This window comes from Acomys russatus, chromosome 25 (assembly GCF_903995435.1).
Source record: "Acomys russatus chromosome 25, mAcoRus1.1, whole genome shotgun sequence".
In the NCBI taxonomy this organism is placed as follows: Eukaryota; Metazoa; Chordata; class Mammalia; order Rodentia; family Muridae; genus Acomys; species Acomys russatus.
Genome location: NC_067161.1, coordinates 42031582 through 42102763, shown reverse-complemented (window position 1 = coordinate 42102763; position 71182 = coordinate 42031582). Strand labels below are relative to the sequence as shown.

General features: G+C 46.6%; 2 protein-coding genes across 2 annotated transcripts in view; one reads left to right on the top strand and one right to left on the bottom strand.

Annotated features, from left to right (window-relative positions):
• LOC127207938 (multidrug and toxin extrusion protein 2) overlaps positions 1 to 5547 on the bottom strand; it is an 18995-nt gene extending 13448 nt beyond the window's left edge. Inside the window, exon 1 of the mRNA XM_051167286.1 lies at positions 5535 to 5547. Within this exon, the coding sequence (XP_051023243.1) occupies positions 5535 to 5547 (13 nt within the window). The remainder of the gene's footprint in view (positions 1 to 5534) is intronic.
• Positions 5548 to 31118: 25571 nt separating this feature from the next.
• Aldh3a2 (aldehyde dehydrogenase 3 family member A2) lies at positions 31119 to 49004 on the top strand. The gene is made up of 10 exons (XM_051167557.1): positions 31119 to 31447; positions 32994 to 33225; positions 33983 to 34068; positions 36160 to 36368; positions 36894 to 37011; positions 39513 to 39654; positions 43171 to 43337; positions 45723 to 45822; positions 47524 to 47759; positions 48572 to 49004. The coding sequence occupies exons 1-10, from the start codon at positions 31295 to 31297 to the stop codon at positions 48650 to 48652; spliced, it is 1524 nt and encodes a 507-aa protein (XP_051023514.1). The 5' UTR covers positions 31119 to 31294; the 3' UTR covers positions 48653 to 49004.
• Positions 49005 to 71182: the final 22178 nt, after the last annotated feature.

Sequence of the window (71182 nt, the reverse complement as noted above, 5' to 3'; positions counted from 1 at the left end):
AAAATATTATAACCACGTTACAGCACAGGACGCTATATGGATAAAATATTTTGAGGTAAATTTAGAGCACATTTATAAGTGTGGGCCTTAGTCACATTCCATACAGGTGTGCAGTCACACTCTTGCCGAGTTGCAAGGTGTTTTATCATCCCACAAAGACACCCCCAGGTTATCAAGATGGCAGACAAGCCTTTTTCCCCAACACCCACCCCCACCCCCCAAAACTAACCTGTTTTCTGTGTCTGTGGATTTACCTCTGTGGTATTTCACATTGAAGGAGCCACGTCTGTGTAGGAACCAGGCCCGACTGGGCTGCCTGCCTGTCTTGCTGTTTCATGGCCTGTTTCTAGCAGCTTCCATGTCTGTGTTTATCTTGGTTAGCTAGTCATGTTTACTACTCTGAGAACGCACCCCTACCTTGAGACTTTTCCTCCTGTGTGCAATCACCTCTTGAGGGATTTCACCTGGAAGGAGGATTCCTGTTTTGCTGCCTATAAGAAGGCTCTTTGGAACTCTGAAGGGAACGAGAATAATAAACCTGCGGCTGCTGCTCTCTTAGCACGAAGGACCCGCTGTGTTAGTGTGTGTGTGTGTGTGTGTGTGTGTGTGTGTGTGTGTATGAGTTAAACCTCAGGAAGGTAGGAAACGGGCGTGTTGGAAATGGGTGACGCAGGTTCGTCCATGGTTCTGGTGGATCAAGTAGTGAGACTGTTAGAGGATCAAGGCACCGGGATTAAGCAGGAGAGTGTTAAAGATTTTATAAAAACAATAGAATTGAATAGTCCTTGGTTTATGGTATCGGGAGAGCTAAATATCTAAGATTGGGATCAGGTGAAGTCTGGTCTCCAGAGGACTTTACGAAATGAAGGGTCCAACAGTGTTCCTATCGCTACCTTTTCGTTATGGCGTCTTGTTAGAGATGCGCTTAGGAGCGAGGACGAGAAAATAAGAGCAACTAGGAAGTTTGGAACTTGCCTTAAATGAAGTGCAGGAGGAGCATTCTGTAAAATCTTTGGCCCCGTCTGAGATTGCCTCTGATATATCTTCTTCTAATTCTGAGGAGGAAGAGGCAACTTTAACCTCTGAGATACGGGCCCTAAAGAAGTTGTTGAGGGAGTGTAAGATTGAAGGAAAGAAACTAGAGGAGAGCGGCCCCCGGCGTATAACCCAGATTACCAAAGTCAATTATCTTTGGCAAAGCCTTCTGCTCCCCCTCAGGGAGTAGTCTTTCCAGTAGTCGAAGTGCCTCACCCAACTAACCCAGGGCAAATGCAGAGACAGCATGAAGCCCTCCAGTTTAAAGACATAAAACAGCTTAAGGATGCAGTTATGGCCTATGGTCCTCATGCCCCTTTTACGATTGCCATTTTTGAATCCTTCATAGGACAATTCTTAACACCTAGTGATTGGCAACAAATGTGTAGAGCAGTCCTCAGTGGGGGTGATTATTTGCTTTGGCGCAGTGATTGTCAGGAACAGTGTATTCAGACCGCCGCAGGTAATGCAGCAGCTGGGGTTCCACAGAGAAACGTGGATATGCTAGCAGGCATGGGTTTGTATACTGAACTTAGTGCCCAGATACAATATGACCCAGCTGTGTATGCGCGGATTACAACTTGTGCCACGGGGGCTTGGAAGTCCTTGCCTAATAAGGGGGCAGGAGAACAGCTGTCTAAAGTGGTCCAGGGACCCTCAGAGCCCTTCCAGGAATTTGTTGATCGCCTTATGCAATTGGCAGGAAGGATTTTTGGAGATGTGGAAGGAGCCATGCCTATTATTAAACAATTGGCCTTTGAAAATGCTAATAAGTATTGTCAGGAAGCCCTTCGGCCTTATAACTATAAAAGTGTGAATGACTATCTGAAAATTTGCCGAAGTATAGATACTACTCACATAATGGGGAAAGTAATAGCTTCTGCTGCTCAAGGACAGTCACCTTCTGTTTCAGATGTGGCCAGATAGGACACCTTAAGAGAGAATGTACTCAAAGGGAGACTGAACAAGCTCGAGATAGAGTTGATCATACTAAGCCAGGTTTGTGTCCTTGTTCCCAACAAGGTTATCGTTGGGAGAATGAGTGCCGCTCTAAGACAAATAGGCAAGGGAGGCCAATGCAGGGAAACGGGTCCCGGGGTCAGCTCCAGACCCTGTCAAGACACGTGTGCGGAGCATTGCAGACACCTGCCTTTCAAATGATTCAACCTGTGCATTCTATCCCCCAAAGAAACCCATTTTTATCCGAGATCTCACCCGGGGACAGCAGGCAGTGCAGGATTGGACCTCTGTACCTCCACCAGAGTCATATTAACAACTCAGATGGGCCCCCAGGCCATTGGGACAGGAATTTTTGGTCCGTTACCTGATGGCTCATTGGGACTGTTGCTGAGTTGAAGTAGTGCCCTTATGAGAGGTCTTAAAGTTATTCCTGGAGTCATTGAGAGATGGAGAGAAATAAAAATTATGGTGGAAACTACTAAGGGTATTCTGGTGATTCCCCAAGGAGCCCGTATAGTGCAAATAATCCTAGTACCTCAATTCTGAATAACCAACCCATTTTTAAAGGAAAAGAGAGATGAGGGAGGGTTCAGCTCTACTGAGCCAGTGGCTTATTGGAGTGCAACCCTTAATGACCGCCCTATGCTTGCACTGAAAATTGATAGCAGAGACTTTAAAGGCCTACTGGACATAGGAGCGGACACCTCTGTCCTTTCTCTCTCCTATTGGCCTATGGCCTGGCCACTGCAACAAACAAATATCCAATTGCAAGAAGTGGGAACAGCCAACACTCCTTTTCGCAGTACTAAGATGTTGACTTGGAAGGATGAGGAGAGACATCAGGGAATATTTCAGCCATATGTCCTCCCTCATATTCCTATTAATTTATGGGGAAGGGATATACTGGAAGGAATGGGGGTTGTATTGACCACACAGCCAGTACAAAGAATGTTAAATCAACAAGGATTTTGCCCAGGAGAAGGTTTAGGCAAAAACCTACAGGGCAATAACTGTCCTGTTTCAGACCAAGAGATAACTCTTTGCCATCCTTCTGATAAACAGGGGCTAGGGTATTTTCCATAGGAGCCATTGTTGAATGGCCTCCAATTCCCACTATTCCTATTAACTGGAAAAATGATACCCCAATTTGTGTTGAACAATGGCTCCTGTCTAAGGAGAAGTTGGAAGCTGCTAGAAACAGGACATGAAACAGCAAGACAGGCAGGCAGCCCAGTCAGGCCTGGTTCCTACATGCCTGTCCTTTGAATCTGGCTCCTTCAGCTTGATATTTCTGATGACCCTCCACAGAGCCACACCCATCTGGACCCTTCCTCCCTTTCCTGGCTGAGTGATACATGTAGGTTGCTTCCCTCTCAGCTGCTGTGATCATTCATGAGTAGGGTCTTTGCATACACAACCATCCTTTTCTTTTTTAATACGTACCCATGAGTGGAATTGCTAAGTTATACTGTAGCTCTGTAAATTTTAGGACAACTGCAGCAGATTAGACAGGGAAACTGTGAGGACATGGGAAAGAAAAGGAGCCACACCCCAGAGCTTGCCAGTTGAGGAGCAAGTACCCCAATTATCATTGACTGTGAATATCCTTCCAAAATAGATATAATATTGCTTTTACATTTAGGTATTAAGACAGCAATGAACCAGGCTTAAAGCCAGAATGTACATGGCCTGAGTAGGGCCTCATTCTTCTCCTGGACTCATGCTTCTAACCTGCGGGTTATCTGAGGTATACACATTCCAGGACATCCACTGACAGCCATGCTTGTCACTCCACTTTCCCTCAAATGTCCCACTATCCTTTTAAGGCTGAGTGTGGAAACACAGCCTCTTGATAAACTCCTGGTCACTGAGCTATTAGAACTGTTCCTTGTGACACTTCAAGTAAAGTCCGCATCTGGGCAATAAAGAAGTCACAAGGATCCTATGGAATGTTCTAGAACCTGAAGACCTTAAAAGAGGTGTCCCAGTCCCAAACACCTCCTGCTTCACAATGTTAGATTAAGGTGTGTCTGTCTGTCTGTCTGTCTGTCTGTCTGTCTCTGTCTGTCTGTCTGTCTGTGTGTGTGTGTCTGTGTGTCTGTGTATGCCCACCCACCCAGACTCAGTTCCCATTTGCTGTAGAACACCGAACCCCAACACCCAGGTTACTCAGCAGCTTTTCTGAACCATCTTGCCTCAGAGCTTTTGAAATAGTCCCCAGGTCTTATGACAGGCAGCAGTCAAAGACCTGTCCCCTCTTAAGCCACCACCTGAGAATAGCCTCCTTCAGTATGTAACTGACTTCGTAATATAGGACCAATGGGGGGAAAACTCACTTCAGATCAAGTAACTTCTAAAGCTTGCCTCCTGTGGTTAGGGTTTTCCTTCAAGGGCTCAAATCTCTTGAGAAAAGGTCCAGTCCCTGGGACGTCTGTTACTCCAAGGCAAAAGGAGCCTTTTCCATCATAGTAAAGTCAAAACTATAGAAATCCGACTTATAAAACTACTAAGGACCCCTTGGACGTGACAGAGTTTTGCAGAATTGAGGTTCCCATGACAGCTGTCAATGTGGCCCAATTCATCCCACAGCAGCCATCAACATGGTCCAACAAGACTTACTTAAAATGTCATGAGATTTTTTTTTTCCTTTTTTTTTTTTTTCCCCAACATGAGGGCATGATCCTCAAGGGTGAACTCTGTAGATGGTTGTGTCAATGCCAAAAGGTTGGGCACACCTCTGAGGGGCCGAGGAATATCGATTAGATGGAATCTCTGGGAATGACACAGGCCTTGGCCTTCTAAAACAGGCACTTACCTTGGTCCCATTGTTAGTCCTTCCTAATCGTGCAGATTTTCTCTGCATCTGCATAATCAAAAGGGGCAACTTCACCCAAACTTGGAGCCCTCCCATCACCCAGTAGTGTCTCTCTCCAAGTCATTAGACTTGATGGCGCTGAGCTGGAGACTGCCAGCTGTCGTTCTCTTGGTTGAAGAAGCATCTAAATTAACCTTAGGTTAAAGTAACCCAATGGTTTACTTCCCTCACTAGGTCCTTAGAGCTTAATTCAAGGGCCTCCCACTAGACTGCAGATGATAAAGTCAATAAATAGTAGACTTAGGCTGAGGCTGTAGCTCAGGGTGTTGGCTTAGAATGCATAAAGTCCTGGGTTCAATCCCCAGCACTGCGTCAATGGGGCATAGAGTGGCATGTACCTGGAATCCCTGCACTCAGGAGTTGCAGGCAAGAGGACCAGAAGTCCAAACTCATCCCTGGATTCATAATGAGCTCAGTGTAGGGTCTGGGACTCATGAGACTCACAACAGGAAAAAAACCATACTAGACAGTTCTCTATTTAAAAAGAATTAGTGAGTGTGTATGTGCACATGTATGCCACAGTGTGTGTGTGTGTGTGTGTGTGTGTGTGTGTGTGTGTGTAGGTCAAAGGACAACATATAGGAGTCAGTTATCCGCCCCCACCACAGGTGTTCCAGGAATAGAAGTCAGACGCTAAGCCTTGGCAGTAGGTGCCTTTACTCACCAGCTTGTGCCATCACCCTAGACTCTGCTCTTACAAATGCCAGAGATTATCAGAGAACCCTGACGGGTGATTCTCCTGTGAGGTCCTACCCCTGAGGCGACTGTCCAGCATTCCTGTGTAGAAACAATTGGCCTTACCTGCAGAGGTAGAGGCACAGGGCTCCCTGCGTTCCCAACCCGAAGCTTGTGTTCGTAGACAGAAGCAGTTTTATGTGGTGGGACACAGGCTTTCAGGGCGTTTCACAGGAAGCCTTAGGGAGTCTTAGACTCCAAGGACCCATGTGGGTAATTTCATATTAGCCTGGAAAGCAGAACTAATGCCCTCACTAGGGCTTTCCAACTGATCTGGAAACGACACAACATTTATACAGATCCTGTCCATCTACCCACATGACCCTCACCCATTGAAACCATCCGGGAGGAAGGGGCCACCTCACTGTTCATAACACCCATATTAAACATGCCCCTGATTTTGGCTCTGACATCTCTCTGGGTGGCCACCAAGCCCATCATCTGCACAAATGGCAGCCATCTTGGCTTCTACTCAAGACTGCCTCGCTTCCCAAGGCCACTCTCCCTCATCTTGAGTCTACCCCTCAGGAAACCGGCAGGTTCTGAAAGGGTTTCACAGCCCCCAGAAGGATGATGGTTGCAGACCCTGGAAAAGAAGACGTTGTGTCCCTCAGCCTCCCAGTGGAAGCTCTTTTTAACAGTTTCCACCAGGCGTGTCTCAGGAAGCCACGCCCACCATACTCTGAGCCTCTTCTGAGTCACTTCCAAAGCCGATCCTGAAGGCATCCTCAGAAACCTCCTCTTTAGAGCCTATCCAGCGGTGGACAACTATGCTGGGGGAAGATTGGCAAATGAATTTCACTCACTTTCCTGTAGGCTTTGATCTTTTAAAAACTTATCTTATTTGGGGTTCTCCAATGCCTTCCAACCCACCTACCCTAGATAAGGGAGAAAAGAGGCTAACGGGAACAGGAGAAGTTGACCTTCTTAGACTCAGTTCCTTGGGCTGATTTCAGTCTTCATCGTCATCAGGATTCCAGCAGACCCATTAAACAGCAAACCAGAAATTCAGCAAAAGTGACTGCAATCGCAGCAGCTGGAACCCGGAGCAGCAGCGGGAACTCAGAACCTCAAAGCATTTTCTGGAACATTTCTCTCTAGGAGCGTCTCGAAGTGGTCACAGTAATGTGAAGTAACGCAAAAGGCAAAAGCAAAGCCTCTGGTTTGAGGCTCAGATACAGACATATATCTCCTCTCAGAGTCCATACCAGGATGCTTATCAGTTGACAAAAAACATGCCCCAACATGAGATAGTTCCCCTACCAGTGAAAGAACATCATGTGCCCTCTCACAAGTCTGTTTCCAGCAAACACTGTACACCCTCACCCAAGGATGTTTCACATCCTACATGTACAGATGGTTGTGAGCCACCATGTGGCTGCTGGGAACTGAACCTGGGTCCCCTAGAAAGAGCAGCCAGAGCTCGCTCTTAACTACTGAGCTATCTGTCCAGCCCCTAGCTGCTGTCCTCTTGAAAGAAGGTTAGTCATGGAACTCGGGCTGATTGGGCAAAACCTACACTGGCCCCTTTAAGAAGGCTGCACCTGTGGAGAAAGGGCTATCCCTCCATTGCAACTGCTACGAAAATGCCTGGCAGGGGAATCTATGCGAGGAGGGCTACCCGGGCAAGACCAAACAGGGAGGAGAAAGGTGGAGAACAGAGAACACGCGCTACCCATGACTAGCGTATAAGAATCTGACCCGAATCCCATGGAAACACTCACACTTCCGGGGTCCTTCTCATCCCCCAGAACAGCTATTCTAATACAGTTTGTCAGTCTTCTCTCTGTAGGTGTTATGGCTCTGCTGGGATAGGTAATCTGGCAGTTGGGAGCTAAGGAGTCACACTGCACAACAAACCTCACACAGGAGATTTATTGGGAGGGGGAAGCCTCAGGAGAGTGGCTGCCTCTGCTGAGGAGAAACAGCAGAGAACTGAGCAGAGCATGGTCGGGGAGGGGTGTTGTAGGGTTTCTTGGGAGGTGGGGGGGCAGAGCTTTCCAGGGTGGCCTGATCTTGGGGCAAACTCAGGAAATGGTGGCATTTTTTTCTGAAGGGTGGGGCCTGGCCACTTTCCTGCCTGCGGGGGGGGGGGGGGCATTAGGGAATGGCTGTTATGATCCTGAGAAAAGTCTGGGGGTGGAGCCTGGCAGCCAGAGGTCTCCAGGGGCAGAGTCTACAAGGGGAAAGCTGCCCCTGCTGCCCTCAGCAAGGGACAGAGATTACTAATTATAGTCCTAAGTGTAGCAGCTCTAAAGGGAAAGGCTTCCTCCAGAAGTGATACAGATCAGCTGAGGGGTTGGGGGGGGGTAAGGTTTCCCCTGAACCTAATAAATCTCTTGTGTGAGGTTTATTGTACCATGTGACTTTGTGGTATTCTTTGGCTCCTGATGGCCAGGATACCTTTCCCAGCATAGCTGTAATGCTTTTATTGAAGACTCACACACACACAACACAACACACACACGCACGCACACACACACACATCACTACCACTACCACCACCACCAGTTCCAGAACAGAGCTGTAGCACTTCCTTTAGGGAATCCTTTTTCCGTCCAGAGCTGTAACACTTATAGGAAGTATGCAATTGTATGTTGAAAGTATGTGATTTTCTTTTTTTATTTTAGTGGAGGTTGATCTATGCAAGGCATACAGTAAAGAAACTACCAAAATGGCCACTCCATGATTGGGGGGGAAGGTTTTTATTGTGGATAAGAGAGGACAGTCAGAGACATCTGGAAGAGGAGAGAGAGAGAGAGAGAGAGAGAGAGAGAGAGAGAGAGAGAGAGAAGATAGCCAGGGCGAGTGAAGTGAGGGGTGGGGTGGAAAATCATGTGGCTGAGGGGGAGAGCTGGTGAGAAGGAGTTAGTCTAGGAGTTTCGGGTAGAAGAGGAGGGGAGAGGAGCCAGAATGTCAGTGTGGGGCTTTGAAATGTATAATGGGTACTTGTGAATAGCACCCATAAAGACTGAGGGCGCCTAGGGGCCAGCACAGCCTTTGAAATGCAACCACGGGCACATGTTAATGGAGAACCAATGTCCCTTCTGCCAGAGGCAAGGGACCTGATTCCTTTTGACACAGAAACCCATGTCACAAGTTTCTGAGGAATGCTGGCTTTATCTCATCCCCAGAAATCCTTCTGTGGTCCAACTTGAGCTCAATTCTAGACATATGCACTTCCTGAAACCTAACAGTTACAATTAAGAGGCTTTGGACTTTTCGTTTTGTTTTGTTTTGTTTTGTTTTGTTTTGTTTTGTTTTGTTTTGAGACAGAGTCTCTCTGTGTTAGCCTTGGCTGTCCTAGACTCACTTTGTAGACCAGGCTGGCCTCGAACTCATAGCGATCCACCTGCCTCTGGCTCCCCAGTGCAGGGATTAAAGGCATATGCCACCACTGCCCAGCAAGGGTTTGGATTTTAAAACGGTGTTGAAACCATAAAAGACGATGGGAAAATGTGGTGTCGTACGCAATGCATTTTGCGTTATGATATATATGGCCATGAACCTGTGAGACTCATGCTACTCCCAATGCTCTGTCTCCTGCTTGAAGATCACGATGTGAGCGCTTGGTTGTTCCTGGCACCATGCCAGCTCTCCACTGACGTGGACTTTAACCCTCAGAGACCATAAGCCCGAGTAAACACTTCCTTTGATAAGTTGAGTGAGTGTCTTAGTGACACGACGGCCATAGCGACTCTTATAAAGGAAAACAGTTAACTGGGGCTGCCTTACAGTTTCAGAGGTTTAGTCCATTATCATCATGGCAGGAAGCATGGCAGCATGCAGGCAGGTGCTGGAGAAGGAGCTCGGAGTTCTACATCTTGACCCACAGGCAGCAGAAGGAGACTGGGTACCACACTGGGTAATGGAAGTTTTGGCTATGTTATGTAAATATGGTTTTGTTTTGATCCCAAGTGTGGGATGTGAAACTGCCTTTAGTTTATCCACAGCTGATAACAGCCTTGTGAGAGGGCGTGTGGTCTTTGTCAGCTGGGAACTGGTTGGCGTGACTAATCTGTCACTGGTTATAGGACCGTGGCTTAGTTTCAGGAAAAGATACCTCTGTCCTTTGTCAGTGATTTGAGCTCACTGATTTTCTTGGGGGAAAGATAGAGACAAAAACACCAAAAATAAAAGCCAAAGCCCCAACCTCTAACAGTTAAACTCTCTCCACTGGCCTATGGTGCTTTATATAAATAATTACAGCCTAACACCTAATGACAAGTGACATCTCACCCCAAATGGTGTCACAAAATTTTTTAATCTGTTAGAAATAAAATCTGCTGGCTCCTTTTCAAAGTTGCCTCCAGCCAGCGTAGATCCAGATACAAATGAAAAAAAAAAAAAAACAAAAAAACAAAAAATAAAAACCCACTAGACCCCTGCTAATGATGTCTGCTAGGCTAGCTCTAGACCCCTGTTCATGACGCCTGCTAGGCTAGCTCTCCCAGCCCCAGCTCTGATCAGCTACTCCCCCAATACCCACACTAGACTTTAAAGTAGAAATTACTCAGCCAAACTTTAAGTTTTAAAATAAACAAGATGTAAAAGATAGAGACGAACCCACACACTGTTTTTATTGAGAAAAAGACAAACGCAAGCCACTGAAGGAAAGCTAAGCCCTGGATGACCCATAAAGATTGTGCCTTCCTGATTGCACAGTAGAGAGCAAAGGAGGAAGGATTTGCACGGCTTTCTACACTCTTCAGTGCACCCACCATTCTGGGCCAACACCGGACTTTGCAAGGGCATGAAATTAAACTACCCTATTTGGCTGCTCTGAGTATTGGTGTTCCTATTATGAATTGAGGGTGCTCCTATTATGAAGTGGGGACCATTGTTTCTCACACTACTGAGCAAGCCAGTCAGCAGCCCACTTCTCATCTGCTCACAAGCCCATTCAAATAGACCACAAGGTAAGACTAGCTGGACCTGGACACAGACTAAACTAGAGTTTGCTGCTTCAATGCTGGAAAGAATTTTAGAACTAGTCAATTAAGAAGCATGGTTTTTTTTTTTATTACTGACATTTTCTTAATATAGGCTTATATATAATATAACAATATTTTATTATTATATACTTATGTGCAGGCATTAAGAGAAAAGAGGGGTTCAGAAGAGAGACATATCCCTGTGGGGGGTGTGTGTGTGTGTGTGTGTGTGTGTGTGTGTGTGTGTGTGTGTGTATGTGTGAGAAATCCCAAGGGAGAGTTGGGGTGGGGTGGGAATAAGGTATTCAGGCTTCACTAAAGGGGTAGACAATTAATTGTTTTAGCATTAGCCTCACAGTGTGTGTGTGTGTGTGTGTGTGTGTGTGAGAGAGAGAGAGAGAGAGAGAGAGAGAGATTTCTGTCTCTGTTTACGTGTGGGCTTTTTCCTCCCTCTCTTAGTTACTAAACAAAGTGCCTTAGACAGAAATATAATCTATAATTTGATAATGTAAAACCAGGAGCCACTAGGGTTGCACAACGCATTATCCTTTGGCTGTAAAAGTGGTTTCTGGTGAGATTCTTAGGAAGTCGCAGCTTTAGGGCTGGGAAGGGAGAAAGATCTAGAATAATCATTAACTGTGCTGAATTTTTGATTTGCTGCTGGTAAGAGGATTCAACCGGATGCCTGGGCAGAGGGCTTTCTCTTCCTTTTGTGAGCGAAAACTCTTTTTTTTTTTTTTTTTTTTTTTAATTCACTTTACATCCTGATTGTAGCCCCATCCCTCCTCACCTCCCAGTCTCACCCTCCCTCCCTCCCTCCCTCTCTCCCTCCCTCCTTTCTTCCCTATTCCTCAGAAAAGGGGAGTCCCCCTTCCCAGCTCATCAAGTCTATCACCGACTGAGGTGTCTTCTCCTCCTGTGGCCTGACAAGCTAGTCCCACTAGGGGGCAATAATTGAAAAACTGGCAAGAGAGTTCATGTCAAAGAGCCCCACTCTCCTTACTAGGGGACCCATATGAAGCCTGAACCGCCCATCAGCTACACCTTTGTAGGGAGCCTAGGTCCAGTCCCTGCATGGTACTTAGTTGGAGCTTCAGACTCCACAGGTTCCTCTAGGCCACAGTTAGTTGGCTCTTTTGGTCTTCTTGGGAAGCTCCAGTCCCCTCCAGGTCCTTTTCCCCTCACCACTCCCGCCCACTTTTCCACAAGGCTCCCTACGCGTTGCTCAATGTTTGGCTGTGAGTCTCAGTATCTGTTTCAAGGCGCTGCTGGGTGGAGCCTCTCAGAGGACAATTCTGCTTGACTCCTGTCTGCAAGCATAGCAGAGTACCATTAATAGTGTTAGGGTTGGTTCTCTTCCATGGGGTGGGTCTGGGACTGGGCCAGACATTGGTTGGACATTCCCTCAATCTTTGCTCTATCTTTAGCTCTGCACATCTTGTAGGTGAATTTTGAATCAAAGTATTTGTGGGTGGGTTGGTGTTCCCCTCCCTCAACTAGGAGTCTTGTCTAGTTAGAGGGTGTCCTCTTCAGTCTTTATGGCCCCTGCTACTAGAAGTCTCTGCCTGAGTCCCTGTCATACCCACCCTGGGAGCCTACCTGACTTAGGTCTCCAGCTTGTCACAGAGATGCCCCCGCCCACAGTTTCTCTTTTGTCCTCCTGCCCTTGTTCTCCAGGTCTGATCTCCACCCTCATATCTCTCTGTGTTTCCTCTTCCACTTTGTTCCCTCTCTTCAGCCACTGCCTCTGACATTTCTATTTCTCCTTCTGAGTGAGTCTTGAGCAACCCCCCTTGGATCCTTCTTGCTGCTTATCTTCTTTGGGTCTGTGCATGACAGTGTTTATCCTGCACCACACAGGCTAAAATCTACTTAGAAGTGAGTAAAGGATCCATGCTTGCATAGACTGGCTGATTACAAGTTCAGTATCAGTGTCAGTGGAAAGGTTGGAATCTTGTAAATCTGGATGATAATTACCTTACCCTGGCCTAGCTTTAGCCCCACCCCTCCAGGAGCCATTCCTTGCCTACCTCTGTGTCAGAGCTAACACCCTGTGGCAAATGTATAAAAACCTCTGCTGTCTGCTAACTTAACAGGCAACTAACTTCTACCACGCCAAAGCTAAGGACATTCTGAGAACATCTGAGGCCTGGGGACACAAAGCTTCCCCATTGTCCTGTAGCTGGCCCTCTGGGGTACCCACAGATGTTTTTAAATCTGCCTTGACTTACGAATGCTTTTGTTCTGTAGAACTATAACACTTCATGAAACTGCTTCCACACTGGAACATGGAATTTGGGGTAACCCAAGACTGTGTTCCTGGGCTCTGCTAACTCAAAATGGCTCAAGGATAAACTATCTCTTATTTCTTTTAAGGTTTTTGTGTCCCCAATTTTTCCTTCTATCTTACCTTATTCTAATTTTAATTTCAAATAGTTTAATGTTGATATATATAATTAGTGGCTTTTCTATATTAAGCTTGTACCCTACAAATTTGTGTAATTGCTTATTAATGTCAGGAAGGTTTTCTGTCTTTTAGGTTTTATCTTTTTTTCTCTTTTTCTTTTTGGAGACAAAGGATCTCACCAAGTTGGCCAGGCTTGAACTCATCGTGTTTCTGTAAGGTTTGGGAGAGGGGCTCCTGCTTGTCTGCAGTGGCCTCTTTCTCTGTCCTCATAAATGCTGCGTAAGAAATGGAAAGAAGCTAGGCAGTGGTGACACACACTTTAATCCCAGCACTGGGAGGCAGAGGCAGGTGGCGCTCTGAGTTTGAGGCCAGCCTGATCTACAGAGTGAGTCCCAGGGCAGTCAGGGCTACACAAAGAAACACAAACAACAACAACAACAAACACAAAAAATAGCCTCCTGCTTTGGCTGTCAGTGACTCTGTAATACTTGCTTTCCCAAAGGAAGTTTCCCATGTACTTTAGACTAAGGTGATACATTCCATATGATGGACACACACACACACACTCACACTCACACACACACTCACTCACACTCACACGAAAGCACCAACGCTTCCCATTTCTCCTGCCACCTGGGAATCAGAGAGCCTAACTGCCATCTCTGTCTTGTAAGAGGGGACCCCAGCTCAGACCCCATGGCTCGGAACGCTCCCTAGAATCCCTGCCGTGTCATCTTTCTACGGTGTTGATCACTCACTCACGCCATGGACAGTCCACCTCAGTGTCTCTCTGGAACGCTGAAGCTTGAGACTTTTCACCTTTATCTTCAGCCTCCTAGCTAGTTGGGACAACAGGCTTTCTGATTTCTACACAGCCTGTTATGTGATCCGTGAACAAAGACAGCTTTATTTCATCCTTTACCGTTTGGGGTAAAAATTACTCCAGCCATGCCAGTAACAACAAATCTCTCCTATTACTCAACACTTAACTCATTAGTGTCTTGATTTTGTAGTCTGCAAGCATTTGCACCCTCATTTAAATCATCACTACGTTTGCACTTTTTGATGTTACTGATAGAATTGTGTGCGTGCCCACCCACGTGGGTGCATGTGTTCATGTGCTTGTGGGAACTGCAGGCTGAAATATCAAGAGTAACAGATGAAAGCCAGTCAGCAGAGGAAGGCTGGGAACCCTTGACGAGAGCATCTTTTTTTTTTTTTTTCATTAAAACTTTTTTTATTTAATTAATTTATTCAGATTACCTCTCAATTGTTGTCCCCTCATTTGTATCTTCCCGTTTCTCCCTCCCTCCCTCTTTCACCCTATTCCTATTGACTTAAGGGTGCAGCCCCTCACAGTAGGGAGGCAGTAGAGGTGGTAAATCGTCTTCTCACACTAATAATAACACAGGAAGCAGAGAATGACGAATGCCTGGGGTCCCACCAGGCTTTCTTTCCCTGTTTTCCTTTTACATGAAGCCCAGAACCCCAGTCCTTGGAACATTGCCACCTGCATTCAGGATGTGTCTTCTTGCCACAGTTGACTCCCTAGGAGTGCCCTCAAACACAGGCCCAGAGTTAGGACCCCTAGGGATTCCAAATTTAGTCAACAATAAAGGTTGGCATCATAATGGCCATCATAGAGCTCTGTTTAATGAATACTTTTCAGTTCAATGTTAGTGTTTTTAGCAGCCTGAGATTTGCATATACGACTATTCCACTTCCAAGCGTCTTCTTGCTGCTTCAGAGGCACTGTCCCGGAGAGACTGTTCCTTGCCCTCCTCCTCTTTCTCTCGTTATGTGCTGTCATCTAGTCTAGACACACACAAGCTTTCCTAGTCAAACACTGTGGTTATTTATTAAACAAGTACTTTTAGACTGGTGAAGGATAATAAAAGCAGTAATTCTGTCTCACTTTCATGTATTCAGCTAATGCTTTCATTGGCCAAGGTGAAGACATAGCCCACACAGCTCATAGCCTGAGAGGATCTTTCAGTCCCTTAATCCTTAGACTTCTGACTCTGGGAAAGCCAGTATCTTTACTTCCTCAGGTTGGGAATGAGCAAAAGAAACTAATTCTAAGTCGTGCCACTTCATTTTCAGACTTCATTTAATCACAGGGAGAAACTAAGTTTACGGTCCCAAGCCCGAGGGGAGCTGGGGACTTTCCAATAGCTCAACAGCCTCTGTTGTAAGGAAACAGTTGTCTGAGTCCAGACATTTGAGGGACAACTTGTAAGGAGACAGCTGTCTGAGTCCCAGACATCGCAAGGAGACAACGTCTCCATCTTGCTGGAGGCCCAGTGACCTCCTTCTATCCTGATTGATGGAAACTCCCTTGCTCAACCCCTTATGTCAAAATCTGATTAGACACTGCTACAGCCCACCCTGTTGCCCCTTGCTCTATGGTTGTCACCCTTTAAATATGCAATACAGCTTCCCTGTGGGGACATGGTTCAGATCCCAAACTGGCCTCCTCCCTGAGCTCAGAAAAAAAAGATTCATTTTAAGCTTCCATATCTGAAGTGATTTTTTTTTTTTTCGGCTTCCTTCTCGATCTCAACACCCATTGAAGAGAATTTCAGGACTAGCCAATGTGGAGCAGAGTGGGATTGTTAACATGGATTTTAAATATGAGGTGCTTGGTAATAAAACAAGACACACATGAAAGTATGGACGTGGGCTAATTTAAAGAGTTGCAATCACCTTAGTTTTTAAATATTCATCCAGTGTGTGTGTGTGTGTGTGTGTGTGTGTGTGTGTGTGTGTGTGTGCATGTGCATCTTGTGGGGAGCTCAGAAGACAGTTTTGTTTTATTTTTTAACTGTAAACAATGTATTGTCTCATCTGTGAGATTCACAGATATATCTGAGCAAGGAACAAAGCCATACTGAAATGCCACACAGATTTAGGCCTCAGTGGATGCCTTGCTATGTTGGCCTTCTTCCTTCTATACAATGAATACCATCTCTCTGCTCGGCAGCCATCGCAGCAAATGTAAACAGTGTTGACATTCTTGCCTCTCAGGTGGAGGGAGGCTAACACCCAGATGCCACCCTCTTCCCCACATGAAGCGAACAGGAGTCCATATGGACCAGCTTACATTTCGACGTCATGGTAACTGACATCAATATCTCGTATGAGTCAGCTATACATGGCTGACATCAGATGTCCAGAGAATTCCAAAGTAAGCAATGACGTCATCTGTTATATAGCCATTTCTGGCAGAATGCTACTGTTGTGTGATTTTCGTGTACATGTGACTTCACGGTGAAGGCCTTTTGCTTTTTCCGTTGCCAGTCAGCCTGGAAAGGCCTGTAAGTGCCTAACTTCTGTGAGTGTGGGTCTGCATGTGCGCCCGTGCTTGCCGGGGCGCCTCTGGTTCCTTGTACTCCCTTCAGCCACCCAGCCTATTGTGACCTTCCTCTGTTCTTGGCACTGAAGCTAGGACCTCACACCAGGCTTTTCTTCCTTGTCTTCCTCTCACGTTCCACTTTCTGAATGTACATCTCCAGGGTACACCATCTTCTTCCCGGTAAGCTTCTGACAGGTATAGAATCTTTCTCCTCTGCTCTCTCCGAATGAGAATTCAGGAAAGAAGCTGTGGCTACAAAGGTTGGTTGACTGACTAGAACTTCAGTGATGTGTGAAAAGGTTGCCTTGTTGTACAACCATCGCCAAATTATCTTGGACCATCTTTAGGCTCCTTAATAGGCATTTGTGGCCTACCTCTGCGCATCACCTAACATTTTTGTGACCTTTAGGTAAATTTTTTTTGGAATGAAGAACCCAACCTTTAGTTCCCACCAACCAAAAGGCTAAAAAAATCCCATCAAATAGCACCTGAGGCCTACAGCACGGTTTCCCCCCACTTTACCCACCTACCTGAAGAACATACCAAAATATTTGTAAAGTGTGTTGATTCATGATCTTATTTGTTCTGTTACTTTACAACTTTTATGAACCTGCTCCATCACTGGGACCTGGCATTTGAGAGATCTGAATCTGTGTCCCAGGCCATAGCCACTCACATTCGTGCCCTGAGTGAACCATCTCTTTTGTTTCTTTGAAGCGTATCTTCCTTTGGGCTTCTACTGCTTCACGGAAACACCAGGACCAAAAAGCAAGTTGGGTTCATCATCTTAGATTTCCACATCACAGTTCATCTCATCACAGAAAGTCAGAGCAGAAACTCAAGCAGGGCAGGTACCTAAAGGCAGGAGTGCGTAGAGGCCAGGGAGGAGTGCTGCTTCCTAACTTGCTCAACATGGCTTGCTCAGCTTGCTTTCTTATAGAATGCAGGATCACCAGGTGAGAGTCGGGCACCACCACAATCACTAATTAAGAAAATGCCCTCCTCTTAGATGACTTTAGCTTGTGTCTAGTTGACATAAAACTAGCCAGGACAGAGTGAGGGCTGTTTCCTTTTTTTTTTTTTTTTTTTTTTCCCTCATCATTTCAAAGGATATTTTTGTCTTCTTTTTTTTTCTTTCAATAATTTAAATGTTTTGCTCCACCCGTGCTCTTGTGCTTTCTGAGCAGTCTGATGCAATTGTTCTCAGGGCGCTTCCATAGCAGAATTTGCTTTTTCTCTGATTTCCATATTTTCTTCGTGTCTTCGGTCTTCTGCAGTCTGAATACGTGCTTGATTCTGAGTTTCCTCAATCTGCTGCTGGTAGTTCCTGTTTGAAAACTCTCACTGGTCTTTCCGATTCTTTCCTGTTCCCTTCTTTTCTTCTTCAGGTGCCGTGAGTGTCTCACAGCTTTAGTAGCCGTCCCTTAGGTCTTGGGTATTGTCCTTTTTTGTTGGTGGTTGTTTGCCAGTGTCTCATGACGCGTGTATGTGCTACAGGTATGCGGCACCCCTTTTAAATCTATTTCATTATATCGGGGTTCTTATATCCCTTTCTCCCTTTTCCCCAATTCCATATACCCCAACACCAAGTGGGAAAGAAAGAAGGTTACTGAGGCACAGTTCTCTGTGACTACTTCCTGCTGGTTAGGATCTTCTGGTTCCTTGGGCAAGTCCAGTCTTTGTTTCAGGACAGCTCCAACTTTTTCTTGTCAAATTGTATCAACAGCCAGGAGCCTCCCCTCCCCTGCCCCCGTCTCTCTCTCTCTCTCTCTCTCTCTCTCTGGGCTCTGGGATTTATTCCCTCCCCAGAGTCCTCCTCTCAGAATCCATACAAGGCAAGTAGTTTGCTGCTGTGGACAGTCTGAATCAGTCCCATATCCCACACCTGGGATTAAAACAAAAACATGTTTACAAAACATAATTGAGTTTTTAAAGACACCAAAATTCCAAATACGTTCTCCCCTTTTAGTCTAAAAAAAAATAGCTTTTTTCTTTAATATAAATGAGATTTATTGTTTTCTTAAAAAGAGATGATCAAGGAACCAAATGCTTTTGTTGGACCAACAGTTTCCTCTATAACCTGGTAACTCTCGGCTGCTCTTGTCTCTATTGCCTCATACTTTCTGCTGCTGAGCCTCGAGCTAGGACACGAAAGCTGCTTCCTAAGGGCAAGATGTCCCGATTGGACCTGCATTCACTAACCGAATGACCTCTTTTACCTCAGCGTTCACAACCCTAAGAAGCTTAGGCATCCTTGCCTAGAACTCAGTACTCTCAGAAAGGGCTCACTGTGTCTCCGGTGGGAAGTACCGTATTTCTCAGAGTTAATGCACTGGTTATTTTGAACTCTGAGGCTTTTAGCGACTTGGTCACAACTTCTTTTCAAATGATCAAATTTACCGCATTTGAAGCACCATGCGTTTTGATATCTAGCTATCGGGAAAGCTAAGGGTGGTGATCTCGTAACCCAAGGCTGCTCCGCCTAAGGCCTTCTCCTCCTTCCAGTTCCGTGGGGCTGTGGGAACTTGAAACTAAGAGTGTGTGGAGCGAGAAAGGGCAGCAATTTTGGGAAACTCCAGCTCTCGGTTACCAGGTTTAAGCCCTCTGGCTCTCCCTTTTCCAGTCATTTCACAAGTACTTCCATCTCTACCTGCAAACTCTGTAGTTGCATAGCCAACTCTGCAATCCTTTCAAAAACCGAGAGATTTGAGTGACACTTCTGATCTTCCTGTTTCATCCATATTTTGTTTCTCAGATCCCTCCATGTCCACTCACAACTTTTACAATTGTTCAACCACTTTCCCAAACTTTTTTGAACTGAAATACAGGAATAAGACTAAACAAAACCAGAAAATTCCCTCTGAGAGCAAAGTGGAGAGAACCCAGCGGCGGTGGTGGCCTCAGTGAACCTTTTCTCCCATCCTGAAACAGTACATTCATTCTTTTTTTTTTTTAAAGATTTATTTCTTTATTATTATTACATATACAAGTGCTCTGCCTGCATGTACACCTTCACACCAGAGGAGGGCCATCAGATCACATTATAGGTGGTTGTGAGCTACCATGTGGTTGCTGGGAATTGAACTCATGACCCTTGGAGGAGCAATCAGTGTTCTTACACTTTGAGCCATCTCTCCAGCCCAGCACATTCATTCTTTCATACCCTGCTGTCTCCTCTATGGCATTAGAGACCAGATTTTCCATTATTCCAAGCCCTAAGTCTGGATGCCATTTGTAGGCACCTCTAAAAAACTGTTTTAATTTATTGCAGTTTTTTTATATCTCCACCTCAACTCCTTCTTAATACCTTCCAACGCCCCAACACCAGGTATGAGAGAAAGAATAGGGATGCTGGGTCCCTTGTGTAGGTCCAATCTTCATTTCAGCATAGTTCCGACTTCTCATCAAACTGCATCAACAGCAACCAGGAGCAGCAGGGGTGGGGGTAGGGAGGAGCAGCAGGGGTGGGGGTAGGGAGGGAGCAGCAGGGGTGGGGGTTGGGAGGAGCATCAGGGTTGGAGGTAGGGAGGAGCAGCAGTGGTGGGGGTTGGGAGGAGCATCAGGGGTGGGGGTAGGGAGGAGCATCAGGGGTGGGGGTAGGGAGGAGCATCAGGGGTGGGGGGTAGGGAGGAGCATCAGGGGTGGGGGTAGGGAGGAGCATCAGGGGTGGGGGTAGGGAGGAGCAGCAGGGGTGGGGGGTAGGGAGGAGCAGCAGGGGTTGGGGTAGGGAGGAGCAGCAGGGGTGGGGGGTAAGGAGGAGCAGCAGGGGTAGGGGTAGAGAGGAGCAGCAGGGGTGGGGGGTAAGGAGGAGCAGCAGGGGTGGGGGGTAAGTAGGAGCATCAGGGGTGGGGGTAGGGAGGAGCAGCATTCTTCTTTCTGGGATCTCCTACCCCCACCCCATCTCTCTTCTGGCTCTGGCATTTATTCCCTCTCCATAGTCCTCAGAATTAAACTATCTGCAGCTCGCAAAAGCTCCTCTCAGAGCCCACACGAAGCAAATAGTTTGTTGCTGTGGACAATCTGAATCAGCTCCATATCCTACACCTGGGATTAAGACAAAATCATGTCTGAGCTTTTTGTTGTTGTTACTTTTTTATATATTTTATTAATTTGTTCATATTACATCTCAATTGTTATCCCATCCCTTGTATCCTCCCATTCCTCCCTCCCTCCCATTTTCCCCTTACTCCCCTCCCCTATGACTGTGACTGAGGGGGACCTCCTCCCCCTGTATATGCTCATAGGGTATCAAGTCTCTTCTTGGTAGCCTGCTACCCTTCCTCTGAGTGACACCAGGTCTCCCCATCCAGGGGACGTGGTCAAATATGAGGCACCAGAGTTCGTGTGAAAGTCAGACCCCACTCTCCACTCAACTGTGGAGAATGTCCTGTCCACTGGGTAGATCTGGGTAGGGGTTCGAAGTTTACTGCATGTATTGTCCTTGGCTGGTGCCATAGTTTGAGCAGGACCCCTGGGCCCAGATTCACCCATGTCTGAGCTTTTAAAGACACCAAAACTTCCACTACATGGGTATATGCCACTGCACCCAGCTCTGCCGTGTCCTTCTTATTCTTTGTTCTTCCACTCTTTACTGGGGAATGTGTTAACGATGGTTTCTTAACATCTTCTTTTTTCAGCTGTGTCCAACCTATTAAATCATCATCACCATCATCATCATCATCACCATCACCATCATCATCATCTTCTCTTTTGAGACAGGGTTTCACTGTGTATCCTAGGTTGCCCTCAGACTTACAGTCTTTCTACTTTAGCCTTCCTGGTATCACCGTATCTGGCTCTTCAGTGTTTTCTTCTGGGGTTTGGAGAGATGGTTAGGCAGGTAAGAGTGCACACTGCTCTAGCAAGGGGCCTAAGTGTCGTTCCTAGAACCTATGCCCGGTAGCTCACAATCTCCTGTAACTCTATGCCTAATGGGCCTGACGTCCTCTTCTGAGCTTTGCAGGCAGAGTACATTTACACATGCACAAACCTACGTGCAGAAACACACATATACAAATAATTAAAGATAAAAACAATCCTGGTGTGGTGGCACCCGTCTTTAATCCCAACACTCGGGAGACAGAAGCAGGTGGATTCTTGAGTTCCAACCTTGTTTACAGAGTGAGTTCTAGGACAGCCAGGGCTACCCTGTCTTGAAAAACTAATAGATAGATAGATAGACAGATAGATGGATGGATAAGAGAGACTCTTTAAAATGTTTTCATCTATATGTCTATGTTACTCACAAGCAATGTTTTAATGCTAGCCCCTTAGCATATTAGTCAGCTATTCTAAGTGTACAGCCTGTTAGTTCCACAGTCTCGGCTGTATTTGAATCTGTTTCTGATGTTCACTCTATCTTCAAACTGTGCCTTAAATTTTGTTTTGCAGAAAGCCATACACACACACACACACACACACACACACACACACACACACACACGACTTGGAAGACGAGGTGTAAGGAGCTGAGTAAACCGCCTTCCATGGGATCTTCCTCTTTCTTAATCTGCTTGAGACAGACTGTTCAAAGGAAAGGATTCAAAGGTTAATAGTACCATCATAAAGGGAGTAGTCCACAGTCAACGTCGTCTCCTACATGATTTGGTCTCTGAACAAATCAAATGAAAAAATAATAATCTATTTTGATTAGGCAAGCTCACAGGGTTATGAAACAGAAAAAGTGATCAAAGGTTAGCAGGTAAGAGTTTATATGCACAATCTTAATTTTATGTCTTTTTATCAAGATCCCTGTCCTAAATTGAGTGTGGTGGCACACACCTGTAGTCCCAGCACTTAGAGGCAGAGGCAGTGGATCTCTGTGAGTTTCAGGCCAGCCTGGTCTACAGAGTGAGTTCCAGGACAGCCAGAGCTTCATAGTGAGCTTTTTAAAAAAATAATTAAAGACAAATAAAAGACCCCTCTCCTGGAACCCACCCATCCATTTCAGGTCTAGCTTGACACATGAGAGAGTTCACAACTCAATACACAGAGGCTCGTACAGGCCAGAGTCTAGATGCTCTGTTTGTGGTGATTCTGCCTCCACTGTGCAGAGCAGACACAAAGCACTACTTTTTAGAGATTCCATGGCAAACTGAGGTAGAAAGAGCAGCTAATGGGTCCATAAATAGTAAACAAATGGGGCCTTTAGACCAACACAGGAGAAGTATTTTTAATGTTAGACTGAGGTCTTCACATTCACTCCTGCAAAGTAAACAAAATTGGAACAATCTCTTCAGTAGAGAGTCACAGTTTATACACTATGATTGACCCTAAGGAATGGCTCAGAAATGGTACTCGCTCATAAATACTGGGTGCTCATTTCATTAATTTTTCAAAAAAGAAGCCCTTACAAAAAATAAAATAGAAGCAATTCAAGGTCCCCTCATTGGGAAGCCGTAAACAGGTGGCACAAGGAACCATTAGGTGTAATTATTGAAAATTCACGTCTTTAATAAACACATGGGAAAATTATTTTTAAAAAAGCCCATTGTGTATAACCTTTCATTTGTGAATAACAGGAGATACGCTAGAATAAAAATATACTAAAATGTCTCAATTTTACAAGTGAAAGGAGAAATTTTAATTTTTGTATTTTATGTATTTTCTCCAGATTTCTATGTTCACATAGGATTTTTAGCAATTAAAATGTTACCAATGAGCAATTACTATATGTAATGGCATGAAACTCATTAGTGGACAGAGAGGGAGCCTTAGCATGATGCTTATTTTAGAGGCACTTAGAGTCTAAGCTTAGGGGGTTGCTTTTTATGGTTGTCAACGTAAAGACAAAACAAAGCCCCCCGCAGCTAACCCCCAGCACAGTGTTTGCTGGAGAAGAGCCAGTGCGAACAGGTGATAGTCGGCAGCTCCATTCCTAAGCAGAGGAAGCCGCAATTCCAGCTTGACATGAGGCAAACGCCAAGGGACATCTCCTGTGCCCATCACTAAAGAGAGGGACGAAGCATGTCACGTGCCTGTCCTCACAGCCATTCAGGAGGATCACATGAGCCAGGATGTCAAGGCAGGAGGGAGGAGAAAAGGGAGACAGGACAGAGAGAAAGGGAGAAGGCGAGAGAACATTCTTTCTTATGCTGCCAAGTGACATTTCCAAGGACAAGATAAGAAACTGCACCCTGGTGCTCCCATATCTGGGTGGACACAAGAAAACTCTTTCAGCAGCTGCAAGATTAAAATAACCTCCCAGAAAAATGGACAAAAAAAAAAATTACAATTTAAATTTTTATCATGTTTAAATACTTCACAAAAGGAATTCTTTGAATATGTGGTTCAGCATACATTTAGTTACTTAATTGGACTTTTTTGTTATCATCTAGAAATCTGTAGGAGCAACTGAGCATATATATGAGATATATCATAGATATGTTAATGCCATAAAAATTGTATATATTTAATAAAATGCTATCTTTGGCTGGGTGATAGTGGCGCACACCTTTAATCCCAGCACTGAGGAGGCAGAGGCAGGTGGATCCCTGTGAGTTTGAGGCCAGCCTGGTCTACAATGTGAGCTCAGGACAGCCAAGGCTACACAGAGAAACACTGTCTCAAAAAACCAAAAAAAAAAAAAAAAAAAAACAATCATTGTTACAAAAAATAATATACTCCCATCTCCTTAGTTGCTGGCAGAAAAAAAAAAATGGTTTCTTTAAAAACACAGCATATAGCCAGGAGTGTTGGCACACACCTTTGATCCCAGCACTCAAAGAGGCAGAACTCAGAAGGCAGAAGCAGGCAGATCACTGTGAGTTCAAGGCCAGCTTGGTTTACAAAACAAGTTCAGGGCAACCAAGGCTACATAGAGAAACCCTGTCTCAAAAAGCAAACAAACAAAAGTTAAAAAAAAAAAAAAAAAAAAAAAAAAAAACCCACAGCATACATTTAATTATTGGACTTTTTATGAAGCAAAAAAAAAAAAAAAAAAAAAAAAGTATTGTTACCAAAGTCAACAGAAAGTACAGCTGTGGATATAAGTATGAATGTCAAAGGCTTTTGGAACCTTGTACTAGGCCATACCTCTTAATCCTTCCCAAACAGTTTCACCGACTGAGGACCAAGCATTCAAATATATGGGCTTCTGGAGGCTGTTCTCACTTTAACCATCACATGCGTAATGTGAAATAGGACTCTAGGGGTTCAGGGTAGAGGTCATTGGTAGAGCACTTGCCCAACATGAGCGCTCCTCTGGCTTCTAAACCCAAGTGCAAAGCACAGTCAAGAAGTCATTGATTGGCCTCGGACAGGTTTATCTTTTATGAGCGTGATGCCACACAAGTGTTTATTGGTAGAAGGTCTGACCGGGAGCCTGTGATTGAAGCTTAGCTGTTAGTGATTGTTCAAGATTTGGCTCATTGTCACAAAAATGCACATTGCTCTTTCAGTATTTTAGGTGTATTTGTGAAGCTAACACTGCAGTTAATGAAGAACTCAAAGCACGAAGGGCCTTGGAGTAAACTGTCTCTTGATGGTCTGGGAACAGATTACAAATGGAAGGGAGGGCACTATCTACACACAGGCACTTTATAAAGACAATGATAAAAAAATATGCCTGTCCCAAAGTTGGCATTTTATCAGCTATGAGAAAAGCACTGAGAAGCACTCGTTTCTTAAGAAGCTGGCCTGCTGGGATTGGCCAAGATATTAATAAAGAAGTTTACCTATTTCTATTTAATTTTGATGATTTTAATTTTTCTGCCTAATTTCTCTTTGAACTTCTAACACTATACTGAATCCAAACTTATCTTGATCTTGACTTTAAGAAAAATCTTTCCATCTTTCACCATTTTTGTGATTTTTTTTCTTGAACTTAAAAAACTAGACTTATTTATTTTTTATGTGTGCAAGTATTTTGTTTGAACCCAGGTCCTCTGGAACCACTGAGCCATCTTTCTAGCACCAATTTTGCATAAATGGCCCTCTACCGTTTTGAAGATTTGTCTTCTTTTGTGTTTTTCTTTTCTTTTTTGTTTTCTGTTTTTGTTTGTTTGTTTTTCGAGATAGAATCTCTCTGTGTAGCCTTGACTGTCCTGGACTCGCTTTGTAGACCAGGCTGGTCTTGAACTCACAGCAATCCGCATGCCTCTGCCTCCCAAGTGCTGGGATTAAAGGCGTGCGCCATCACTGCCCGGGCTCTTTTATGTTTTTCTTTACCATTTCATTTTTTATTGATAAAGTTCCTGGCTTTGTGTGGTAGCTCAGGCTTATAATGTGCAACAATCAGAGGTAGGAGAGTTTGAGAACTCAAGGCCAGCCTGAGTTGCAGGGTATTTGATTACATTGTGAACCCTGAGCTTGTAAACTGGAAAAACTGTTTCCTGTTGTGGTGTGGTTCAGCCCTAGCACTCACCTTTAACCCAAAAGCTTTCTGTACACAAGAGCTAAATAAAAGCAACCATAGGTCAAGAGGCTGAGCAAGCAGCCAGTTGACAGGGAGTGAACATAAGAAAACACAGGAAGGAGGGATGGAGTTGAGGGGTGTTTAAGAGAGCTTAGAGGAGAAGAAAGTTTTTCCTTCTGGGACACTGGCTGAGGAGGAAGGTCAGCTGAGCGCTTTGTCTGCCTCTGTGAGCTAGTAGGCTTTCACCCCAGCATCTGGCTCCTGGGTTGGATGTCCCCTTTTGTCCCTCTTGTTTACTTTATCTCTTCTTGTTTCTCCTCTGACTTTCACTTCTCTTTGGGTTTTTGTTTGTTTGTTTGCTTTTTTGTTTTGTTTTGCAGTTTGTTTTTGTTCTTTGTTTGTGTTCAAGACAGGGTTTCTCCGCGTAGCCTTGGTTGGTCTGGACTCTCTTTGTAGACCAGGCTGGCCTCGAACCCACAGAGTTCCGCTTGCCTCTGCCTCCTTAAGCAGCTTCTCCACATCTTTCCTGGTGGCTAAGCCTCCGCCCTTTCCTTGTTGTCTTTTCTACTCCTTAGTCGTATCATCCTCCATTGGGGTCTCCTTACTCTTCTCAAAGAGTATGCTTCTCTCTCTAAAGACTGTGAAAATTGCGCATTTGAATTTTTTTTTTTTAAAGGAGGCTTCTATCTATTCTTTCTTTGGTGACCCAAGTGTGTTCTTTTCTACTGTTGGTATGTGGGCACCAACCGCTATGTCAAAGCTAGTACTTGCAAAAGTATATGATGAGTGCTAGGAGGGGCATCTAAGGTGTCTAAGGTTCTAATCCCAACCTGACATCTTCAACACCAGTCATAAAAATCTGTTCTTAGAGATACATGCACCAACTAGGATGATAATTGTTTTTGTGTTTGGTTCTGTGGCTGAGTTTCTCTTTGTAGGCCTCTCTGGCTATCCTGGAACTCGTTCTGTAGACCAGGCTGGCCTTGTAGCAGGGATCCACCTGCCTCTGCTTCACGAGTGTGGGACTAAAGGTGTGCACCACCACCACCAGCTAGGATGGTAGTTTTAAGAAACTGCCATGACCAAATGCTGGAGAGGCTGTTGTAAGTCACTGGTGGGGACTACAAATGGGCATAAACAAAGGTTGTTGTTGTTATCACCCAGAAATTTTGTAGGTGCAACTGAGTAGAAGAATAAAGAGAGATATATACATAGGTTAACTTTGGAAAAACCTGTATATTTTTAATAACTAATAAAATGCAATTTTTGTTACAAAAATAATATACTTCTATCTCCACAGTTGCCAGCAGAAAAAAAATTCAAGGGCAAGGGAAGTAGAGCTTAATTGTCTTAATCTTTTAGGGTTGAGTATGTGCCTGTGTGCCGTGTATGCCTGTACACCAGTGTGTATCTGTGTGCCTGTGTGCCAGTGTATGTCTGTGTGCCAGTGTGTGCCTGTTTGCTAGTGTGTGCCTGTGTGCACCAGTGTGTCAGTGTGTGCTTGTGTGTCCAGAGCTGTTTTCCTTCTTTCTGGCTCTGCTTCCATGTTCTAGGAAGTTGGGTGTGATTTGCTCAGGGTCCATCTCTCTGTAGAAATATATTTGCTGCTTAGAAATTGATAACAAAGTTCAATTGTTAAATCATCTAATTTCATATCAACTTTTAAGATGTTTGAATTTGTCTCATCCTATACTGGTGTGTAGTGAGAGTTTTGGTTTCTTTAAAAACAGAAATGTTATGGAATATGTTTTTGTTTTAGTCACAGGCGTGGGATAAGGGGCTGCTTCAGACCGTCCACAGCAGCTGACTATGATTTGCCTCTTGCTCTGGCAGGGGACTCTTAGAAGTTACAAACATGTGAGAGACCTGAGAGGGGCTGCTGCTGCACTTCTGCTGCCTGAACACCTCCTGACAGTGAAGAGCAGACTTGCCCCAAGGACCTTGATGTCCCTATCAGCAGGAAGTCATCTAATAATAGCAATGCCCCCTTTTCCTTCTAACCTGTTTTGTCTACCTAGTGTTGGGGCGCTGGAAGGGATAAGGGTGGAGTAGGCTGGTAGAAAAATGGAGCCGATAAAGTAACCAAAAGTCCATCTGTGCTGTTGTGAATCTGAGGACCTAAATTTTTGAGATTCTCTCTATAACATTTGTTTATTTATTTATTTTTATTTTTTGGTTTTTCAAGACAGGGTTTCTCTGTGTAGCCTTGGCTGTCCTGGACTCACTTTGTAGACCAGGCTGGCCTTGAACTCACAGTGATCCGCCTGCCTCTGCCTCCTGAGTGCTGGGATTAAAGGCGTGGGCCACCACATCTGGCTTTAACATTTATTTTTATAATAACTGACAATTCAAACTTTGGGTCCCTATGATTTGTAAATTTATTGGCTGATGAAGCTATGTTTGCAGAAAATGTACTTAACCCTTCAAATTAGTTTATTCAGTATAATCTTAAGACATGGCCTCTACTTTCTTTGGTATCAACTTTAACTGGGGGACTCGCTTTCCTTTGGTTGTCAAAAAATTAGCTACGACAGTCCACAAGAACATTATGCCAACAGTTTGTTCTAGGGTTAAATAATCTGCACTTTGTGCCTCTTTCATGAAGATCCTAACAAAAGCTCCGGGGAGAGCTTCCAGGTCAGGTTTCGGTTACCTACACCAGCTGTGGTAATCATGGTTCTGTCCTGAAGAGGCTCTGAGGTTGTGGTGGGGAGGGTAAAGGGGTGGGTCACCCTCCATAAAGAAAGTATTTTTTAACTGAAAAGAGAGGGCCTTCTCAAATGACCAGTTTGCTGTCTTTCCTGGAAAGTAGTTTGTGGAGAGCTATTCTAATCTTGAAGTGGTGATTTTACTGGTCCTCAGCTGGTTAAATCAATGAATATTCAATATTCAAAAGCTAGAAGGAAGAATGTTTTTCTTGGGAGTATAAATAATTCTAGTCCTTTATTTGGTTCCATAACGAGATCATTTTGTTGGAGCATTTGGTTGTGCTTTTTGTACTCAACAAAATGCTCTCAATTGCTATGCTGTGCTGTGCTGGCAACTTGTCACCAATCCAAGTCATTTGGGAAGAATGAACTTCAATTGTCAAAATGTCCCCACCAGGTTAGCCTGTGGGCAAGCATATGGTTCATTTTCTTGCCTGATGACTGCTGTAGGGGGACCCAGCTCACTCTGGGCGGTGTCACCCCCTCCTGGGTGCTATAAAAAGGCAGGCTGAGCGAGCCAGGAGGAGCAAGCCAGAAAGCAGCACCCCTCCATGGCCTCTGCATCAGTTTCTGCCTCCAGGCTCCTGCCCTGTTTGAGTTCCTGCCTTGACTCCCCTCACTGACGGACTGCGATGTGGAACCGTAAGATGAAATAAACCCTTTGCTCCCAAGCTCCTTTTGGTCACAGTGTTTTATGACAGCAACAGAAGCCCTGAGACAGTTGATTTCTCCAATGAAGAAAATATTCAAAAGATAGCAAAAGAGTCAAACTTTCAGTGACTCTGCACAATAGAATCATGATACATTGTTTATTTTCTGAGACAAGGTCTAACTACATAACCTTGGCCACCCTGGAACTCTCTATGTAGACCAGGCTGACCCTGAACTCTTAAGAGATTCACCTACCTCTGCCACCCGAGTGCTAGAATTAAAGGTGTGTGCCACCGTGCCCGCTTATTCCTAAGAAACCTTCGGTCTTACTCTCAGGAAGAAAAGCAGCTTGTTGCCCTCAGATCAACTTGCCTTAGAGACGATGGATCCTGTTCTAGTTTGCACTAGAATTCTACTACCTATACTGTTTAGTTCACCGCACAAGGCATACCGCAGTTTATCTTATATAACTCAAGTCCACACAATGATGATTAACTTGAGAGTTTAAAATCGGTCACCAAGATAACCAAGTATATTCCAGCAGTGAACTTTGAGCTAATTTAAACATTGCTACACAGTACTAGCTAGCTACTGACCTTCGGCCACTGGCTTGCTATGGGTTGTGGGGAGGCTACAGATTTGTCTTCTAACATTAGAAGCCTGCTCCTCTTACACTTTGTCAGCTGCAGCCTGCCAGCTTCAACCATGAAACCTCCAAACAGAACGTTGTGCTGCATTGGCTTGCTTTAGCAAGCAGGGGCCGGGCAGAGGTGATGGGAGGGATGGTCTTGCCAATTACCTTGCTTTGCCAAGAAGCGCCTCAGATAAGTCTCAACTCACAGGCTCTTGTGAAAGGCACCAAATTGAGAAAGCTAGCTAGACACTCCTGACAAAGGACACAGAGTGCCAAAAAGTCCTGGGATGGGAGGGTTCAGTGAACAGCAAGGAAGCCATTCTGGCTAAAACTCATTAAGTAGTTGTAAGTAATCCTACAGGAAGAGGTACGTTCAGAGGCCAAGACCTAGTGGGCTTCTCGAGGATGACGTGGGCTTTGAATTTTATTCTGTGTGACAGGAACCAGATGGAGAGTTTTGCGTAGACTAATCGAGGTCAGCATACGTTTTGAAACTATCAGTGACAGCTGGGTGAAGAACAGGAAATAGTAACACTTTGTGAGGTGCCCATTATAAGTCTAAGCAGAGAACGGCGTTTTGTTAAATGTGCCCTTTGGGAGTCCAGAGGAAAGGTTAGAGTTGAGAGCCTTCTCTGACCATTGCCCCTGGCATCAGATGAGTGACTGAGCAGAGGGGACTTGGTCCCAAATATCTGAACACTTAATAGGTCAGAAAAGGGAGAAAATCCAGAGAGGGAAAAACCTAGTGAAAGCAAGGGAGGGAAACAGAAAATAAAGTTCCCAGACGATGGGAAGGAAAACTCTGTTCTGTTTGGTTTTCCGAGACAGGGTTTCTCTGTGTAGCCTTGGCTGTCGTGGACTCACTTTGTAGACCAGGCTAGCCTCGAACTCACAGCGATCCCCCTGCCTCTGCCTCCCGATGACCACTACTGCTGAGCAGCCCCAGACGGGTCCAGACGCCCATCATTACCTAATTAGCCAGGAGAGGAAATTTGGGGAAACCTGGCTGGTGTGGGTTCCCTCTCTGAAAGAGTTCTGCCTGACCAGGGAACAGAAAAATTGGACGGGACGCAGTAGAGAGGATTAAGAATCGGAGGGGGGGAAATGGGGGGAATGGGGGGGGCAAAGCTTGCTTGTGTGAGCTGGATCCACCTCCTTCCCGCGTCACTCTGGTAGGGCTTCCGGGCTAACCTCGCACCCCCGCCACCCCACCCCCGACTCCTCCTGCAACTTCGTCTGAGTCTGAGACGCCACAGGCGACAGGGGGGGGGCGCTTCCAGCTTGCCGAGCATCCTGGGACCTCAGTTCCTCCTCCTACAGGACCCCGACTCTCCCGCACCTCCCGAGGCCAATAGACGCACCCTCACACCCATCGGCCGCGCACAGCAATCCAGAGGTTCTGACAGCGGCTAGGGGCGTGGCCTCTCAGTCACGTGCGCAAGCCCGGCCAATAGGTGTGCACCGCGTCGTTAGCGGCCGAGCAGTGGGGTTTGGTCCGCAGGCGGCCGGGTCTGGGCCAGTAAGCGAGTGGGACCTGGGAACCAAAGGTAGCAGATCGCTGTGGCGCCTGCCCGGAGCAACACGTCGCCAGGACTGTGTCGCCGCCGCACCTGCCCCGCTCGGTGTTCTCTCCTCAGTCCCCGCCATGCAGCGCCAGGTCCAGCGGCTTCGCCAGGCGTTCCGGTCCGGCCGATCGAGACCGCTGCGTTTCCGACTGCAGCAGCTCGAGGCCCTGCGGAGGATGGTGCAGGAGCGAGAGAAAGACATCTTGGCAGCCATCGCAGCGGACCTGAGCAAGGCGAGCGTCCGTGGGGTGGTGGGAGGGGCCCGGTGCGCCCTCTTATTCCTGCCGCGTAGCAGGTTGTTTGGTTTTGTTTATCCAGCAGTAAAGAGGAAGCAGAGTGACTCAGGACTCTGGACTCTCTAGCCCTGCTCAGAGCCCAAAGGGTCGTATTTACACTCACACTGAAGTGTATGCTTTACCTGGCGCCCGCAGTTTCTCTTCTGCGAATGCTCTCTGTAGCCTTGCCAGTTTCTACTGCATTTACAGTCGCTTTCCTTACATAGTACAGTTAACTCTTGGGGTAGTCTGGGTGTCAGTAGTTTGTCCATTTGGTAGATTTTAGCTATTTCACTTCCTGTCATATTTCATAACTTTTTAATGTTTTTTTTTTGTTGTTGTTGGCAGTGTCGTTATTATTATTTTAAAATAACCTTCAACACTCTAGTTTTCCTTCATGACTTGGTGTATCACTAATCATACATATCCTTAAACTCTGGTACACTGACAATCACCCTGGGGGACCTGTTAAAATTCAGATCTTGATTCAGTCTGTCTGAGACAGTGTCTGAGATTTCTGATGAGGTCCCAGGTGAAGCAAGCTTTGAGGTATAACTGTATTCTCCTATACTCTCCAGTAATACTGTTCTTCCTTTCTATCTGTATTCCAGGCATAGTCAGACTTTTATTTTCAGATTTACAATCCTCCCTTCCCCAAAAAGTGGTAATAATAGTTCTAGTAGGAGCTACAAACCTTCCTTCGGAGTACTTTTGATAGAGGTCCCTGTGATGGTTCGTAAACAAGATGAGATAATGAATATCAAAACCCCATGAGTCATCCGTTCTTCAAGCGTCTGTGTATGTTTGCTCATACACAAATAACAGGGCTCCTGAAGAGATACAGTAAGTCCGGAATTTTAAACCCGGCTGCGAAACAGAACATATGCAGACAAAAAGGTGACTATGGTTCTAAACCAGTGCGTTAAGGATGAAGTATCAAGATACAGCTCAAAATCGAAGTTGCCATGGCGCCTGAATTGTGACTGAGGCAGGCTGTGATTCGTCAGGGAAGTATTGCTCAGAGAGGTCAGTTTAACCCTACTGTAAAAAGGTGTGTATCAGCAGTGAGGCATCTAGAGATGCTGACTGTGTTAGAGAGAGAGAGAGCCAGCGTGAGCATCCAAGTTGGAGAGAACTTGGAGGTTTTTTAAAAAAAAAAATCTGATGGCAAACTAGGGCGGGTCTGATAATGCCGCTTGTCACAGCAGGTGTAGTTGGTCTGAGCTCTGTGACACCCTAAGTCAGTGGTTCTCACCCTTCCTAATGCTGCTACCCTTAATGTAGTTCCTCATGTTGGGGTGACCCCCAACCATAAAAATTATTTGCATTGCTACTCCATAATTGTAATTTTGTTACTGTTGCAAATCATAATGTGAATACCTGATAAGCAGCATATCTGATATGGGGGCCCCATAGGGGTCTCGAGCCACAGATTGAGAACCATTCTCCTGAGCCAAGTGTATTGTACTCTTTGTGTATGACAAACTGATTATTTTTCCCCCAGAGTGAACTCAATGCATACAGTCATGAAGTCATCACCATCCTTGGGGAAATTGATTTTATGCTGGGGAATCTTCCTGAATTGACTTCCCCTAAACCAGCTAAGAAGAACCTGCTTACCATGTTGGATGATGCCTATGTTCAGGCAGAGCCTCTGGGAGTCGTACTGATTATCGGAGCTTGGAACTACCCTTTTGTACTTACCATGCAGCCGCTGGTGGGAGCCATCGCTGCAGGTCTGGTGCCAGCTGGGTCTTTAACTCCTTCCTAGAGGGTCATATTTTGTCATAGTGGTTGGAAGTTAAGGACAGCATCTAGTTAAATACATGTACTTGAGTGGTCTGCCTTGGTTGACACCAGCAGTTTATTGAGAATTCATATGTGTACTTGTATTTCTGAATACTGCTGAGAAGTTGAAGTTTTCCCTGGCCACTGGAGTACCTAGGGGATGGCTCTGTGAGAGTCAAAGGCACCTGAGTCAGCAGCCCCCAGATTTTAGAGTCAGGCATCCATAGTCTACTGTGGCACTGTGGCTTTAGTTGCTGGTTCTGCCTTTAGACAAACCATTTGGTTTCGTCTGACCAGCTTCTTTATTCAAATAAAGGTGTCGGGTGTAATGGTAGCTAACTATACGGCAAATCCCAACAGATTGATTTCTTGCTTTGGAAGCTGCAAGCCAGCAGCTTATGCTGGCATAGCCTGTTTGCTCAGTGGGTCTAGGGCAAAGAGGAAGTATCAAGGGCAGAACTGCAAAGAAAGAGAGAGAAATCTGGGGACGCGTGAGAGGCTGGCGGAGCCTGTTGTCAGTAACCCAGAGATGCCGAGAACTAACGGGTCCCTGCTTGGGATGGAAAACATGAAAAGAGAGAGGACATGAGCTGCGAGGTAGGACAGATTTGATAAGTGAAACTTAGTTTGTCCCCTACATGAGTGTCATTTTGGTAGTTACTAAAGTTACTTACTGGGTGATTTTTCTGCTATTTACTTCCTTAGGAAATGCCGCCATTGTTAAGCCTTCAGAACTAAGTGAGAACACTGCCAGGATCTTGGCTCAACTCCTCCCTCAGTATTTAGACCAGGTAAGAATGTCTTGACCATCCTCAACACATCTGCTTATGTGCAAAACACAGACTTGACCCTTCTGCCAGCGGATGTCACTGCTGGCTGGGGATTGGTGCAGCTTCTCTTAGTTACCAATCGTTGGGTCAATAAGGGAACCAACACAGGTTCTAAAATCATACTGTACAATGACCCAGTGGCTGTGCTTACGCAGTGTATTTGGGCTTGTGGCTTTATCTGTATTTCTTTCTAGTGTTTGGCACTTCAGAGGGCACCGTTTGGCACTTCAGAGGGCACCGTTTCAAATATCATTTAGTGAAGCAGTTAATGAGAAGCTAGCATGTATTTTGTCACCATCTTTTTTTTTTTTTTTTTTTTTAACAGAACATCATAGTGTACATGAGTACTGATGTTTTGGTTTTTTCCCCACCACTGCCGACCGAGTGCTTCTGCTTTTTAAAGGCATGTCTGTGGCCTGGAAGAAGGTAGCGTGCAGGCACTAAGACCATCGAAGGCTGACTAGCAAGAGTGGTACCCTAGCTTTTGGGTAGGGCATCAAATTCAGAAGTTCTTATGTTCTCTAGAGAGGAAGTTGGTTTCTTCATGACTGCTGGGTTCCACAGATAGTTTTGCAGGGGAGACTATTCATTCATTTAGCTTTCATCCAAAGGCAACTTTAAAACACTGGTTTGCGGCTGGAGAGATGGCTCAGTTGGTTAAGAGCGCCACCTGCTCTTCCAGAGGTCCTGAGTTCAATTCCCAGCAACCACATGGTGGCTCACAACTATCTAATGTAATCTGATACCCTCCTGCAGATAAAGCACTCATATGCAATAAATAAAATAAGTAAATCTTTTTTTTTTTTTTTTAAACGCTGGTTTGTTTTGTGTTTATTGATTTGTAATTTCCCTGAGACTGACTTTGGCTCTTAGTCCTTTTGTTCTCCTTATTGCTTTGTCACTGTTGTCGTAGCTCACAGAACGGTCTGCCTCTATAGCTTAGTTATCCAGTCGGGAAGGATGAAATGGACGATAGTGAGGTGTCATGGACTGAGTAGGACTTGGAACAGAAGATAGAGGACTTAGGGCTCGATTTGCTCCTTCAGTGGTTGACTTTCCAAACGAGGAGGCTGATAATGTGCCTGCTTCAGATAACTGGCGGATCAGTTTACCTACGGATTAAGGCTCATAAAAATTAAAACTTAAGGTACATTAGTCAGCTGAACTGTAAAATAATAAATAGTAAAATAATAAAAAATAAGAACTGATTAGCCTTCTAATGAGCAAGAGATCGAATGAGAACTGGAGGCTGACAAGGCAGCTCATCCATCTTACAGCGTAGACATGTTCATACGTCTCCTCATGTTTTCCTGGCTGTTGATCTCAGTGGTTACTTTTTTCCCCATGCTGTTATCACTCAAAGTGTTTTCTCTCAAAGTTAGCTACCTCAGTGTAGCATAGAGTATGCAATGGCTATTGTACAAATGTTGTGGGACTTTCCTCAGTGACAAGTTCAGAGATTGCATAGGGTTTAGCAGCTTGTCTGGAATCACAGATGCTCGTGAGCCTAGCTTCAGTCCAAGTGCCTCCACTACGATGCTCTGTGCCCTGTTCTTCAGCAGACATGGACTTACCTTGGGCTTGGCCAGCTTCACCTAGTGTTGTGTAGAGAGAGAGCGTTGGGATTGAGTCAGGCAACTGCAGGGCTGGAGATGCATCAGGAGGTGGAACGCTGGCCTGATGTGTACATGGCTCTGGGTTGGCTCCCCAGCACTGGGCAAAACAGAGCAAAACAGCAGCAGACATCCCTCACGATACCCTGCCCTCACCCTACATGTTCCCCATCGCACTAATTCCCTATCGTCTGTGCTTTCATTGCCAAGCTCATGGAGGAAATATTGGCCTCTCTGCCTTGTGTAGGTTGTTGGTTCCCGGACACCAGCAGATGCGTTGTCCTCCGTGTGTCCTCCATCACCTCCCTCATCTGTCCCTCTCAGGACATGATTTTGATCTTCTGCTTTTGCTGAGTGCTTCTTATTTGTGCTGAAAAAGCTGCTGACATGAGGCAGTGAGACTAGTTTGACAAAGCACGGATCTGTTTCTCTCTCTGAGGACCTGTATGCGGTCGTGAATGGCGGTGTTGCAGAAACCACAGAGCTCCTGAAGCAGCGGTTCGACCACATTCTCTATACAGGAAACACTGCAGTGGGAAAAATTGTCATGGAAGCTGCTTCCAAGCATCTGACCCCCGTGACCCTGGAACTTGGGGGTAAAAGCCCATGTTACATTGACAGGGACTGTGACCTGGACGTTGCTTGCAGGTGAGACTTTGTTCCCAGCAGGTAGACTTTTTGCTAAAAACATGTTTTCCTTTACGCTTGGCTCACGGCTTATGACTTCATGGTTCATGAGACTTCAGTGGTTGGTGTGTGTGCTCAGGGGTCACTGGAGCCCCTCAAACTGTACTGCTGGAGTAGGGAGCCACACAGAGCTCCCTCCTGCTAGCATGTTGTTTTCCTTAGGAAGTTTGAAAATATTCTTATGGATAAACCTGGCAAAATATTTTGCCCAGGGTTGTTGTTTTCTTCCCCTCCCGTGTTAGGGTAGAATCCGGAAGGTCTGTGCTTCGCATTAAGCTACACCCTGGCCTGTGGCAAGAAAGTCTAATGTTCCGCTGGCTGATGAAATAGATAACATAAAGAGTTGTCAGACGCTTTGTCACAGCAATGTGTAAAGTAACTAATACACTGGAAAATGTTAAAACATACGACAAAACAAATAACACTGAAAAGATGACTGAATTGTATACGTATTCTGTTTTCGGTTTTGTTTTTTTTTCTCGTCAGACGCATAACTTGGGGAAAGTACATGAATTGTGGCCAGACCTGTATTGCTCCTGACTACATCCTGTGCGAAGCCTCCCTCCAGGATCAAGTCGTACAGAAGGTTAAGGAAACGGTGAAGGTCTGTCTTCAGCTTTCTCATCCCACTGATTGCAGTGAGGCAGTCATAAAAGCCATAAATGTTGTGGTTTTAAGAGAAAGTTTCCAAATCGCTTGAAGAGAGCCCTTGGCATCATGACTCTCGCTGATGAAGGTTGTCATGTGTCTAGAGGGCCAGGTGGTTTAAAGGAAGGAAGTTAATGTCTACTTAAAGTGCACCCTGTGGAGCAGTGGTTCTCAGCCTTCCTAGTGCTGTGACCCTTTAATATAACTCCTCATGGTGTGGAGCCCCCCCCGCACACACCCTAAAAATATTTTTGTTGCTACTTCATAACTAAATTTGCTACTATTAGGAATCATAGTGTAAACATCTGATATATCGGATGTCTGATAGACCACCTCTGTGAAAGAGTCATGACCCACAGGTTGAGAAGCTGCTGCTGTAGAGGGTTATCTATATTTTAGGGTATATAAAGGAACTAATGAAGACTGTGCTCCGGTAACTAAGCTAAAGTTTGAAGGAGGTGTAGGGTTTTCATTGTTAGAGAGTGTCTGACAGGCATACTGGGTTCAGGTGGTACAGAGAGTCCTAGCCACCCTGCTGAGATGAACTTTTGTTAATTGAGCACCAGAAAGAATGGAGAGCACCAAAGAGTAATGTATGAAGAGGGAGTGAAAACTCTAGAACAGGAAGTATGGAGAGATAGGGTAGGTAAGAGTGGAATTAGTGGTGAGACTGGGGGTCCAGACAAGGAGAACATGAAAGCTATCTGGATCCGGGGAGTGTGAGTACAGGAGGGGGTCAAGGGAGTGTGAGTACAAGAGGGGGTCAAGGGAGTGTGAGTACAGGAGGGGTCAAGGGAGTGTGAGTACAGGAGGGGGGTCAAGGGAGTGTGAGTACAGGAGGGGGTCAAGGGAGTGTGAGTACAGGAGGGGGGTCAAGGGAGTGTGAGTACAGGAGGGGGTCAAGGGAGTGTGAGTACAGGAGGGGAGTCAAGGGAGTGTGAGTACAGGAGGGGGTCAAGGGAGTGTGAGTACAGGAGGGGGTCAAGGGAGTGTGAGTACAGGAAGGGGTCAAGGGACTGTGAGTACAGGAAGAGGTCAAGGGAGTGTGAGTACAGGAGGGGGTCAAGGGAGTGTGAGTACAGGAGGGGGGTCAAGGGAGTGTGAGTACAGGAGGGGGTCAAGGGAGTGTGAGTACAGGAGGGGTCAAGGGAGTGTGAGTACAGGAGGGGGTCAAGGGAGTGTGAGTACAGGAGGGGGGTCAAGGGAGTGTGAGTACAGGGGGGGGTCAAGGGAGTGTGAGTACAGGAGGGGGTCAAGGGAGTGTGAGTACAGGAGGGGGTCAAGGGAGTGTGAGTACAGGAGGGGAGTCAAGGGAGTGTGAGTACAGGAGGGGGTCAAGGGAGTGTGAGTACAGGAGGGGGTCAAGGGACTGTGAGTACAGGAAGAGGTCAAGGGAGTGTGAGTACAGGAGGGGTCAAGGGAGTGTGAGTACAGGAGGGGGTCAAGGGAGTGTGAGTACAGGAGGGGGTCAAGGGAGTGTGAGTACAGGAGGGGGGTCAAGGGAGTGTGAGTACAGGAGGGGGTCAAGGGAGTGTGAGTACAGGAGGGGGTCAAGGGAGTGTGAGTACAGGAGTGGGTCAAGGGAGTGTGAGTACAGGAGTGGGTCAAGGGAGTGTGAGTACAGGAGTGGGTCAAGGGAGTGTGAGTACAGGAGTGGGTCAAGGGAGTGTGAGTACAGGAGTGGGTCAAGGGAGTGTGAGTACAGGAAGGGGTCAAGGGACTGTGAGTACAGGAGCGGGTCAAGGTCCCCACTTGTTACTCTGTGGTTCAATGAGCCTGACAGCCTGGCTGTATTGTGGCCTTGGACTTGAACAAAATGTGCATTACATGTCAGTCGTTTTGAGTTTGTTTTATATGATAAATATTGGTCGTCCTTGTTGAGGATGTTTTCCTTAGTAATTTAGGAAGGCTGTGTCTTGATGCATTGAGTGCTTTGACTGGCATCAGTCTAGAGAAGACAGAATCAACAAAACAAACTTCTTTGGTAAAGACTAGATGAGCAGAAACAGTTAGGGTCCGAACACTGAAGAGTCTCTGCAGCAACTGCCCAGCTTACTTCTGGGAGAGAGCAGATGATGGGCAGACAAGTAGCCTCTTCCCTGACAGCTGGTCCACTCCCACCAGAAAGGGCTGTGAGGAGACCAGGAGATCTGTAGGAATCTGAAACTGGAAAAGTAAAGACAGAAGAGGTGTGTGTGTGTGTGTGTGTGTGTGTGTGTGTGCGCGCGCGCGCGCGTGCGACTGTCTTGAGTGTCTACCTTATTTGTTCATCATTGACTTGTGTAAAAGCTCACTGTTAGTGCTACTGTACTAGCAGTAAATTATTTAAGGAGGGGTGTGGGATTCAATGAGGAGATACACCAGGTCTGTTTTTAGACACCAGCAGATTTTGAACTTATTGAAGAAATGGAAGTATGGGTTTTGTCACAATTAAGTAACACCTGTTATTTTTAATAGGACTTTTATGGAGAAAATGTAAAAGAGTCTCCTGATTATGAAAGGATCATCAATCTTCGTCACTTTAAGAGGCTACAAAGTTTGCTTGAAGGACAGAAAATAGCCTTTGGTGGGGAGACTGATGAGGCTACACGCTACATAGGTAAAGGAAATTGGCTTTTCCTGTGGCATTTTTACTACTATTTACTGATCCTCTGTCCTACATAAACTGTACATGTTGCTTTTCACTGTACTTTTTTAAAATAATGTATGTACACACCTTTAAGAGTATCTTGTTACTCTCATTTTCTTGTATTTTCATATATATTACTTGTCATGAGAAGCAGAAGGGGATTTTACGTAATAATCTGCATTCGTGGATGAGAAAGTAGCTCATAATCCCACAGTGGAATAACAGCAAGCACTTCCGGAGTTGAGGCTTTGATCTGCTGTGCTTGACCTTTGCTGATCACATTCCTTGTGTATTTGCTTTTTGCCATGAATATGTATTACTTTGAATTTCTTCTTATGTGGAACCTAAGGCCCCATACATGCTAGGCAAGTACTCTACCCCTGAGCTGTGTCCCTGGCCCTCTTTACACTGAATTTAATTTGCTTATCTTAATTTTTCATTCTGTGATATAGGTACCATAGTCTCCTATTTTTCCATTGCTGTGATATAGCACCACAGCTAAAAGCAGCCCGAGGAGAAGAGGGTTTATTTCACCTTCTGACTCTGGGCTCACAGTCCATCACTGAGGGAAGACAGAGCAGGCACCCAAGGCAGGAACCTGGAGCAGGTACCCGAGACAGGAACCTGGAGCAGGTACCCGAGACAGGAACCTGGAGCAGGGACTGAGGCAGGGGCTGTGAAGAAGGGCTGCTGGCTGGCTCCTCATGGCGTGCTCAGCCTGCCTTCTGCTCCTCATGGCGTGCTCAGCCTGCCTTCTGCTCCTCATGGCGTGCTCAGCCTGCCTTCTGCTCCTCATGGTGTGCTCAGCCTGCTTTCCTACACAACCTGGGCCCATCTGCTGGGGCTTGGCACCAGCCAGAGTAATCTGGGCCCTCCCACACCAATCATTAGCCAAGAAAGTGCTCCATAGGCTTGCCTACAGGTCAGCCTGGGAGGGACATCTCAGGTAGCAGCTCCCTTTTCTTAAATGACTCTACTTTGGGTTAAATGTAAATAACACAATAAGTAAGTAATAAAATGAACACTATTAACCACACACACACTCTCTTTCTCTTCCTCTTTGTCTCTCTATTTATCAAGCCATAACCTTTCCCGCCTGGTTCATCCCGTGATCTCATATTAATATCAGCATTACAATATAAGATGTTCCAACTTTATTTTATTTTTTATTTATTTAATTTTATTTTTATGTCCATTAATGTTTTGTCTGCATGTATGTCTGTGTGAGGGTGTCAGATCTTGGAGTTACAGACAGTTGTGAGCCACCATGTGGTTGCTGGGAATTGAACTCAGGTCCTTTGGAAGAGCAGTCAGTGCTCTTAACCACTGAGCCATCTCTCCAGCACCAAGATGTTCCAACTTTTAAACGTCCCATGGTTTTTAAAAATTCAAACACTTTACATTCATTCTCATTAGATATCCAGAGTTTCTCTGAAACTCCAAAGTGTTTCTGAAATAGCAAAAATTTCCCCAGAATACCCAAGGTCTCATAACTGTGGATTGCTATAAAATCAAAATAAGTTACATACTTTCTGCTCCAGGAAGGAAGAACCAGGCACAGTTACAATCAAGTCAAAGCAAAACCAAAGTCCCACAGTGTGAAGCTCAGGGTCAGACTTCTGGGACTCACGCACAATCTTCAGGGCTCCAGAGGCCGTAGACAGCCCCACTTCTCCAGCTCTGACTTCTGGGACTCACGCACAATCTTCAGGGCTCCAGAGGCCGTAGACAGCCCCACTTCTCCAGCTCTGCCATGCACAGCACAACTCGGCCTGTCTCATAGGATCAGGCCGGTCCATCCACAGCCGCTGCTGTGCTTGCCTGCCATCCCATAGTACTGGCATCTCCAAAATGCTGGGGCCTCTGCTGCAACGGGGCTGCACCTTCACCTGAAGACTCTACTGGCCTCTCTTTAGAGACTCTGGCCCTGCCATATGGAGCCAAGCCTCAGCTTTTCTTCGTGACCCCTTTAATCCTGGAGCTTCCACTGAACTGAGCTTGCACTTGCACCACTGCCTCTCAAGGTTCCAAGCCTCAGCTGCTCTCCATGGGCCTGTCATGGCTTCAGATCCTTACTACCTGGGAGTCTCTTACACATTACCAAGTTCAGCGGCCAGCACAAGGGACAGCCTTGGCCACCTTTAGAAGCGTTTCCTAGAAGATTTCACCTCACTGATGTTGGGTCTCTTCTTAGTCATAGCTGGTTCTTCAGCCCCAACTCACCAGAAGCACAGAATTTCATTCACTATATGGAATGGCCTTGCTGTTTATTCTCTGTAAGGGACTGTCAAAACTTGTCTCTGGAACCTCTCTAGCCAGGCAGGCCTCCATCCTCTGCTCTGCTCTCAGAATTGTCTTCCAAGTTCACTGTTAGCTAATTAAGCTTTGAGCGTTCAGTGGCTTTTCCAGCCCAAACTCCTTCCACAGTTCTCCAAAAACAGACCTCTCAGTCTGTCATTGCAATATCCTCAGATCCTGGAACTAATTTTATCTTAGTTACATTTCTGTTGCTGAGATAAAACATCACCATAAGCAAGTTGAAGAGGAAAGAGTTTATTTCTTTTATTACTCTTGGGTCATCCTCCATTACTGAGGGAAGGGAAGGCAGGAGCCTGGACACAGGAACTTAAGCAGAGGCCATGAAGGACCCCTGCTCACTGGCTTGCTCCTCATGGCTTAAACATCCTGGGATGACCTGCCCAAAGTCATCTTGTGTGCTCTGCCCCACTGTGTACTGTCCTGTTCTCAGATAACTCAAGGTGACACAAAAGCTAACTAGCATTCATGGCACACATGTGGAAGTCAGGGACCTGAGGGAGACAGTTCTCTCCTTCCATGTAGGCTCCAGGCATGTAAGTCAAATAGTTAGGCTCAGTGGTGAGGCCCTTTACCCGTTGAACTATGTTATCAGTTCTTTGATTTTTAAATAAAAATTTCCCAAAATACCACATAAGATGGTGGAAGAAATGCAAGCACATTTGGTGAGCAGAGAAGCTAACCCCAGATTAATTTAATTATCCTTTCTTATTGGCTGCTTTAAAAAGTTTCAAAAAGTATACATATAATAAGAAACTCACAGAGATTCTCCTGGGTTGGATGGGTGAATGGTTGTTAATACCATAAAAAACAAAACGTTTTTCATCTTGATGACCTTTCCATCCCCTAGGTGGCATGTGGCCCACTTCTAGGTCAATCAATGACAAAAGGAGGAACTGTTGAGATTAGCTTGGTCTAAATTAGGACTTCTCCCTGAGCGCAACAGAAGATTCAGAAAGCAGACAGGGTGCGGAGGAGGTTTCTGTGAATCAAAGCTAAGTCTGCCATATTGTCAGCAGACAAGCCAGTAGGATTGGTCCACAGGGCTCCCAGTGGGTGGTTGACCTAGTGAAATAAAGAGAGAATGAGAGTTTTGCTCTTGTTGTCTTCAACGTGACCGTTGATGTTATTTTATTTATTTGTTTGTTTATTTTTTATTTTATTTTTTAGCCCCGACCATACTTACTGATGTTGATCCTAATTCCAAGGTGATGCAAGAAGAGATTTTTGGACCAATTCTTCCAATAGTGTCTGTGAAAAATGTCGATGACGCCATAGACTTCATAAATGACCGTGAAAAGCCCCTGGCGCTCTACATATTTTCTCGTAACAACAAGGTAAGCTTTCTAGAGAATAACTCACTCTTAAGAATCAGATTTCCCTCTTGCTATAAAACATAGATGGCTTATTTGTATACCAGAGTTGACTGAGTGACTGTGCTCCTAGCTTGCTGTCTTAGGTGGTGAAGCCTTGGGTTATCACTGGACCCTTTCCCTTACTCCCCAGGCTTAGAGCTGAGTACAGAGGGGTGAATGCCACAAGCTTTTGAATAACAAACACCTCCTGAATAACTACAGAGCTTAGGTGTACCAGCATGGAGTGCTTTTTGTGATGTGGATCACCACTCAGGAGAGGGCTGGGGAAGTCAAAGTCCTGGCAGCATCATAGAAGTGAGACCTTGGGCTTCCGGTTGCCAAAGGAGGGCAGCACTGTCTCACCCGGCAAGTAGCTCTGCCTCTTCCCATGTGGCCTGTCACTCATGTCACTAAGTGATAGGCTGCTCTCAGCAGATGGTGCTTCCACGTGGACTGGTAGGTCCAGGATCCTTCTAGGAAAATGGAAAAAGAGAAAGGGGAAGAAGGGACCAGTTGGTGTGAGGAGCTCGCTGGCAGGTGCCACGCGCAGTCTCTCATGGCACGGTGCTGTAGTGACGACGTGGTAGCTTCAGGAGCTGGCAGTGCTGGTGACGTGATGGCTGCAGGTACTTGAAATAAGTGTGCGGGGTTCAGAAAGGTACGCTAGCAGCGTGCAGCTGGGTGGAGAGCTCTTCCTCTGGTCACTAGGAAGTCCCATCTGAAAGCCACCATGAATTCTCAAGGCTTACTAGTATTTAAGTGAAATGGTGTTTAGTAGTTCAGTATCATTGAGGCTTTTTTTGATCTTAAGCCAACTAACTAGTCCTTCAAAAATACTGCAAGTCTAAAGGCTTGCACTTCATACCTGTTAATCATAATTTAGGTCAGGGATTGAGATATAGTGATTTTAATATACTATTTCTATTGCTCTTTGAGGAGTTCATGAATGCACGCACTGTATTCTGATCACGTTCATTCCCTAACTTCTTTGCGCACTTGCTCATCCACTGGAGTATGGTGGAGACACTAGGGTGCATACCTGTAAGGACTGGCTCTCCTCTCCCAGAAGCTGCCAAATTGTCCTATCCCTTGAGTCATGGTAGGGGCTCAGGAGTCCCTGCCCACTCCCTGCTGGAATATTGACTGGCCTGATCTTACCTGCTGAGCACAGCTGCTGTGAGATCAGAACAGTGTCTTTTCTGTCAGACTCTGACTTTGCTCCTCCATATCCCCTGCCTCTTACCATCTTTTCATTTTTTCCTTGATAATACTCAACCTCTGAGGGGAGGCGTATGATATAAATGTCTCATTTGAGTCTGAGCACGCTATAGACACTTAGTCTCTTGACTTTGGCCAGTTGAGAGTTTCTATGTTAACTGCTATCCACTGCACAAAGACACCTCTCTGATGAGGTCTGAGAAGTGTACCAGTCTATGGACATAGAAATGCAAATTTACAGGGTAGTTTGACACTGAGTCCACTTAGCAAAATACTAGTAGCAGGTTTATCATGAGGGCCAAGGAGCTCTGCAGGCAGGAACTCTTGATTTCAGTGCCAGGCGTGTTTTCTCCTGTGGAATGGGAAGTTAAATCCAAGTAGAAAGTGCTGTTACCCCATAAGATTCATGCCACTATTGCACCCACAGGCATAGCTTGCCAAACTGGTCGTTACTGTAGTTCACATGATTTACATCTGCATGAGACTCCCCAGGCACCCCACCCCAGCAGCCTGCAGAGCACATCCCAGTACTGTGAGAGCTTTAGCAGGGCAGATGCCTTCCAGTCAGCGTCAACTTGAGAGAAGTAATAATTTCTAAGCTGCCCCTGTTGGTGCTGTTTTGGAATATGATCTTGATGATGATCAAGTAAACAGGCCCGAAGGCTAGGGCCGCCCCGCTTTATCTACAGATCGATGTGCTGGCACCAAAAGCATTTAAGACTCAGGTTTTTGTTTGTTTGTTTTGTTTTGTTTTTTTAAGGCACTGTCTGTGTTTAAATGTATGCTCCTCCTGCTCCATCCTTTCAAGTACTGAGATGCAGGTATGACCTGCCTACCACCTAGCTTGATTGCAGAATTTTTTCAGAATTTGGAATATTTGCCTATAAATTATGAGTTATCTTAGAGATGGGACCCAAGTTTAAGCACAGGTTCCTTCTGTGTTTTGTGAGACAATAGACACATGACCTAAAGATAAATTTATACAATATTTTTAGTAATTTTTGGCATGAATCTTGTGTCTCCCCAAACTTAATTCACACCAGCACATAAAGCCAGTATACATGTCCTTAGAGCCTACAGTGAGTACAATCCACCCATGGGAGTGACAAGATGTTAGGACTGACCTGGGTGCCTCTGTCTGTTCCTCAGCTCATCAAACGGGTGATTGATGAAACGTCCAGTGGTGGAGTCACAGGCAATGATGTCATCATGCACTTCACTGTCAATTCTCTGCCCTTTGGAGGTGTGGGTAAGTATGGCCATCTTCCTTATAGTTCTGTTGCTCTGATGAGACACCGTGACCAGGACAACTTAAAAGAGCAAGCATTTGCTTTTGGAGGCTTGCTTACAGTTTCGGAGGGTGAGTCCATCATCGCTGTGGCAGCGAGCATGGAGGCAGACAGTCAGGCAGAGCTGGAGCAGTGGCTGAGAACTCACATCAGATCTGTAAGTTGCAGGCAAAGAGACTCAGACTCGACCTGGAGTGGGCTGCTGAACCCTCAAAGCCCACCCCCAGTGGTACACCTCCAAGAAGATCACACCCACTTCAGCAAGGCCACGCCCCCTAGTCCTCCCCCCAAATCATCACAGTGACCTTATTCTGAATAGAAATGTGCCAGGAGCATTTTCCTGGATTTCTTGTATAGGCTGTTAAAGTGGAGTGGTGTTTATTCTGCAGGTCCTGTGAACTTGGTCTCCTCTAAGAACCCTCCAGCCACCCAGCTCATAGTAATCTCCTGATTGCCTGCCCAATACCATTGTCCTCAGTAGCACGGACCACAGTTGTGGTTACTTTCTTCACTTGCTTACTTTTTTTTTTTTTTTTTAGGAGACTTAAGGACCAAGAATCAGGTTTCAAATTCATTAACAAAATCTCTCTTTTCAGATGAGGTACAGTGAGAGAAAGGTTAGAACACAAAATCTTTGGTGTTGTAGAGGAAGGTAATCAGTGCTGCCTGCCCTGGCTCTCCAAGCCTCTGTGGGGAGGGCAGCCTTTCCTTGTGTGTTGCTTTATCTGAGAAGCGTGAGAATCCTGTTCTCTAGAGGATGGGCAAAAGGCATTTTGTTCTTGGGGAAGCATTGGACACAGTCTGGTCCTTCCTAGCATGGGCGTGGTTTTAGCTGGCCCCTCTTCTGCCCGCCCTCAGGCTTGCTCTCTGATTTCATTGTCTTTCCAGTGAGTTAGTCTTGCTTTCTGAATGACTCTCTCCATCAAAACCCTGCTAAACTAGCTGTGGTTTGGCCACAGTCAACTGTCCCCTGCCTTCTAGTCAGCTTGCCTTCCATCATTGCGCCCTACATGCCATTGCTACTGGGTAGGACATTGCACACCTGCCAGTCTATTGCATGCATTGTGAATTATGTGAGTGTGGCTTCTGGGAAGGCAGACATTTTTACTAGCTTATTCATACCTAGTTGTATAACATTATTACCTTGTTTTGGGTTGCTCTCCGAGGACTGAGGGGACACAAGTGAGAAAAGCCATGGATAAATAAGGTCGCGTGGACTGATGGGAAAACTACACATACAGCATTTAGCAATTTACTAATCTGGGTTGGCATTTTAGCTGCCTCCTTTAGCAGCTGTGTGACCTTAGGCAGATCAACTGGTTCCGTAAACTCCTGTTTCCTGTCTGGAAACTGGGTTGGAGGTGCTGCTCCAGGGCTGTTGTGGGAATCCTCCTGAAGAACTCAGTGAAACTTTTAGCACACTTTGGGTACACAGGACAGCATGCCCCTAGAAGGCATGCAGCTCTGGGCACTGCTGATGGAAAGCGTCCGGGCTGAGAGGGTGGATGAGTGTGCTTGGAGCCAAGTTGGGAAAGGATTTCTGAGAAGAAAAGCAAAGGAGTGTCTCGACCCCACGCGGAGCACCCCCAGGCTTCCTCGGTCTGTGCTGGAATCAGAAGCCCCTATAGTGAAATTTGTTTTGTCTGTCCCATTTATTTCAGGTGCCAGTGGAATGGGAGCTTATCATGGAAAATACAGTTTTGATACCTTTTCTCACCATCGCCCCTGCTTACTGAAAGGGTTAAAGGGAGAAACTGCTAACAAGCTCAGGTACCCTCCCAACAGCGAGTCCAAGGTCAGCTGGGCCAAGTTCTTCCTGCTGAAACAGTTCAACAAAGGAAGGCTGGGGATGCTGTTGGTCATGGGCTTGGTTGTGGTGGCTGCTGTGATTTTCAAGGTGAGTCCACTCCCCCCCTGAGGCACCAGTGCCTGTGGCCCTTCCCCCGTCTGGGGGCTGCCGTAAGCCCTTCTGTCGGGACACTTCCTCGCCTCCTGAAGTCTGCCCGATGGCCAGCTCCCTGTGTTTGTAGGCACAGCTGTTCCCTTACTGTCTTAGCTGCCTTCCCGCTGCAGTATCCAAGTTCCGTAGCTCTGAACAAGGTGGAATGGCCTACAAAGTCAAAATTATTACAGCAGTTTACCAACTTTTTCAAGGGTCTAAAGCACTGTGGAGCATGCTGGAAGGATGCTGAACTGTCAGCCCTCTGCTCCTCAGGGTGCTGGTCCTCTCCTCAGTTTCAGTTTGTTCTTGAATGTGCGTAAAGGCATCATGGCGATAAGGAATGATGGAAAAAATAGGCAAGGGCTATAATTTTTATTTAGGTTTGCTTGTTTATTTATTTATCTAGGGTATAAATTTTCCTCCAAAGTGGAATGCTAGATAGTCTCTCTTGGGCCACAGGTCATCGTAGAGACGGAATTGCAAAGAGGCCTTTGTGGATGCCTCCTTCTCGGGGTGGTCTGCAGCTCTGGGGTGAAGGAGGGAATCTGTGGGAGTGAATGTCAAGACAGGGGAAGGGCAGCTAACCAAGGAGAGCCATGGCAGTGTCTGAAGGATGGACGTGGCCGAGAGGCAAGAAGCACACATTAGTGCCATGTTTATGTATCATGTATCTTGGTTAAAATGTGAAAAGTTCTTTATCTTACACTGTCACCAGTCTTGTGGGTTGGTAGTAACAGCTGCATTTGAAATCATTTGGGTTTTCTCAGAAATACCAAGCTCTGCCGAAGGGAGAGGCCCTGTTGGCTTCTCTGATAGCTCACAGGCTGCGCTGGCCCAGTAAACACTGATGATCAGACCTCAGCTGTCTGTTGAGAGTGAGGTAGGAGCTTCCTGCTTTCTTTCTGTGTATGAGGTGGGCCAGGTTGGGTTCTGTGTGGTTTTAGTTGTTTCTACAGCTGGAGGTTTAATGTCACTGACAGAAGGATGTTTAACTTACTTACGTATATTGGACCTTGGTCCAGCTAATCAGTGTTAAAATTTAATTTAGGCATCACTTAAAGGGGACAGGGACAGGCACTGGTAATCTGAGAGAAATGTATAGGAGTAACATCTAGGCTGGTCTGGTGCAGCCTGCATCCTGACTAAAAGCAAATGGCCACACGTGGAGCTGTATTGTTTTCTGGGTCAGCTCAGGAGGACATGCCTGGCAAATCCAATCATAGTCACCATTGAGATGTGTAACTTAATTTGAGAATAATTTTTTAAACTCTCAGAGTTGTTTCATTTTAATTAAATCTGAAACTCGACAGCTTAGGAATTCACAGCGGCAGTTCAGGGTTTTTCCTCTTTTGCACCTTTCTAAGGCTGGAGATTTGGTTGGAGGTAGGCTTGGGTCTCTGGTCAGTAGCCTCTTTCATTTGACGTTGGTCCTTAGCCTCATGTGCGTATTTTTGGTTGGGGTAGAATCTCTCAGCCTCGGAGGTGGTATGGAGGCCGGGCTGAGTTAGTACTTCCCAGGCTTGCCTTGTTCCCAGGAAGGCCCACCTGGCTGGCAGTGCACCACACGGCAGCTTTGAGTTCTGGAAAGGCTTTGGCAGACAGGTGATCCTTAGTTTAGCCAGGGTCTTTGGTGGAAATGAGAGCACACAGGCTTGATCCTTGGCTTGATTATTAGGACTTTTGGCCAAGCCTTTCCTGAGCTTTTACTTGGATCTTCCCTATAGAGTATGGAAGGGTTCGCCATTTCCCAGGTTAATTTCAACTCCTCTCATCTCATGACTGTTCAATACATTCATTTCTTTTTTAACCCTTGTGTACCACATGTGTCCCTGGTAACCACAGAGATCAGAAAAGGGTGTGAGATCTGTGGAACTGCAGTTACATGTAGTTGTGGGTGCTGGGAACTGAACCTTGGTCTTCAGGAAGAACAGCAAAAGCTTATCACTCTGGCCCGTGGTCAGGGTTTTAAAAGGTTGAGAAATATCAAAGTTGGTTCAAATTAAGAGATGCTACAGGCCGCCACACAGTTAATTATTTACACCATTTTCACCTGGCGGTTGCTGTGGCACTTCTCAGCTTGGGAGGCTGTGTTGTCTGCATTACGGCTCTTGAACTTTAGAAATAAACCCATCAGTTCTTATTTTTCATGCCAACACTTGCCTTCCTCCTACAGTGCCAGGATAATACATGTCTCTTCTGGTTCTCTTGGTTTTGGATAGTGTGCAGTCTACGCCCATGTATCTTGTTGTTATTATTGAGGAAAAGTACAATTCTTTATTTTCAGTTGAAAGTGCACTATGGTGATACATTCCTTTCCTATTATGAATTTAGAGTCTCTTTTTTTTTTTTTTTTTTTTTTTGGTTTTTCGAGACAGGGTTTCTCTGTGTAGCCTTGGCTGTCCTGGGCTCACTTTTAGAGTCTCTTAAAGAAAGAATTTGTGAGCACCTCAGTCCCGGGTGTGTGTTCTAAGGTGTGGGTGTGAGTGGGCTTTTTCATAGCAGAGTAACAAGAATCCTTTTTCCTTTCCTCAGAATCAACTGTAATGACTCCTCGAAGCCTCTACTGAATTATTCCTGTACTAAATGGTTAACAAACCAGTACTTTTAAAACTGTACCCAGTCCCGGAAATTCACAGATGTACTGCAATCAAACCTTAGTTGCTGCCACTAACCAGTAATGAAGCTCACTGCTTCAGCCAAATCCCAGCCTTTGTCAGCAGTGAGTGTCCTGTGCGGGGGCGGGGACCTGTCATGCTGAATCCCAGCTCCGTGCGCTGTCGCTTCTTCGCTCCAGTCCATAGCACTTCCCACTCCTGCATCAAAGGCTCCCAAGTGTCAGCACTGCCCAGGCTCACCAGCTGTCCTCTTGTCCGGAGAGGCGAGGTTAGGCCTTTCCAGCTCCTACTAGGGATTGAGGTACTAAAACTCGGCAAGTGGCTATGTCCGCCTCATCCTTTGTAACTTGAGACTGACCTTCAGGAGTTGCCTGTCAGCTTAAACATCCTCTCCTGTCTGGTGCGCTTCACCAGAAGCTTGCGTGTTTGCGACAGTCTGTTGTGACTGTCCACAGTGCCTTCGTGATCACTTTAACTACGCTGAGCCTCTTGCCAGAAAGCAGTGCTTTCTTTGTGGACACTGCTCCAAGCATCTTGTAGGCACAGCTGTTCCAGAGGCTCAGGCCAGAAGACTCCTAAGCCCAGGCGTTTGAGGCTAGCCTAAGCAACATGTGGGGACCCTCCCCCTTCTTCATAAGATCCCCTCGAAACCCTCAGATTGAATGTTTTATTTATATATATCTATATATCTTCAAGGACAAATCTTTTGCTTATTTTCATAGCACAGTGCAAGGAATTTTTACTTTTTAAAATCTTAGATCCCTTTCTGAATAAATTTAGCTTACAGATCTTTAAGCGTGGACCAGTTCCTGTAGTGGAAAGGGGGACACTAGGATCTGAGGCTTCAGAACTCATGGGACAGAGGTTGTTAGAAAATACTGTGAGCTGATGGGATACACTGAGGGATGAGATGGTGAGAAGAGCCTCCTGAGCATGTGCGCGTCATTCTCAGTCAGATCTGATGTGGCTGAGTGGGGAAGTGGAGCTCAGCTCCCTGCTGCCAGGGTCTGGCCAGGCCTGGAGCTCCAGACTGCAGAGCTCTCACTGCCTTCCTGGGATCCAGATTAACACTTGATCCGCTCGATGACAGTGTACATTGTTTATGAATGTATGATCATCTGTGCTGAATAGCCTGTTCCACCGCTGATATCAGAAGTGTATTGACCTATGACGTATCAAAAACAAATCATCCGCCTGTTTAGCAAATAGTTGCTTAAGTGGCAATTGTCACAGACAAATCATAAAATATTTTGCACAAAATTTCAGTGTAGAACTTGCATTTGTTAGTATATTAAATTATAAATTGTAACTTCTAGTTAGGCCAGAATACTTACACATTCTACTGATCTTCAAAATAAATATATTTCATAAATTATCATGCGTGTTAATTTCAACCTCAGGTGTGAATATATAATTCCTTGGGAGGATGGGCATGGTGGCACACGCCTTCAGTACCAGTACTCAGAAGGCAGAGGCAGGCGAATCACTGTGAGTTTGAGGCCAGCCTGGTCTACAAACCGATTCTAGGATAGCCAAGGCTACACAGAAACCCTGTCTCGAAAGCAAACAACAACAAAAAGTTTCTCTGTAAATCCATTTTTGTTTTTTTGTTTTTGTCTGTCTGTCTGTCTTTCTTTCAAGACAGGGTTTCTCTGTGTAGCCTTGGCTGTCCTGGACTCACTTTGTAGACCAGGCTGGCCTCAAACTCACAGCGATCCGCCTGCCTCCTCTAGTGCTTGCTTCAGAAAGGTACGCTAGCAGCGTGCAGCTGGGTGGAGAGCTCTTCCTCTGGTCACTAGGAAGTCCCATCTGAAAGCCACCATGAATTCTCAAGGCTTACTAGTATTTAAGTGAAATGGAATTTAGTAGTTCAGTATCATTGAGGCTTTTTTTGATCTTAAGCCAACTAACTAGTCCTTCAAAAATACTGCAAGTCTAAAGGCTTGCACTTCATACCTGTTAATCATATAATTTAGGTCAGGGAAATTTAATGGGTGGCAGTGGCACACAACTTTAATCCCAGCACTCGGGAGGCCGAGGCAGGTGGATCTCTGTGAGTTCGAGGCCAGTGTGGTCTATAGAATGAGTTCCAGGACAGCCAGGGATACACAGAGAAAACTTGTCTTTCAGTTCCTGGTTGTCAGGATGAAAGGCAAAACCACACTGGCGGGACTAGCTTTGCTTAGAATATTGGTCCAAAAAGATGGTGTCAGGACCATCTGCGTCATTTCCTCTGGAGTGCAGGTCTCTTAGGGCTGCTCATCCAGGTGCAGGCTAGTTTGAGCCCTTTTCTTTCGTATGACTTTAAGCACTGGGCCTGCCAGAGAGTGGCAGAATGAGACCACGTGACTCCTGAGCCTCCTGACATCCTCACACGGCCCATCCTTGGTTCTTTTCCCATTGAGGCCAGCACTGGGTAGCAGTGGGAGCACAGAGGGAGGTCAGTGATGCAGCACGTGAGGGCGTGCCTGGTGTCTTCCAGGACGCCTTGGTACCCTGGATGGCTGCCATATGGAGGCAGCTCAGGCCCTTGACACCACCTCGCTTTACTTACTTCCTGGGCTGGGTGTTCTCATCGCTTCTTCCCTGAAGAGACTATGGTAGAGTCAGGGCATGGTAAGCTTCCTGCCTTGCTTATAAAGGCCCCCTAAATTATTACCCTGCAAAGTCCTGTGTACCATGCAGCCCTGGCTGGCCTGAAACTCACTTATGTAGACCACCAGGCTGGTCTTGAACTCACAGAGATCCTCCTGCTTCTGACTCCTGAGTGTTGGGATTAAAGGAGTAGGCTGCTGAAGGGGTGTTTTCTTAATGTGTATAGTACAAAGTAACAGTTTCTGTTTTTGTAAGATATATATCATCCCTTTGTTGTGTGTGTGTGTGTGTGTTCGTGTTCCTCAGTTCCTGAGGTATGTTCCTCAGTTGCTTTCCACTTTATGTTTTGAGACCGTCACTCACTGAACCTAGAGATTACTAATTGTAGGGGTGGACGTGGACCAGTGAGCAGCCTGGACCTGTCCATTTCTGCCCTCAGAACACTGAGGTTACAAACATGCACCACATGTCTGCCTTTTACACTGATGCTTGAGATCTGAACTCATCTTAGCAAGCGTGTTACCTCCTGAACCATCTCTGTAGCCCCTTCCCTGTATTTTTTTTTTTTCCAGCGTCCACATAATGAAGGGAAACCTATGGGAGTTGTCTTTCTGGCTTATTTCTCTTAACATGATTTCCAGATCCATGCATTTTCCTGGAAATGACACTATTATCTCCTTTTTAATGGAATAAAACTGTTGTAGACAGTTTCTACATTTTCATTATCCTTTCTTCAATGTATGGTCACCTAGGATGCTTCTGTGATTTGGCTTCTATAAACATGGGTGTCTTAGTTTGAGTTACTAGTGCTGTGATGAAACAACAGGACCAAAAGCAAGTTGGGGAAAAAAAGGTTTATTTGGTTTACACTTCCACATTGTAGTCCACTATTGAAGGAAGTCAGGACAGGAACTCACACAGCAAGGACCTGGAGGCAGGAGCTGATGCAGAGGCCATGGAGAAGTGCTGCTTACTGGCTTGCTCTCCATGGCTTGCTCAGCCTGCTTTCTTATAGAACCCAGGACCACCAGCCCAGGCTGACACCACCCACAATGGGCTGGGTCCTCCCACATCAGTCACTAATTAAGAAAATGCCCTATAGCTGGAACGTATGAAAGCACTTCCCCAGTTGAGGTTCCCTCCTTTCAGATAACTGTAGTTTGTGTCAAGTTGGCATAAAACTATTGTCATGAAGTTTGTGCGCCCTGGGAGAAACTCAGTTCAATTATAATTAAAAATGTATTGATTAGCTGCTAGCAGGACAAGCAATCTTCAAGCCAAATTTGAGTTTGCCATGAAGGAGGGGTATGGGGAAGGACTTTTTTTTTTTTTTTTTTTTTTTTTTTTTTTTTTTTTTTTGGTTTTTTGAGACAGGGTTTCTCTGTGTAGCCTTGGCCATCCTGGACTCACTTTGTAGACCAGGCTGGCCTCGAACTCACAGCGATCTGCCTACCTCTGCCTCCCGAGTGCTGGGATTAAAGGCGTGCGCCACCACGCCCGGCTCGGGAAGGACTTTTAAAGGGGAAAACCACACAAAGACCTTCAATGTCTATGTTGTGTTCTGCCAAGTTAAGTGAATAAGGCAACTCAAAACAGTCTTTGGTTATCTGTGTAAGCAAGTTACAGGAGCAAAAAACAGCTAGTCACATCACAGCAAGTAGATCGCCATGGCTGTGCGTTTCTGGGAGGGATCACGGAGTCAGGGTTACTGGGAACTTATCTTCCAGGGACTGGAGTCAGACAACTGGCTGATGGGTACCAAGCTGGATGCCTAGAATAAAATGGAGCTTCTTTAGCCATAATACCATGCATCACAATAGGTATACATGCATCTCTATATGATGACATTAATTAATTCCTTTAGGTAGTGCCCTAGTTTCATTTATGTTGCTGTGATTAAAAAACGATACCTGGTTTAAGAAAACCAACCACAGTCAGATGTGGTAGTTGGAATGAAAGTGGCCCCCATAGGCTCATAGGGAGGGCATTACTAGGAAGAGTGGCATTGTTGGAGTAGGGGTGTCACTGGGGTGGGCTTTGGGGTTTCAGAAACTCCAGCCAGGTTCACTGTCTCGTTCTCTTTTCCTGCTGAGTGCCAAGTGTAGAACTCTCAGCTCCCTCTCCAGCACCATGACTGTCTGCATGCAGCCATACTGCCCGCCATGAACTGTAAGCCAGCCCCAGTTAAACGTTTTCCTTCGTAAGAGTTGCTGTGGTCATGGTGTCTCTTCCTGGCAATAGAACACTAACTAAGGCACTAGGTAAGAAAGGATTTATTTTAGCTCACAATCCAGGTCACAATGCTGGGGTGGGAGTCACCGTGGAAGGAGCTTGGAGCTTGGAGCATCTAGTCACATCCACTGTCTAAAGAGGAATAGACTCATACCTGCTCACGTTTTCTTCACAACCCTCTAACTAGGGAATTGTGCTGCCTGCTATAGGCAGAGTCTTGCTGCATCAATTAACTTGTTTGTTTGTTCTGTTTTGTTTTGGTTTTGGTTTTTCGAGGCAGGGTTTCTCTGTGTTAGCCTTGGCTGTCCTAGACTCACTTTGCAGACCAGGCCTTGAACTCACATCCATCTGCCTGCCTCTGTCTCCCAAGTGCTGGTATTACATGCCCTGCTGTCAATTAACTTTTTAAAGACAGTCCCCACCGTCATGCCAGGGGCAAACCCAGTGTAGAGAATTCTTCATTTAGACTCCCTCCCCAGGTAAACATAGGTTATGTCAAATTGATTGCAAACACTAGCCACGGAAATATGGCTGGGTCATATGGTACTTCTGTCTAGGTTTGTTGGTTTGCTTTTATGGAAGTTTAAAACTATTTGTTTTTTAATGTGTATTAGTACTTTGCCTGTGTGTATGCATGTACACCATGTGTGCTGCATCTGGAGCTGGGCTGGTGACGTACCTGTGCTATGGAGGGAGTTTGGGAGCTGGGTGGGCACCTCGCATGGTTGCCCACCTGTGCTCTCCCAGATACCTACAAGGAAGCTCTGAGTCATATAGGCTCTCCATTTGGTAGGAGCACAGGGTTGATAGGCACATGTGTAAGGCAGAAAAAGGTGTTGGGTGCTGGGGCACTGGAGTTGCAGAGAGTAGTGACCTGTCATGTTGTTGGTACTGAGAACCAAATCTGGGTCCTCTGGAAGAGTAGACACTGCTCTTAACCATGGAGCCATCTCTTTTTGGAAGAGCCTTCAAAATTACTCACCAACTATTGTTACTTTAATTTACATTCCTACCAACAGCATAAAGATTATTTCCCACCTCTTCCTTGTCAGGGTCAGCACCATCTCATTCTCCCACACACCCCTGCCCCCCAACACACACACACAACACACACACACACACTCCCCTCTGCCTCAGGGAAGCCATTGTGACCAGCACTATCTCATTCTCCCACACACCCCTGCCCTGATACACACAACACACACACACACACACACACACACACACACACACACACACACACACACCTCTGCCTCAGGGAAGCCATTGTGACCGGGGTGAAAAGGAATCTGTGTAGTTGTACATTTCATTTCCTTGAGGGTGAGAGATGCCGAACATTTTCTCAAGAATTTATTGGCCATCTGCACCTCCTCTTCTGCTCATTTATAGGCAGATTGTTTGTCTCTTCAACTTTGAGATCTTTATATGTTTTAGATATTTCTGATGATGGTACATTTAGATAGTAATGGATGGGGTGCATCCTGAGGGTGCTGGAGGACCAGAAGCATCCTTTGGAGACAGAAATGTTCTTCTGCTCTCCTCCTGGGACTTTTCTAAGACATTAGGTGAGAACAGGGCAGGTGCCCCTGGGTGGTGGGCATCTTATGTATGAGAGCTGACAGGAGAGATCCACCTCCTTGGACAGGCCTGAGGCAGATCTGAGCCAGTGTCTCACCCACTCAGGGCCCCAGGCACAAGGGAAGATGCCCAAGACCCTGAGCTGACAGCTTTGCTTGAGTACAAAAGGCACAAACATGACTTTGAAAAGCAGCTTGGCAGAGATGCTAAGAGAAGGGCATTCAGCCCACGCCTGGGGCATCCCATGTGTTTTGTCCATCTGGATAAATTGAGGTCATGTGACATGCTCAGCCAGGGAGGGAAAAGAGAGCTGGGCCGGAGCTGGGTAATCTGAGCTCAAGACTCAGCTTGCCACAGATTTTGTGTGTGATTCTGGGCAGTTTCTCTTGTTCTTGGTTTCTCATCATTTGTCAGGAATTAGAATAAATGGTGTCTTGGGCCATTCCAGCCCTATCTTCTGACTGTCGGCAAAAGCATTATATGAGAGCCCTACACTTGTCGCATGTACTGCCCACACATAGGTTTATTCAGCCACCTCCCATGAGCTCGCAATCAGTGCTAGGTCTTTAATAACATTCAAGCAGGAATGCCAGGCCTTCCTCCTGGGCACTTCATAGTTTGGTGGGGAGATGGGCCAGCAACAGACAGCCTCTTCTGGGCACTTCTGAAACTTCTGCGTCTGGGGCTGGGCTGCTGGTGTACCTGTGCTGTGGAGGGAGTTTGGGAGCTGGGTGGGCAGCTCTCGCAAAGTTGCCCATGTGTGGTCTTCCAGATACCTACTAGGAAGCTCTGGGTCATCTGGGCCCTCCTGTTCGGTCAGAGCACAGGCCTGGCTCTGAAGTCGCTGCTGCACCAGCCAGGGAATAGCAGCTCAGAGCAAATGCCTGCCCCTGCTTCCTGTGGAGAGGCTCCTGTAGGCTGTGGCATTGTGACAGGCTCCGCTGGGGTGGGCTGAAGAGCAAGCATTGACAAGAACCGGAGTCACCTGGCCAACACCTTGGGTTGCTCTGGTCCTACTCCTCTTCCACACCGTGGATCTTAAATAACTACATACCCTTCCCTGGCTGGCTTTTCTCATCCGAAAATGACAGATCAAGGTCACTGAAGGGCTGTATGAAACAAAGCGGTCCAGCTTGTGAGATAGGCCCAGCCTGTCAGGGTTCACTAGGAGGAGCCAGGACCTAGCGGAGAGCTGTTGGGGAGGGGCCTGGCCGGGGCGCCTCCCATTGCAGGGGTTGCTGGCGAGAGGCCTGGGGTTCGGGTGCAGTCCTGGTGTTTGGGAATTGACCCAACTTCTGTCTCAGTCTCATCAGGGAGGAGGACACTAAGGGGGTGGGATGTTTTTGAGGCCGGGAATGTAGGGCGCAGAGCCCTCGCGCTGGTCACGCCTTTTCATTTCGCTGGTGAGTTCTCTTACTACAACCCACCATTATCTTGGGTGGAACCCCAGAAGGAGGTCACTGGGCCAGGTTCTTCCAAGGGCTGCTGCCACATCCCTGCACGGAGCTCTACAAGTGTGACACAGTAGATGGAGGGGGCCCTGAAGGAACAAGGAAGTCACCACCCAAAATGGGGCTTCTACCTCCCATAGCAGAGAGGCAGTTACCAAGATGTCTGCTCAGCTTCCCGGGGCATTGGCAGCTAGTGTCCCTGCCCCCCATGTCCAGATGTGTTGGTTTTGCACAGACAGGGCGGTACACTCTGTTCTGCAGAGCCCCTGCCCATAGGCACAGAGGGACACAAGGGAGGAGGCTCAGGCACACCTTTACTCCCCTGGGCTGGAATCAGCTTCCTGGGGGCTGCAGGCTGCTTTGACCACTCCTCCTCTATCCCAGCCCTCATTCCTTCAGTGTCCTCTGCCAGCTCCTACCCCCAGCTCTCTGCCTCCCATGGTGACCCAGGACACATGGCTTACCCAAATGGACCCCAAACTGTGATGCCATAGGCTCTTAGAACCTGGGAGGCCAGAAGACCATCCCCCCAACTCCCCATGGCCACTTATTTCTGGTGGCCTGGGCAAGGTCATAGATGGTGATTGTCAGGGCTGTTGCCTTGCTGGGCAGGGCAACACAGGCCTTGTTTATCTTAGTGGCTTCCAGGCTTCCAGCGACCAGGGTTTGAAGGGAGTGGCCTTAGACTAACGTGTGTGTGCTGGCATTGTGTCAACTTGGCACAAGCTAGAGTCATCACAGAGGAGCCTCAGTTGAGGAAATGCCTCCCTGAGATCCAACTCTAGGGCATTTTTCTCAATTAGTGATCCATGGGGGAGGGCCCCGCCCATTGTGGGTGGAGCCATCCCTGGCCTGGTGGTCCTGGGTTCTATAAGAAGGCTGACTGGGCAAGCCAGGAAAAGCAAGTCAGTCAGCAGCACCCCTCCATGGCCTCCTGCCTCCAAGTTCCAGGCCTGTGTGAGTCCCAGTCCTGACTTGATGGGCTATGATCTGGAAATGTCAGCCAGCTGAACCTTTTCCTCCCCAACTTGCTTTTTTGGTCGTGGTGTTTCATTGCAGTCATAAAAACCCTAACTAAGACATTGTAGTAGGAACTGAGCCATGCTGACTACAGAGGCCTCTGCCGAGCATGTTCTAGACCTTTGTGGGAGAGGGTGGGAAGGTGGGAGGCCCTTCTGTCTGCAGAGAGCAGAAGGTGCATGCAAACCAGTGATTACACTGGGGACATCAGCAGAATCCTGGCTCAGGTCCTGAACTTTTCTGTCTTATTACTTCCACTACTTTTTCCTTTCCTGTAAGCTGGGGCTAGAGTGCTTGGGTTCAAATCCTGGCTCTGCTTCCTATGAGCTGCGTGGTCTTGGCAAGCTAAGCTTCAGTTTCTGCATATGTCATGGGAGTGATGGGGTGAGTACATATACCTAAGTATTGAAAACACACATTAGAACTTTAATATATATATAATGCTTTCAAAACAGTTGTGGCACATTTTGGCATTCCACGTGTTAGGCACCATGTAAATATTATTTATGGACATTGCTATTGGCATCTAAATTTTGCAGTGGTATCTTAGGAAAGCCCTTGCTTTGTTTTCCATAGAAGGCACTACTGTGATACTGTAATGGGGTGTTTCCTAGACCCAGATCTCACTGTCCTGTTTGACAAGATCCCTTGGTCTGAAGGGTGCATATTTTAGGAGAGAGAACAGTCCACTCCAGTGGCTTCCATGAAGCAGACAAAACCTATTGCTGCCTAGGTCCCAAAGAGGTCAATGGCACTGGCCTTTTGTTTGGGTGGGTATGAATGGGGTGTAGCCTACCAAGCTTGGGCATGCTCAGGGCATTCTGCGCTCTGTTTTCACCAGCTTCCTGCCTGAGAGCTCCACATGGGAGGTTGTAGGTTGAAAGACATGAATTTAAAGTATCAGTAAAACATGGCCACTAGGTGGTACTAAGTGTCACTGAGTCTCATTGTGCAGCACTGAATCCCAGACTAGACCTGTCACTGCTGGATCAGCTGGAAATACCAGATGCTAAATGGAATGAGCGCCCTGCTCGTTAACTTAACATAGAGCAAATAAATGCAAACAGAGAATATTAATGATTTGTGTTTGGAAAATATTAGAGTCAGGGGTATCTGTGAGCACTAGGACATCTCACTTAAGGATCCTGCCACAGATTGCTTCCCACTGCCCCACCCCTCACACATACAGTTACTGGGTTTTGCCCTTGGTCAGTATGAGCAGAAGGCCAGGCATGAACCCAGAAATTCTGGTCTCCCTTGATTTGAGACAAAACAAAGTTTCTTTTAATGTGAAAAAAATTAAAAGAGAAATAGCAAACTGGAAAGTGTTTTCAGTGTATGTGGAAAAGAATTGTATTGTTATATGAGAATTGTGATGATGGGGGAAGTTCAAGCCACTGAAATCAGGGAAGGATACGGAGTTCTCACAAAAGGAAAACCAGTGAGCTATCAGAGCAACTTTTTTATAATTGGGGAAAATGTAGTAAAAGTAAACAAAAAATTAGTAAATGGCACTCAATGCTAGTGAGGTTTTGCTGATAGATCAGAGTCAGTACGGCCTGACATTGACCAAGAGACTCTGCTTCCATAGTTCATCCTAAGGGAAGATCACAAAAGGTCAGGGACACTTTCCATAGCAATGTTACTGTGTAGCTTGTGGATGAAGCTGAGGTCTTCTGCATTCGAGGCAAGACCTCCACAACCCAGCTACACCCCAGCCCGCACCTCACACATTTAATTTTCAGTAGGACACTTGTGCAGAGGACCCAGTTCAGTTCTTTGCACCCACACCCGGCAGCACACGATTGCCTGTAACTCCAGTTCCAGAGGATATGATGTCCTCTTTGCCTCTGTGGGCGCACACACACACACACACACGCATATACATACACACATATGCACACACACACTTAAAAATAAAATGAGTCTTTAAAAATTATATAGGAAAAAATATAGATTATAGTGTGTGTGTGTGTGTGTATTCGTGAATAGAATTAATTCTGGAAAGATATAAAATGGTTTTTTTGTTCTGAGTAGTGGGATTATAGGTGATTTATAATCTTCCTACCCTATGCTGTTATTCTCCAGTAAACGTATTTTTACAAGTCAAGGGTGAGAGAAAATGTTACCCTTGTTTTTTTGGGGGGCAGCGGGTACTGGGGGTGGAAGCAAGGCTTTGAGTGTGCTAAGTCCACATGCTACCTCTGAGCGACACCCTCAGCCCTGTGCTTCTTTTCAAAGCCCCAGTTTGTACAGGTGAGAACCAAGACTCCGTGTCTAGACGGAGCACCCACCCTCACACCTGCCAGCCAGCCAATGGGGGGGAAGCAGCTCCAGAATTCAGGGGAGTGTGAGGGTGAACCTCAGAGAACAGGAAGTGCTAGGATGCAGGTCCACACAGAGTCCCAGCCACCTTTTGGAAAAATACTCTCTGGAGCTGACCAGTCTGGGCCTCAGGTTGGAGTTGGGCAGGAGATCAGGCCCTCTTGCGCCTCTTTTAAAGAGGAGCTTCATCAGACCCTGCAGGTCTCTGACCAGGACAGTAAAACCTCGGGTAGCGGCTCCCAGATGCAGGGGCTAGAAGGCAGAGCCCAAAGACAACCTTATGGTTAGGGAGCTGAAATCTAGAGTGATGTGTAGTTTTTCAAACCAAACCACGCCTCCAACACATATCTTTATATATGTGTGTGTGTGTGTGTGTGTGTGTGTGTGTGTGTGTGTGTGTTTAAATCAAATAATGTGTGATCTACAAACAAGGCAACCTAGTGAGAGGACGTTTCCGTAAGCTATTGGACATGACTCAGCTGTCGGTTTCCCACTGGAGCTGGTGCACACCTCAAAATCATCTACAAAGCAGGACTATGTGTCCGAACACAGACCCACGTCCCTTTATGATCACTTTTCTCATTAAAATTGGCCTCTGCCTGCCCCCTGCTGGTCATAGTGGGAGCAGCACGTTGTGGTTGTACACCCAGCCAGATGCCTGCACTGATGGCTTCCTTCCTCCTGGGTGCGGACAAGACCGTCATCTGGTCATCCGTGGAGCTGAGACTACTTAAAGCTCCAGGTCTCTTGCCCCTGGTTGTGAGCATAACGGCTGTAACTCTCTTTCTCAGAGAGGTTAGTAGGTGGCTTGCCCACAGGCCCAGAACAAGTGGGAACAGAGCGTGGGTCCCTGCAAAAGCCTGTGTTGGTGTGAGAAGGGCTGCTGCCCTGTGGTCTTAGATACTCCCTGCTGGGAATGCACTGTTCCCTGACCCTTTGCAGCATCCTTGTGAGCAGGAATGACTCCATTTGGAAAAGCAGCCCCCTTGCTGTCTTTTATTTATTCAGCAAGGTCGACCCCTGACCCCACGCCCCCATATCTGCTTTTTCACAAACAGGCAACCTGTGACCCCTAATGACATGCAGGGCAATGGGACACTTGGCGGGCTCGTAACAACACATTATTTAACCAGTCTCAGTCTGGAAGAAGGAAGGAGTAAGAAGAGACAAAGGAGGGAGGGAGGGAAGGAGGGAGGGAGGGAGGTGGACAGCAAGGAAAGGTTGGGTCCTGGGTCCACTCCAGCAGTGAAGGACTGGACAGAAGAATGTAATGACAGTTTCAGAGAAGGAGATGAAGAGATAAACAAAACAAGGGATCAACAAAGGTGACACCCTACTTCCATCCTGCTGTGCCCATTGTGCAGTTGCCTTGCGTGCACACCCCTCTCCTGGTGTGGGAGAAGGGTGGGTTGCACCCAGCAGACCTGGATGGTGCACTTTCTTTCCCTTGAGCAGAGATGGCCTACAACCTGGACACTAACTAATAAACCTTAGGCTGAGCAGGGGGGGGGGGACACTGGTGATATGTGGTGTAGGAGACTGCTGAGCAGACAGCCTTGGGCAAGAACTGAGCAATCAACAGGAACCTGTGAGCTGACCCAACTCTAAACACCTTCAGTTTTGCCAGGCAGTGGTGGCGCATGCTTTAATCCCAGGACTTGGGAGGCAGAGACAGGTGGATCCCTGTGAGTTCAAGGCCAGCCTGGTCTACAATGCTAGTCCAGGGCAGCCAAGGCTATACAGAGAAACCCTGTCTCAAAAAACAAAAACAACAAACAAACAAACAAAAAGCCCTTCAGTTTCACAAACAGATTCCTAGAAGACCAAGACAAACTGAGCTGTGGTGGGAACGCGAGGCAAAGCATGGGGAGGAGGAATCCAGGGCCCACCTGGCTCAGGGTGGTCCCCCTGGAGGGTCGGATGCTGTGTGGGTGAAGTGTAGGATCACACATCCTGCTCCCACTATCTGTTACAGCAGCGGTTGCTTGATTCATGAGGCCAGATACCTTGGCATCTGGTGCTGAAGGCCTGGAGGAGTCTTAGAAAACCACTGGTCTTTGAGACACTTTAGGAGGTGGAAGAATCTAGGTTCTGATGCCAAAAACTGGCAGCAGCATAATAGATGAGCCCACCAGCAGGGGTGAAGGCACACAGACAAAACACTTTCCTTCAAGATCCCTCATGTCTGGGGAAACTCCAGAAATTCAGACCCACATTTCAGGTAGGCCCTCCTAATTCAATAAATCTAATTGAGAAAATCCTGTCACAGGCATGCCCAGAGGTTGAGAGAATATCTTGTGTCAGTGTGGAAGCATCATCTGTCAATAGGAAGCTAATGGCCTATAGCTGAGGCAAGAAATAGGAGGCGGGACATCTGCCAGGCAGAAAGGATTCTGGGAAGATGTAAAGAGGATAGACACACGGTACCCGAGTAGAGATAACCAGCCACGTGGCAGAAAGTATATTAGTATAAATGGGTTATTTTAAGTTATGAGTTAGTCAGAGAAGAGCCTGGCTATATGGCTAAGGTATTTGTAAATAATAGTTAGAGTTCATAAGTCACTATTCTGGGAGCTTGGGGTTGGGAGGAAAAACCTAGAGCAACACCCAGAGGCTACTCTTGATCTGATAATCCCTGGAAGTGTGCTCATAGGCTTGCCTCGTGGGTGGTGCTGGCTCCTGTCAAATGAGCCATTATTAGCCATCATGTGTCTAGGACCACACTAAAAGCCATTCATTGTATGCCTGGGAAAGGTGACTGTGGTGCATGAATTCTATCCTAATAACACTCTAAGAAATTGGGGGAAGGGGCTCACCTCCCAGCTTGTGCACAACCACAAAGGTCAGTGTTGGGGACAGCTCTAGGCCTCACAGGTGAAGCAAAGCACCCTTACTCATTGTGGAGTCAGGACAGTTATCCCCCTGCGCTGGCTGAGTCACAGGCACCAGCAGACAGAAGATCATGAGCGAGACCTTCCAGACCAGCCAACCAGGAGGATCCAAGGAGCAGCAAGCAGGGCATTTTGAAGGTGTCAGGCAGGTTTGCTGAGGCACGGCAGGATGCACTCACAGAGGCCAGACCCAGCCTTGGAATATCCTTGAGCCCAGGAGCCCAGAGTGGTCCACTCGGGCCAATATTGCAGCATTGGCTTCAGGCCAGTTGCCTTTAGGGGAGAGAGAGCGTGCTCTTTCACTTACCCTAAGCCAAGGTCACCATTCCCCTCTCGGTGTTCCAAAACCTTCCAGGTTTAGAAATTTCTGTAGAGACTAGGTTAGATGTAATGAAAAATTGCTTTTTTCACAGTTCTGAAGGCTGAGGAGTCCAAGAATGAGGCTCTGGCAGCCAGCCAGGGCCCTCTGGCTTGTCACACCATGGCGGGTAGTGAGATGAGGAGAGAAAGAGAGTAAGGGTGGGGGCGGGGTAAATTCCCCTTTCATAAGGAGCCCTGTGATAACAAACCCACTCACTCTCCTGAAGATCGCATTGATCCATACATGATAGCGAGTTCTCATGATCTAATCACCCTTTATGATCCCTCCTCTCTGCACCGCTGTGACTGCAATTAAATTTCAACAGCACCCTAGCCCCGTCAGATGGCAGATGGGGTTTCTCTGTCCTAGCTGCCTCTATTTAGTTGGCCCTGGAGTTCTGCTATACAATATAGCCTCACAGTGACCCTCAGACAAGTCAGCAGAAAAGTATGTGGTGAGCAACTAGTGATGCCTGCTATGGGAGTGGGATATGGGACATAGGTGTGTGAGCTGTGTAGGGAGAGGGGCCTTCCACCTGCATTAAACTGCTTAGTTAGGAGCAAAAAAGAAATTTTTTTTCCTGTCTTCATAGCAACAGTTGGCCTGAAAAAGAATGCTGCCAAGATATTTTTTTTGTAAGGCCCAACTCCTCGGCTAGAGCTGCGAGCTGAGGCCACGGCTTCTCTAGTATACACCCTTCCCCTTCCCACGGTAGGCAAGATGACTCAGTTTCCAAACAGCTAAACCTCCATAGGCACGCGAGCCTTTGGGAACAGACCTATGTGTCTCAAGCTCGACAGTTAGCAGCCCTGACATTCATGAGAACCCGTGAGGTCACATCTGGCACCTATTCCCAGAACAGTGCTCTGTGATCACAATGCTTGGGACTTGACCTGAGCAGCATTCCCAGGAGGACAAGAGCACAACCTCTGGGGACATTTGATGCTAACTCCAGGCACTGTCACCGTGGGGGAGAAAGAAGCCATGAGTGTCTCATCCTCTGCTTAGAAGCTCAAGTCGAGCAGAGGTGGCAAGCCCAAGCTCACGGTGGGTGGGTATGCATGGCTGCTCCCCATATCCTGCACAGCTGACCCATGCCAGACCCTAGATCTTGGAGAGAAAGTGGCCAAGTGAGAGGCTGCCAGCAGCCGCCCAGCCTGCCAGCCTGGCCATGGCCCTGGGCAGATGTTTTGCATGTGGCCTCCTGGCTTGCCCAGACAATTCCTGTAGATTTAAGCAGCTTAGGCCAAGCCCAGTTGATGTTTTCAGAATTTCCTGTAAACAAAGGGAAAGATATGGCTTATGTAACACTCTTGCTGGCTGGCTCCCTTGCCTCACATAGGACAGTAGCCTGTCCAGGAAGTGCTAGCACACATGAGTGGAGGGAGTGGGGGGCTCAGCTGTCCCCAGCCTGCCACTGAGCCCACTCTCTCAAGGCCATTCTTCCTAAGCCTTCTGCAAGCTTTCTGCTAACTGAGTGACCTTAGAGCCCATTCCAGAATAAGGGAAACTTCAGCAGTATCCAAAATAATCGCCAACAAACTGTCCTTTGCAAAGGCAGGAAGTCAGCAAATGAGCTCACCTAATCCACATGCCAGCACTAGGAGGCAAGCGTAAATACTGTAATCAGTTGTGGAAGACAAAAGGCTTGGGAGCTGAGCAACAACCCTCTGTGTGCCCCCCCCCCCCCCGCCCGCCCCTCTCCCCTCCTCAAGGAAATTTCACCTCGGCTTGTAGCTTTCTCAGCATCAGTTAGGCCAGCAACCCTAACTTTTCCCCAACTCCCTCGGAGCCAGGGCATCATGTAAGAATTGAGGTCTGCCCCTTAGGGACACTGTATGAAACTTAGCTGCTGTGATTGACAGGTGCTTTGAACAGAGGTGAGCCAGCAAGCATGTGTCCGGTCACCTCTTTGTTAGGAGTCAAAGGCAGTTGACTGATCCTTAGGATGAGACCAAGTCTATGAGCCCCTGACTGCCAAAGATCCTGGGGGCTGAAATGACCCTACTTTGCATCCCAGGGACCCTTCTTGGAAGCCTGTGCGAGGGCTTGTCCCGTCAACTCTCCTACCACTCCTGCAGATCCCCGAAGCCCCTTTCTGTTGAAAATTTAGACTGGTTTACTTCAGGTGCTGGTCTGACTGGTGTGGATCCAGAGCAAACACGAAGCCATCTCCAAACGCTCCCTGCCATCTCTCCCATCAGATCTTCTAAGAGATGACCCAATGGCCACACCCAATCACGCCAACCCTAGTGAAGGCGGAGTCATCTTTACCTTCTTTCTTGTGAGACAGAGCTTCAAGCCCTGGCTGTACTTTAACTCTCTCTGAGGCTGAGGACCTGCCTCCATCCCTCTAGGACTAGGATTACAGGCATGTACCACCAAGAGGGTTTTACACAGTTCCCGGGGACCAAGGTTGGGTTTCATGGCAGGCACTGAACCCCACAATCAGCTTTTCCCTTGGCTGCTGTGAACTTCATTCTCGTCCTTCTCTTGTTGCCCACAAATAACGGTTGCTTCCCCATGCTTCCCAGCATCCTGTCAGCTCCAGGAGCCCCACCCACACCCCCACACCCCACTCTGGCCAGTTGAGCGTGAGTGATGCTGATTTAGATGCACTTCCCTGCTTCCTCCTCCCCCTGCCTGGGTGACAGTGGAGCACCCGCCAATTTAACCACCAGGATCTTGAGGTGAATTTTCTTTAGTCAGAAAAAAACTAGCCTCTTCTGACCACACACAGACCATGTGACTCCCTTAAAAGCACAGCCCTGCCTCTTTCTTTCACCATGATCTTTGGTGCCTGGAACATTCTATCTAATATATAGGAGTGAACAGTGAATGACCTCTCCCTTTCTGTGCTGTTTTGGGATTCAGACCCTGGACAAGCCGCTGAGGTGCTCATTTAACCAAAGTGGACCTGGGGCTTGGGTTCTCCCAGTATCCCTCAGTCCCTACCTGTTACAGAGCATGGCGAGCATACTCTGCCCTCTGCCCTGAACTTCCCAGCCCAGTGGTTAGGATTCCCCTCCCCAAGAAGCTCTTCCCTGTATAATCCAGACATTTTGATTACTTCTCCCCCCACACCCCCACATCCCCCTGCATTTCCTCTCTGCTCTCTCTGCACACACACACTTTCTCTCTTACCCCTCTCCCACTTTTCTGTCTCCCTCTGAATAGGGACACCCCTGGCCCTGTTTCTGGGACTGGTGAGCCCACCTGAAAGCTGCCCCCAATAAACCTACACGTATACTCTAATTTGGCTTGAATTGCCTCATTTTGTCAGTGGAGATAACCTATCATCCTGTAACAAGACAAGTGTGACTAAGACATAAGTCACCTACAGAGTCAAGCGTTCATCATAGACAGTAATGGGAGTAGCCATGATTGTGGGGGTTAGGGGTTGGTTAGCCAGGGCTGGGCCCAAACTTCTTGAGTCCGACTAAGCGGTTTATTATCCTTACACATTTTAAACATAGTAAACATTTGGGGAAAGGTTTCCACATGACAATTATCACAACAAAGCTTTAGGCATAGCTACATAGAAACTCCCTTGCAAAGTACATCTCTTTAGAGCTGTGCCTGTGACGTTTACCGTAAGAATGGGTTCTTATTCACAGAGAGACAGGGTGAGGCAAGGTCCTGAAGAGGAAGGATTTGTAATAGGCATAAAGATGGGTTCTACTGATTGAGAATGCAAAGTACAATAGAACCGTCATAAGGATGGGTCCTATTCACTGGGAGACAAAGCTCAGGATTAGGGCCTAAACAAAGCTCAGGATTTGGCGGGGGGGGGGGGGGGGGGCAGAGAGGGGCCTGGGTGCGGGGGCAGAGCGGGGGCGGGAGGGGGGAGATCAAGTGAAGCCTGGCTCCACAGAATAGCAAAAGATCACCAGGTTGTTGGACGGCATCCTCTCCAGCCTTCCCGGTGGACAGGTGTCATTCATTCTCTTCCCTTGAAGATAGTTAAACAATCCTGAATTTTTTAATGCTTTCTGTGAGCTGTGCCTTCCACACATGATTACAAAGACCAAACAAAGCAGAAGACATTTAACCTGAACATGTAAACACTAAAGGCAGCAAACAATAGGGCTGTGTGTGATTTGCTAAGGCTGTGGCCCCAGCCAATGGGTCACATGCTGTGTCGGACAACCCAGAGATGTAGCTCGCTCTCCCTGGCAACATGTAAATTTCGAAAAGTCTTGGCTGATTGTGTGCTGGGTCACAATACTTGGAAGGATTGACTCATAATTGTGCAATATTTTTTTAGATTAGTACCTAACCCATGTAATGGGAAAAAAAAAAAGATTGAATTAAGATGTTGGGCCTAGAGCAGGGTGTGTGTGTTTTGTTATCCAACTGTTTTGCCTTCATATCTACTCTAAAAATTTGCTTGTCAAAAACTGGTCAGCTTTGGGGTTTTGTAAAGAAAGGAAATTATATTATAAAAATCTCTTAAACTTGCGGGTATGTAACAACAGAAATCTAAGTCGGAGCATCACAGACACCAGCATAATCACATTCATAATAGCCAAGATAAGTAACCAGCTTAGCTACCCACCAACAGATTAGTGGGTTTACATAGGCACTGTGGAATTCTATTCAGCCGTGAAGAAGAAGAAAGAAATTATGCCATTTGCAGGAAAGTAGATAAACTGGAAATCATCATTTTGACAGAAATAGGGCAGGCTCTCGTACGCAGAGTGTAGATTGATTTTAACTGTCTTAATCTTACGTTTATTGAGAGACAGAGGGTACGCTTGCATGGGTGGGCACGTTCAAGTCAGAGGACATCTTTCAGATGTTATCTCCCCTCCCCCATCATATGGGAGCTGGATATAAAACTCAGGCCATCAAAGCCGGGCGTGGTGGCGCATGCCTTTAATCCCAGCACTCGAGAGGCAGAGGCAGGCGGATCGCTGTGAGTTCGAGGCCAGCCTGGTCTACAAAGTGAGTCCAGGATGGCCAAGGCTACACAGAGAAACCCTGTCTTGAAAAACCAAAAACAAAAAAACAAACAAACAAAAAAAAAACTCAGGCCATCAGCTTTTGAGGCACATGCCTTTATCTGCTGAGCCATCTCACTGGCCCCAGAATCTAGAACAAAATCTAAACAAATTTCAACAGAATCTAAAGCAAAAACAAACAAAACCCCCATAGGATGAGACTGCAGAAGAAAGGCTCCTGTGTAGGGAGGAACAGGTCTAAAGAGGGTAGAGTAATGGGAGAGGGAGACAAATAGAGCATGCTTTCTCTTATATGTGGAACCTAGACTACTACAGATCCTGGTTTCCACATGAAAACACTAGGGCTGTTCAGCAGGAGGAAGGCACCCAACGGGAGGGACACAGGGGAGAGGGATACAGATATAACTATGGAGATGCCATAGTGAAACACACTTTGTGTGCTGAAACTTTTTAAAAACAGGATTAAAATAATAATAAATAGTAAATAGGAGGAGGAGAAGCGAAAGCAATTTTGATCGCCACCTGTATGCTTTCATGTGTCCATCCAGAACACATAGATGACACCTTTGGGGTCCTCGCACCCCATTTTTCCAAGTCAAGTGTATCGACCTCTGTCAACAGCTCATCATGCACAGGGGCTGAGGGGTCAACAAGAGGCAGACACCCTACAGCTGGCACAGTGAGAAGTGGCAATTCCTGCTGAGCCCCCTCTTATTCCCTTGTGGATAGATGGGTTCACACCTATAGTGCATATGGCATGAAGCCATCTGCTGGGAGTATAGGAAGACAAAAAGAAATTTCATCTCTCATAGCCATCCAGTGTAACCCACTGCATGTTTTCTGATGAGAGCTAACTAGTCCTCAGGAGAGAAGACTCCACAGCGCCATTCTTCAGGGCTCCCCTGAGCGATGGGTGGAATTGCATGTGTGTTCACCAGAGAAAACAATCAAGTCTTACCTGACAGCAACTCAGAATGTCCCTGGAATCCTCTAAAGAGACTAGTAAAGTTAAACGAGGCCATATGGGTGACCTTAATCTAATCTAACAGGTGTCCTTCTGAAAGAGGAGTTCACACCCTTGACATTCGTGCCACTGTTGCACCAGTGGTCATGTCTTATGAGGCTGGTTATTATAAAGCTCACAGAGCTCAGGGTGGGGTAGGACTGATGGTTACTTTTTTCCTCTTGTAGTGGTAGAGATGCAGCCCAGGTCAGCACCAGCTTGATGTCTCCATGTTCTGTGACTAAGTATGTAATATCTTCAACAGTAGGGTTCTTACCACAAAGTTCTGCGGGGAAACCAATAGCAGTGTAAATAAATAGCCTGTGCTATGTGTGCTCTCTTG

Bases quoted from the DNA above. Each gene is read 5' to 3' on its own strand.
- Aldh3a2 (XM_051167557.1), top strand. From the start codon at position 31,295: ATGCAGCGCCAGGTCCAGCGGCTTCGCCAGGCGTTCCGGTCCGGCCGA. The intron at 36,369-36,893 runs GTGAGACTTTGT...TTTTCTCGTCAG, and splicing joins GACCTGGACGTTGCTTGCAG to ACGCATAACTTGGGGAAAGT. The intron at 47,760-48,571 runs GTGAGTCCACTC...GGGTTTTCTCAG, and splicing joins TGGCTGCTGTGATTTTCAAG to AAATACCAAGCTCTGCCGAA.